The sequence below is a fragment of the Macrobrachium rosenbergii genome, chromosome 41 (assembly GCF_040412425.1).
Source record: "Macrobrachium rosenbergii isolate ZJJX-2024 chromosome 41, ASM4041242v1, whole genome shotgun sequence".
NCBI classification, from domain to species: domain Eukaryota; kingdom Metazoa; phylum Arthropoda; class Malacostraca; order Decapoda; family Palaemonidae; genus Macrobrachium; species Macrobrachium rosenbergii.
Genome location: NC_089781.1, coordinates 88,896,615 through 88,968,703, shown reverse-complemented (window position 1 = coordinate 88,968,703; position 72,089 = coordinate 88,896,615). Strand labels below are relative to the sequence as shown.

General features: G+C 35.4%; 1 protein-coding gene and 2 long non-coding RNA genes across 6 annotated transcripts in view; 2 read left to right on the top strand and 1 right to left on the bottom strand.

Annotated features, from left to right (window-relative positions):
• LOC136826975 (lysosomal proton-coupled steroid conjugate and bile acid symporter SLC46A3-like) overlaps positions 1–5,912 on the top strand; it is a 107,921-nt gene extending 102,009 nt beyond the window's left edge. Inside the window, exon 6 of the mRNA XM_067084586.1 lies at positions 2,682–5,912. Within this exon, the coding sequence (XP_066940687.1) occupies positions 2,682–3,081 (400 nt within the window). The 3' untranslated portion in view covers positions 3,082–5,912. The remainder of the gene's footprint in view (positions 1–2,681) is intronic.
• Positions 5,913–11,736: 5,824 nt separating this feature from the next.
• On the top strand, positions 11,737–26,107 carry LOC136826973 (uncharacterized). Of its 2 annotated transcripts, none has more exons than XR_010849767.1 (6): positions 11,737–11,845; positions 18,492–18,617; positions 19,988–20,288; positions 24,049–24,216; positions 25,182–25,382; positions 25,668–26,107. It is a non-coding gene; the product is annotated as an uncharacterized lncRNA (long non-coding RNA). The 2 variants fall into 2 exon arrangements; XR_010849768.1 differs by having other exon boundaries at positions 11,745–11,887.
• Positions 26,104–39,134, bottom strand: LOC136826974 (uncharacterized). Of its 3 annotated transcripts, none has more exons than XR_010849769.1 (6): positions 38,871–39,134; positions 32,143–32,207; positions 30,767–30,899; positions 27,592–27,767; positions 26,274–27,297; positions 26,104–26,221 (listed from the first exon to the last, which is right to left on the bottom strand). It is a non-coding gene; the product is annotated as an uncharacterized lncRNA (long non-coding RNA). The 3 variants fall into 3 exon arrangements; XR_010849771.1 differs by having other exon boundaries at positions 27,630–27,767; XR_010849770.1 differs by having other exon boundaries at positions 38,890–39,134.
• Between the last annotated feature and the right edge of the window lie 32,955 nt (positions 39,135–72,089).

Genomic DNA, 72,089 nt, shown 5'->3' with positions numbered 1-72,089 from the left:
TTGCTTTCGTTTACTATGTCTTCTTCTTGATTTATTTTTCTTCATACCGTCAACTTTTAAGATTTTGAATTCACTGCTTTCCTCTGTGTCAAAAGTTAGTTAACTTGTTTCTGTTTTTAAAAGGCGCGTTTTCCAGAGATTATTTATCCATTTTCTTTTTTTCGCGAACCGATCTTATCCTGGGCAGCAGTGCATGCCCATCTCGACCTCTTTCAATAAAACAAACATCTTGCTTTCCCCTTTTGATATCAACAGAATTGTTTTATCTGTTTGAAACCCCTTTCTGCCTATAGTAGCAATTCGCTTCTTGCTCCATTGCACGTGCAAGAATTCCTTTTTTCATTGACCTATGAATCACAAGTTTCCCATTCCTGACTAATTTATAGTGAAGTGCTCCTTTTTCTATGGTTTGTAGATAAGTTTAGTTTCCTCACTTATCTCCTGATAAGTTTCCCTAACTCATTTCTCATCCCATCTACTCAGGCAACGGAGTAATATCTCCCGGCTGCAAATTCCCGAGATGTATACTATTATTGCACCAGCCCGGTTTTTTTTTTGCCATGCCCCCAGGTTAGGTTAGGTTAAGGTTAGGTTAGTTAGGTTAGGTTAGATATAGATTGGATTAGATATGGGAACGGACAGTAATTTGGGTGTGAAAACATAGTGAGATTATTTTCAAGAAAATTCTATGGTTAGTTTTAAAGATATGGGGTCCCGCTTTTTTTCAGGGAAAGGTCCCGCCACTCGGTTACATCTCAGGAAAATGCCTCCCGTCTCAGCTTGTCTCATTGAAGCAATTTTTTTTTTTTTTTTTTTTTAAAAATTTAAGAATCCTTCACACACGCTTTCGTAAGAATGTGCCCTACCTTATTTTAATAAACCCTGGAAGTTGTACTTCTTTGCTTTCGAGGTCATATATAATTTTACCATCCATCGTTTTTGAAAAGTACAAACAGATTTGAAGGCAAAACATCAACCCTTTTTTGGGTCAGTGCAAGAATTACATATCAATAAAATAAAATATGCGTATTAATACTTTACTAGACGCGAGAATAAAAGAAAGCTTTTGATGCAGTTTTGCAGTTTATCATTTTATTAAAATTTCAGTTCATATAATTATATTTTTATATATTGTGAGATAAAATCAGTACAATATCGCATATTACCCAGTAAGAAGAGTGGAGTGCATATGCTTTTTCATTTTGAGTAAATTTGACAGGTTATTGTTTATTTCAAACGAGAGACCTTGAATTATGATGACTATAGCTTTCCCCAGGAAATTCTAACCCAATAAAGGCGTAAGGGAATGGAGTGCGCCATCACTCTAGAAAAATAAACCCAGAGTACCTTATTTCTCGATTAAGGAAGAAGTATCAGGCAACCTAGCCTGATGGCCTGAAGTCAGGTTAGGGAAGAAGTATCAGGCAATCTAGCCTGATGGCCTGAAGTCAGGTTAGGGAAGAAGTATCAGGCAATCTAGACTGATGGCCTGAAGTTAGGCACTGCAACGTCGGTTATATAAGAGTAGCGCCTAGTATATGAGATCAGAAGGATAGGTCTAGGAGTACTGCACTCTTTACAAATAATTGTCTACTGTTTTGTCTAGTTAATGGATGACACCATGCAGGATGATTTTTCAGCAATTATTGTACGTTTAAAAGGTTAGGTTTATGAAAAAACAATGTTTTCACTCACCCACAGTTTTCCAATTAATGAGTGACGTCATGTAGAAAGTTTAACAGCATAGAGTGATTACGGACTAGGTCTACAATATCCAAATGAACAATTAAAAATTCGTTAAAAAGCATTGTAAATAGATATTTCAAATGAAACAATTATATTGGGCGTTTTGGATGTATTAGGTGGAAAACTGATTTGAACGGTATTATATTACTGACGCCCATTAAAAATAGATTTACTGGATAGATTTAATGAGAGTTGACGGTTAATGATGGAAGTCATTATATACCAGCTTCGCTCCCGCTTTTCATAGATTTACAGATTCCAGTTATTGTTTCAGTAATTTCACGTATTATGGAATTTGGTCGTACTGCTTGACTATATACCAGTTTGCTGTCATGTAGGTCTAAATATGAGGTACCTGTAATTATTATTATTATTATTATTATTATTATTATTATTATTATTATTATTATAACAGTTTGCCATCATGTAGTTCTTAAGATGAGGTAGCTGTAATTATTATTATTATTATTATTATTATTATTATTATTATTATTATTATTATTATTATTATTATTCATAAAGGGCACGTTTGCTGTTGGTGAGAAAGCTTCTAGAGAATAAAGTGCTCAAAAGTGAATAGTTGAAAAACTATAAAGACAAAACCACGAGAAGAGCAAATAACAATTAAGTAAATATAAACAGATCGATAAACAAATAGATAATTTCCATAAATAAACAGCGTTGCAGAAATAAACAAGCCTAGTAAACAAAATACTAATAAGAAAAAATATTACTTTTATGACTTGTCTTTTGATATGTCAGATGTTTTACAAATAAACTTTTTAAGTATTTAAATTCCTACATTTCATTATGATCAGTTAAGTGTACCGTATGTTTTATATTAGTGTTTGTCAATATAGCTTCAACAAATGCTTTGTCATTTGATTTTTTTTATCTGAAAATGATCCCCAATTACGCCCCCTCTCCCCCCACAGCCTCGTGATGGTCATGGACAAGACAGGAGACTACAACGTGGAGGATGCAGCGCCGGAAGTCCCCAAGGGCCCCGTGAAGGAGAAGAGCCTCGTGATGCGAAAGGACTCCCGCTGGCTGTACGACGAGGAGAACAAGGGCAAGATCCGCCTAGCCACCATCCTGCTGTCGGCACTCAACTTCAGCATCGAAGTGAACAACATCGAGTCCAGCTTCGGAAAGCCTCTAGAGACTATAGCGGAAGAACCCGAGCGGGAGGCAGCGGCCGAAGTCGAGGACAGAGAAGAGATTAGACCGAAGGAACAGCAGCAGCAGCAGATGAGCGGGAAAACTCAGGAGAAACAGGATGCGTCCGAATCCTACGACAATCCCGCGTACGTCGAGGAGAATCACATAGCTTGAAGTCTTCTCTTTATTGTACATTTGCTATAAATGATTATGTATATAGATATGTAAAATCTCTATTTGTACATTTTTTTTTCAAAGGCGTGTGTACTTGGCTGACGAAGCGCTGTATCTAGCAAAGTTAACCGTGCGAAGGTTCTTAGGCCTATGTTTCTTTTTTTTAGTGTTTTCAGAGTAAGTCTGTTCCTTGTGTTGCATGCATCAATGAAATCCTAACAGTCACTGTACATACATACATACATACATAAGTACATACATACATACATACATACATAAATACATACATACATTTTACAAGGACCATCGCACTTCGTAAGGTTCGTTTCGTGTCTGGCAATACTGTCTCTTCACAGCAAATGTAAAATGTCACACACGCACAATTAATGCCATCAGTAATCAGTCATGAACACCACAATAACACATCACAAGACCTTTATTTCCTAGCAAATACCAGATGCAAAACGTAATCAAAATAAGAAACTAAAGTTTTTTATTTCCTGTGATTTATTTTACTTACTGATATTTTCATTGGTGCCAGTGGGTGGCCTCGAAGACTTACAAACGAGCATCAACCATGACATTAAAAGTTATCGAGATCGTTCGCTGAGACATTTTAGTCCAGGGATCTTGATCGTAAAGGTTTCTCATTTGTATATAGAATAATTTAGGCATGCACAGTAAATGTAAATGTATATTAATTTAGTGAAGGCAAGATTTATAGAGATTGCTTCTCAGTTCAAGAGATAATCGTAAATTCATTGAGCTGGTATGAGAGTTTGCAGTTATAATGTCCGAGAATTTTATAAGTATTATTTGCTCAATGGTATCATGTGTTTATTTATTTTTTGTTGCTAGGCAACAGTGCAGTATTTTCTGATTAAGAAAGAAAGGTGATCACTTACTAGGAGTAGAGTGAAAGGTTCATCAGGTTTTAATTGAAGGTTATCTCTCTCTCTCTCTCTCTCTCTCTCTCTCTCTCTCTCTCTCTCTCTCTCTCTCTCTCTCTCTCTCTAGCATAGAATTTCCAGGAGCTTTGCATTCCCCCAAGTCCAAGATGTTGTAGCAAATATCTTTTAGGTTAACCGATTGTTACAATCATCTCTACTTTCTCGGTTTCTTTTCATTTTCATGTAAAGAATTGTGACCTCCCTAACCGGAATGCTTGTGCCTACTCCATTTACTCCTTTAGGTCATAATTATTTTAATCCTTTTTTAGTTTTTTTTTATTTGTTAGATTCTGAATTGTTGCCTTAACAAAGATCAAAAATTCCAAAATTAGCATCTTCATCTTTTCTTTTTACTTTTCCTCAAAACCTAGTTTTTATTTTTTGCTCAGAAATGTCAAATCTAGTCCTATGCGAACGATCCTCAAATTTAGCCTTGTGAATATCAAAATGGACTTAAAATTTCAGTCTTCACTTCCGCGGTCTCAAAGCCAAAATTATGAAGTGTTGCCAAGTTCAGTATTTCTGTTAACCTCAGTCATTACTTTTTCCAGTTAGAGTACAATTCTGACTCGTTCAGAATTCTTTATTTTAGCTCGTTCAGAATTCTTATCTCCTGAGCTGATAGGCCATTTCCTAAACTTCTTGGTGTTAAGTGACTGGAGACGGATGGTCTCTCTACAATCTTAATAAGTGATAGCTTTTGGAAGACTTCCAAGATCATCATCGTGCGAAGAGGCACACTTTAGCGGCCACTGTCAACCATTATATTCTGGAGGGTAGAAAGGTAACGTTTATGTTTACGTGGAGCAACGCATAAGTCCAGCTGTTTTTTGTAAGGGAACGTAAGTTTAATATTTCCGGAAGGAAACAGATTGTTGTTTTCTGTGTAACGTGGCATAAGTTTCAACTGGTCTTTCAGTGTTTGAAAAAAAATATGCAAACCTTTCATTATGAACAAGTGTCATGGTGGTTTGGAATGCGTGAGAAAGTTCCTCTGTTCAACGGTGGAAAATGAAAAAGTTCAAATAGTTCTAGGAAAATACAAAAGTTCCAGTACTTTCTTGAATGACACTGAAGTTCCAGTGTTTTGTGAATGGCTGACACGCGTGTCTGAAAGTGGCTTCTTTACGGTGATGTTGCAGTAATGAGTTTCCTGATTGTAAAAATGTAATGCAGTATTTTATAAGCGATTTTTGATGTTCAGTGGAATGCAGAAATAGTGTCTTTTATAAAGTAATAATATCAGAGTTTTTTATAATTACACAAGTAGTCATTCCAGGCAGATAACTATCAACATGTACAGAATAGCTTATTTTTTAAATAGTTACTTGAAATCAAGATGCACCAAAAAGATTGTTCTAAATATTTTGTCAGTTCACTCCCTGTTGAGAATTTTCCTATTTGCAAAATAATCTAAAAACTACAGAACTAGTATGTTTTACATTTTACGCAAGACACTATGTTCTGTACCTTAACGGTTGGTTGTTCTTATCGTAATATTTAATGATGTGATGACACTATATAAATGAGCATTTCAACAGATAAATGACTGAATATTTTTAGATATTGATGTATATAAAATTTGTGGGAATTCCTGACTTGTTAAATGCCAGAAATCAAGATCAAAATGTAGCATTTTACCTTTTCAATAAATTATTTACTTCCTATTATGAAAATGTATCGAAAAGATTGTATTTAAGTCATAGCTCTTAGCGGCATGTAAGTGTTAAGTGAGCGGATGTGTATGTTTGTACTTAAGTGATATTAGATGTAACGAGATGGCGGCCATGTCGCCACTCCCTTGAAAATAGATATTTTTCCTTATTGACTAATATGTAAATGGACCACAATTGTACATCTTTAAATAAAAAGGTCAAGAATTTTTGCCACATCCTTTTTTCCTGTTTAGAGTAGACCAAATATTTTTTTTTAATCTTCAATGGAGCGAAGGGTAGAATCTTACCATTGAGACTCAGAAAAGGTCATTATGTCCAAATTAGTTTTGGGAGAAGGTCGATGATAGCTTTTAATGAATGGACTACTCCACCCCCTCTCCGCCCCTCCCCTCCCCCCCCTCTCTCTCTCTCTCCTCTTCCTTGCCTACCTCCTCCCATCCATTTATGTTGTAAAGGCCACATGTTATCGATTCACTGAAGAGATTATGTCTCCTTTGTGGCAAATTATCTAGATTTGATGGAACATCTCAGTTTCAGGTAAGTTTACTCAAGATATGCTTAAACCTATTTTTTTTTTTTTTTACAGTTTAATTTATTCACAAGCCTTTTTATTTCGCATACGTATCTATCAAAGCAATAATCCAGCTGACTATTCCAGGAGATTGAAAAATGCTAGTATGTAGTTAATATAAAATAGTTTTTGACTTGATTGATATATATTTGTTTATTAATTTTTTATATACTGACTCCTTCATTCATTGATTTATTTATTACTTGTCCTTAAGAATTCAGCTATTCATTGGCCTAATTATAATTTAATCATTAATTAACTGACTGAAAGGACAGGGTTAAGGACTTTCTAATCCTGTATGGCCCTTGGAGCAGTCCTTTAGATTATCCGTCTAACATCAATAATACATATGCCGAGACCAGCACGATATTTTTCCCTCTACACCATCTTTAGAAACTTCACATAATTTTTGGGTGCAACTCACCACTCCTAAATTATTGCAGTCGGTCTGGTTTAATCTGGAAAGATCGAAAGATATATTGAAAATTGATGCAGAGATCTTGCTCAGTTCCTAGTCGCAACCTGACTCAAGGTTTCCGTTTAGCATTCCCAAGAAGAAGAAGAAAAAGGAGAGGAAGAGGAAGAAGAAGAATCACCAAACAACGTCTGTACCTGACGCCTTAATCATTGACGGCGTCGTTCTCTTTGACATTTTTCTCAAGTTTTTTTTTATCTGTTTCCCAGATCAACTTAGGCCACCGGACAGGCAGGTGAGTTATGTACCTACTTGAGAATTGTTCTTCAGTGCCGTCAGTGTACCTTAAGTGGCGAACTGTAGGCATTACCACAGGTTATCTGCATTGCCACTTCGACCCCTAGCAGCATCCACTTTCTAGCCTCTCACTTTACCTCCTTTCTGTTTGCTTTCTTCAACTTGCTGTCCAACCACTCTAACTCCATCTTTTCACTGTCAGTGTTTCATTCCATTGTGAAACTGATGCGTTCAGTTATTTACACCATCATGCCTAAGTTGAGCTGTAGTGGGTAGCAGCTTCATCCCATGAAGATTTTCAAGAAACCAGAGTGAAAAGAAATTATATATATATATATATATATATATATATATATATATATATATATATATATATATGTGTCATTGTGTGCATTTATTCTAAAATAACGTCATTGTATGCATTTATTCTAAAAAACAATGTCAGATAAATTTGCATTCATTTCCCAAGCACTAAGGAAAACTGCATTATTTCCCTCCGAACAACAAATCGGGTAGATACCCTATCCCTGACCCAGATGCCCAGCCAACATATTCCCCCGAAGACTCAGAGAGAGAGAGAGAGAGAGAGATTCCTAAAGGTTACTTGATTTAAGATCCCAGGGATGCTGTGAGCCAATCTCCCTCCCTATAGCACTGATTCTGGTCCCCAGCAGGTCACCCTTTTTTTCTTTACCCACCGCAAAGGGTGGCCACAACCTAATAGGGGCATCTCTCCTCTCTCTCTCTCTCTCTCTCTCTCTCTCTCTCTCTCTCTCTCTCTCTCTGGGAAAATACACTGTATGTGGTTGGTGTAGCTGTTAGAGTTTTTGTGGCAAATTTAGTTGTGTGAATCTTTAGGTGATGGAGTTCGTACGTACGTCTTTATTGGAACTGCTTTCTTTTTCATCTGATTTTCTCCTCCATTTACATAATTTTCATTTATCATTCTCTCGGAGAATTCTACTCTTATTCTCTCTTCTTTTTTCAAAATTTTAGTTCCCTGTTTTCATTCCATTTGAGAATCCTTTATATTTCATCGTAATTGCACGAACCTCTTAATCCCTTCTGTTAAAAATCCTCTAATTTTTCCTTTTTTATTTTTTTTATTTTTATTTTCGCCTACGGGCTTCTCAAGTAAGCCAAGAACCCGTGCAAGAACAAGGACAGCGCAGTCTAACGACAGAGCAACAACAACAGGGTTTTGGCATTCAGAATTAGTTTCCCTTCAACTTCATCGTCTGATGAATCGATCAAGTGTCTCGTATTTAGCATAATCCTGGTGTTGGGAGCGGAACTGGGTTGAGAGAGGAGACATTTTATTTTGGTAAAATTGACTTTGCAACTTAATGGCCTCTTAAGTGTGTCCCAAATGAACGCTTGATCATTTGGAATATTGATAATAACGACGGTTTACCTTTAAGTTTTATTTATCGCTAATTCGGTTCAAAACTCCAACCCTTCGACTCCGGTTCGGCGCATACCGATGCGCAGGTGACAACATCCTTTTCCAAGGAAAGGTTTCGAAGGTAAATAACGCTAGTATTCATTCCATTGTCATTGTTCTTTGTTGTTGTAGTGAACTTCACGCTGCAATTATACAGTTGATAAGGTACGTCTCGTTTGAAATGATTTAAAACTCAAAACAAACGATTGATATCTCGAAGTTTTAAATGTCCTTATCGTCGTGATATGGCGCCAAGTCCATCACGGAAGGCTGCGCAAAACCTTGATAATACTACTTTATCAAACTTCTCGTTAGAGTGAGAGCCTGAGCCGGCACAAGACCACCTTCGTTTGATAAGGCTATAGGGGGCAACAAACGGTCTTGTTAGCTATGAAGAATCGAATGCAATGTCATGCGTTGAAGAAGTAGGAAAATCATTTGAAGAAAGGGCACCCTGTTTTCAAGATTGACAAGATTTTTAATTTGCGCAGCAAAACAATCTGAGAAATGGAGCCAAACCACTTGAGGTTAAACTAGCCAATTTCTTTTTTTTCTTTCTGTTTTTTCTTGTTTTTCTTTCTTTTGAATGCCAGTTATACCTCCAAAATGCCATCTGCAGACTTCGCTACCACTGACGAAATTGTTTTGTCAAAAGGAGATATTGGTATGTGTTGATAGCAACGAGATTCATTTGGCATCTTAGACTAAGTATTAGGACAGTCATTATGATAGTTTTTTTTTTAAGAGAGACGTTAGTTTTTTTTAAGAGAGACTTGACTTCCATAAATATTTTCTCATTTCTGTTGGTTTATCACACGATTTTGATAAGGTCATTAGGTCGCACGGTCCATGTACCTTCGCTGTATGAAACAAAAAAATGTGAATTTCTGTGAGTAATAATTAGTCAACAAATACATAAACTCTTCCTGATTCATATGAAAAAAAAACATAATAAAGCTTTAATTACTTTTTAAGAGCTGGTCTATTTGCCTGTTCATTCACATCAAACCGAAGGTCAGCATTTGTCCCTATGACAATTTTAGCTATTCTTATTTTATATTTGATAATTTATTCCTTTTATTTCCATATCTTGTATCATTCACTCAATGAAAAAATTACATCTCTTCTCATTTACTATTATCTTGAATAATTATTCAGTAAGCGGATAGACAGCAATCATACGTATATCAGACTAGAGAAATGTAACATATTCCAGCGCAGCAGATTAGGCTAAGAAAATAATTAACAGCTTCCGAGCTCCGCTGACAACAAAAAAGTCTTCCAAATTCACGTGACGAGATTAAAAAGGAGCGTCTTTAAGCATCCGGAGAGAGGAGGGCCACTTTTCCACGTTACGTAAACCGTAGGATACTAGACCATAGGTTATACCAAGGAAGATTCGAACCTGCAGAGGCGATCATGTGGTGGCATCGTGATGTTAAGAGGATCAAGGGGGCGTTCGATTTGCGCAGATCACGTGATGGGTGAATCGAGCTATTCCTGTCATTTGGGAGCGCGCTTTTGATATACAGAATATATATATATATATATATATATATATATATATATATATATATATATATATATATATATATATATACAATGTGTGTGTATGGATGTATAAATGTGTGCATATATCCCTTCTCAAGTTTCACTGGACCTTAGAAGTCAGAGCAAATAAACCATGTCACATTTAACAAGTGGAAGTGTAGAGGATATTCTGTACTGAAAATATATTTCAAAACAAATGCTTTATATATATATATATATATATATATATATATATATATATATATATATATATATATATATATATATATATAATATATATAATCTGCGTCCCAGGGGATTCCGTCCTGTGAAAACTCGGCGTAGTTAATGACCCTTTTATTGTTCGTTAGAATGTGGATTTTTTTTTTTTTGCATGATATTATAAGGCTACCTAAACCAGTTATGCTGTTACGCGACAGGCCAGGTTTAATTTTTACTTTTATTTTTTTGGATTCTTTAAGATGTCCAAAGTCCCTCTTGACACATCGTGCGCATCCCGTCGTATTGAGGACAAAACGACTCAGAAAAGGCAAAAATATATAAATACATGCATACATACATTCATATATATATATATATATATGTGTATACAAATATATATATACACACACATATATATATATATATATATATATATATATATATATATTATATATATATATATATATAATATATATATAAATTATATATATATATATATAATATATAATTCCACTGATAATGAGAGTATCGTAAACTTTTTTTTTTACTATACAGTAGGTGTCATTGATTTACGTATGTATGTATGTACATTTGTACGTATTTATATATATTTATATATATATATATATATATATATATATATATATATATATATATATATATATATATATATATATATATATATATATATATATATATATATATATATATATATTATATATATAAATACGTATATATATACATACATACATAGCCTACATACATACGTAAATCAATGACACCCACTGTATAGTAAAAAAAAAAATTACGATGCTCTCATTATCAGTGGAATTATCATTAATCTTCACTTTAAAAAAACTGGCTGAACCAGTTATCAAACAGCCTACTGGTAACTTGGTTTCAAGGTGATGGCGAATTCAGAGGCGAGAAATATATGATAAATGTATCTGGATATTTAGTTATTCATCTGAGAAATATTTGGACGCTGAATAAACGCAGGTCCTGCAAGCTGTGACATTTTTGACAGTAATATTCCTCCTTTTTTTAGTCACTCTTCGTACACTTACAAATAACGTCTATCAAACTTGACAAGCTATTGTTTATTGCTAACTCGTCTGAGAGCTGGAAATTCTACTGCTGACTAAATATAAAACTGAGGATAAATGTTGATTTAGTTTTCGAAATAATTTGTTTCTTTTATTGAATACACGAAATTCTGTCCATAAATCTTCCTTTCATATTCTTTGGAAGCTTGGATTTCAAGTCAATGGTCCCTGTGGGCTTGTTCCATATGAATACGTTTCACCTTCTGAATAATAATAACTGTGAGCAATGATTCATACATTTCCGAGAACGTAGTTGACATAAGCTTTGCATCATATTTGAATATTTTATTTCAAAAAGGCTGAATTCTCATTAACGAATTTTCGTTGTTGCGAGTTTGTTCAATAGATGGCGTTATTGTGGAAAGAAAATTGTTCGCATGTGGTCAGTCATTGGCTAAAGAGTCCCTGAAATTTTAATCCTCAGGAAAAATTTTCAGTAAGGCCAGATTTTTTTGGGTAGTCGAACCGGTGAGTGGTGTTAGGTAACCTGTTATATTCTTTCTTCAAAATTGCGCAGTTTTGTATTCTGGATTTGCTTGAATTTAGTATAGAAGTAAGTGATAAAATACTGTGTCCTTCAAACCAATCCTATCAGGTGGGTTTTTTTCTTTTGTTCCTTTGTAAGGAGTACCCACGTGTTTACGAATAAATGCAAAAACACTGCAGTGGCAGGGAGGAATGTAACATTAAATTCAATGTGTTGTGTAAAGAGGACGGACTGTTGGTATCCTTGTCTATATAATTTGGTGCGAAAGGATAACGGCCAATACCAAAACATCTTTGGGAGGTCTCAATGGAATGGTAAAAATGGGCTTAGCCTTATCTTTACTGGAGATTTTGGCGTTGATGAATATTACAAATTTCTTAAGGTAAAGCTTGAGTGGTGATGTTAGAACCTGAAAATGTCCTAGTTCACTTAGAAAGGACGATGACATCGAATAATCATTGTAGGGGTTTAAATTTCTTATGCACATGGCCCATGAGCAGAGTATCGGGAGTCCTTGGGAGTATCGGGAGTCCTTGGGAGTATCGGGAGTCCTTGGGAGTATCGGGAGTCCTTGGGAGTATCAGGAGTCCTTGGGAGTATCAGGAGTCCTTGGGAGTATCAGGGAGTCCTTGGGAGTATCGGGAGTCCTTGGGAGTATCGGGAGTCCTTGGGAGTATCGGGAGTCCTTGGGAGTATCGGGAGTCCTTGGGAGTATCGGGAGTCCTTGGGAGTATCGGGAGTCCTTGGGAGTATCGGGAGTCCTTGGGAGTTCTAAGTACTAGCTCTGCGTCTGTTTTTACCTTGGAAACTGGTTTTTTTCTAGACTTTTAGGGCTGCTGATAATGGCGGGGAGTTTCTTGTCGGCCAACTGTTATTTGGCCCTTAACTCTACTCAACAGTAAAGGACTGTGGGAATTCGGGGTTTTTGGGTGGGGAGAATACATGAACGGAGCGAACATGCTTACGTTGAGGAGGCGCCCCTTGGTGGGGGAAAACAGGGAGCCATTCGCCAGTATTTTGCAGTGTTTAGTACTGGCACCTGGGGATTTAAGTGTATTTTGCCGTAAATTGAAACTTTAGAAGGACTGGAAACGAATATTATCCCCCCAGTCCCCCCTTTTCCTCAGTAAGGAGTCGGACTGTGTACCAAAAGCTCCCCTATAAGATTGTGCATGCGTAGCAGCATTCGAAATAGCAGTAGTACTTTCCCATCGGGTCCCCTACCTTGCTGGATGAAGTTCTGTGGTTAATTACAGGTTAATTACAATCGTGCGACAAAAAATGAAGGTAAATCCATAATCAGCAACCAAAATACTGTAGAAAAAGTTAAGTTAGAAAGAAATCGCCGCCTCCGAGCTACTACTTAGATCTAACAATCTTTGAAATAGGAGTCCTTTCATGGACTTTTTAATAAAAATTTTCTCTAGCAACTGATGTAAATGTAAAATTTGCCTTGTCTGAAAAGATGAAATTTTAAATTAAAAACACTCTTGGTAAGGGAAGTCTTAAGTCTTCGTACTAAAAATAGTGCCTTAATGTTGTCGTGATCATTGTAGGTTTTTGAGGTTGCATTTTTTGTGTAAAGGTCCGACACTAGCATTATGGTCTTGTTATGCGAATCTAATAACGTTGAAAAAAATAACGAAGTTTGTCATGGGTAAGTGAAGTAGGTGATCTATTCAGGCGTTTAACAGTCTCACCCTTTTAATGTCAAATTCTGAAGAGGTTGTTGGGGCTTCAGAGGGCTATTGCAGCTGCTGCTACAAAGCTCCCACAACTGGCCGGGGGAACGTCAGTCTATTTTAGTAGTCTCCAACTTTATTTACAGGTAATGTGGGTAGTTTGAACAGTTGGTTAGAACAGCAAATGCATTTCAAAATTTTATTAAACCTCTTACAATTTAGTCCTGGTTATTTTGAACTTGTGCTGATAGTCTGAGGACATAATCAGAAGTCCTCCTAGTGTTATGCCGAAACTGATCTGGCTAAGCTAAATATATAGCTGTGCGTTGACTGTTTAATTAATTTATAAAACTTTGCAAATATTGAAGCTGTAAACTTGCCTCCTGTATACATGCAAGTGGCTCTTTGTAACTATTATTAGAGGCAGGGTTTTCACAGAAAGGTGAGTTTACTGTTAGAGTAAAAGAACTAGATTTCTAGTTTTTTTTTTTAATGTTGTCTACGTGAGACGTAAGTGAAGTGACTAAAAAAATCCCCATACGAAGTAAAACTGGTTCAAGGAGCGAAAGGCCTGGTAACTGAATGTCCATTTTTTTTATTTTTTTTTAGGAAGCTGGAGACATTTGCACTAAATTTTCTTTGAAGATGGCAGTGAACTCTTCATACTTATGTTAGTGGGTTTGAAATGCCACCTTCCCCATATTTATGCATGGCAGATAAAAGCCATTAACGCGCTTAAATGACAAACTAGGCTACATGTTAAGGGATGGAGTAGTCAGTCTGCAGGTGTAGTGACAACGTGAGAAAGTTTAATTTCTAATGGGAATTGACTGCGGCCCCAAAGGCCCCTGCACGATTCTGAAAGATTAGGCTAGTGGGCCCCCCACATCTTGTCTAGCTGAAGATTCTGGGCAACCCTATAATTAACCCACAGATAACAATAGCAATTTGCCCCATGTTCTTAAATGGTTTGCAGCCTTAAGCAGAAGAATCTGCTGATGAAATCATTGAAGTTCAAGACAGCTAACCGTTGGACTTGACTGAATTGTAATATAAAGGTGGTAAGTATTCAGACGAACATTTGTGGTTGAAAAACAATTTTACTTGCAAAATATTAAAGCAAAATATTCGTCGTTTTATTTTTAATACGCTCTCGAAATGAAGCGTTGCATTATACTTAATTTCACCTTAATGACTTGATACGAAAAGCATGCTAAATTTTAAACACTCGTATTTAAATATAGTCTTTAGTGTCAACATTCAAGCACGTGTGGGTGGTCCGAACGAATTCGTTTACGTGCAAAATGGGCGTTGTTTAGTACCAGCCCCTTGGGGAGGTGCATAAAACAAAAATAACGACGGTAAATACCATAAACATAATGTCTTACGTTGTTTTGGTTGTTACGGCCTAAATGATTTACGGTCGAAAAGACAAGGACCGATCCTAACCCGGTGTTCATGAGTTAAAGTAAAGCTTTATATTTATTGTACACCGCCGTCCCTGCACATTGCATTTGTCATGCATTGGGAACGTAGGTCTTAAGGTTTTCTTAGGTTTTTAGATTAACTGCCAAAATTTTAGGTGCATGGATAACAAGGGTAGCACTTTAGTTTCCAGATAGCACTACAAGAATGTGCTGCAAGAATATACAATCTGTAGGGTAACAGCAAAGTTAAAAAAAAATTCATCTTGTATATAGGGAATTCTTATAAATTTTACCTAAGGCAGAAGAGATTCTACAGAAATTAGCTTATCTTTAGCTGGTAAGGAAGGGCTAAATATCATAGATGCTTCTACTGTATTTAGATTAATTAGTTATTTGGAAATGGTAGTGTTAAAATTGAGCCCAGGAGCTCATAAACGAATATTTATTAGTGCTGTTGGGACTCTATACTTGAATTTAAGGGGACCGAGTAATCTGCGATCTTAAGTGCACATAACCGGCATCTTCAGGAATGAGCAAGTTTTATTTAATCATTTATGATAGCTATGTACTTGACCGACAAAACCACTTGACAGCATTAACGCCATTTTAGTTGTAAGTCGTAAGGGTTTTATTTCGAGTTAGAAGTGAAAATTTATTTAAATGAATTGATGAATGCAATTAAAGCTAGTTGTTAGTTGATAAGAAACCTTAGTACCTGTCAGTTTTACTGTATTCAATACTGGACTGTAGCTAACAGAACATACCACGTGAAGTAATTACGCTTCAGTGCAAGGGACAAGGCTAAATGAATGGGTAACCAACGATGTTTGAAAAGATTTTCATAATCGAGTGAATAAATAAATAAGGAAATTTTAGGTAGCTAATGTGATATGGGAAATTACGATAGCTGGGAAAGCAACAGACAATGGGACGTATAGATAGTGCTAAGAAAAGTCCACACATTGTCCGTAGATAAGATGGAAGGGTTGGATTTCAGATTGAAGCTACTGCTGGGTAAATAAAAAAAAAAAACTGTTATTATAGGTCTTAATGACTCATGAGACATAACATGCAACGATGAGAGGTTAATTGACTGGTTTGTTCCAAAATTACAAGGCTCGGGTCCACAACCCTTCATTAGAGGACGGATTGGGTCTAAAACCACAGAAGGTGCAATTGCCATAGGCATCGCCTACACAATTCAGTGGTTGTAGTCTTGGAGGGCTGGGTAGGAAGACAAATGGTGTTAAAGGTAAATGCAAGATAAATGCAAAATTAACCTTCTTGCCAAGTCAAAAGGTACTGAATAAAATAGTGGGCAAATTAAAGGTGCTGTGCAACTTTCATTTTGAACAAAACAAAGGTGCAGACTACCGTAGTGAATGAATTTGACTAAGAAAGAATGGCTGTTGGGAACAGCCTTAAGCTAACTGTCTTGCAACTTTGGGACTTGTTTGCAACACCAAATAGGTATAGGAACCAGGAGATGGGATTATTTGTAATAAACACCAAACAGGAAATTATGAGGAGGAATTTGAAGTTTAGCTAAACCAGAGTTTGTGGAAGATTTGTTTACAGTTTCCCGCCGCCTTTCATCGCCAAACCCCCAGAGTTTTTAACTTAAACAAATTATGCCATATGTGTCGCCGAGGTGGCCGGGCATAAGAGGTGACACCAAAAAACAGCTGTTAAATTTATGACAATAGGTGTTCCTAACTGTGCCAACAGCCACTATATAAAAATTTAAATAAAAAGAAAAAAATCAATGTTTAGTTTTGCCAGGGCTTGTTTTAGTAATTGTTTTATTATGAATTAGTTTTTTTAAACCCCTATTAGCCCTTCATCGCCAGCAGAGGATGAAAAAAACAGGACAACTCTTGTATTCAGCCACCCTAGCCAGCAAATGAAAAAACGATGATTTTGTTAATCGAAAATGGGGATATTCTAAAATGTAAATTGATAATCATAATTCATGTGCAGTTTTTATTACCTGGTTAACTTACAAATACAAGTTTATAATTTTTTTTTTTAAATTATAGAATTTTTAAATTATAACAGAATTTTTTCTTCTTCCCTCGAATGCCCAAATATCCCAATATGTCCTTTATTTGCAGACCTTATAGCTGAAACTTTTACCATTACAGTTTTCTGAACAGGCCTGTACCTGAGGGGGGTGTCAGTTGCTCTCCCTCCCCAAAAAACTGCGCCCATATTTCCTGTGACTCCCACTGAACTGTACTATGTAATAAATCTCTTGTTTTTGTGTCTTCTTTTATAAATTTTATTAAACATTATCATTCTTTATTACAAGGGCTAACTGAACAGACCTTATAGCTGAAACTATTTTGAAAATCTGCCCCCATAAAAAACTGTTCTGAAATTACGGAGTTGGTTGTGAAACTTTTGGTGACCTTTTAGTATGAACCAGTGTTTTCAGTGGTTATTAAAATTAGAATTGTGGATTAATCGATGACAGCGCAAATTTTTTTCAGTTTAATAACTTTAATGCAAAAATATCCTGATTGTGTCTTAGGTAATATTCTATTTGGCAGATGTATATTTTTGGTTCCTGTGAAATTTAAGATGCTATGATGATAATGTTAGGTAATACCGACATCCTTACTGGTTTTTTTGAATGGAATTTATTTTATATTAAATTAGTGCACTGCCAGAGATAGCTAAATTGTAGCTTTCTGTATCAAAACTGTGGGCATCTGAAAGTTGATATTTACAGAAATGCTGTATTCCCTTGCAGTAAAACTTTAGAAATCACAAATGATTGCGCCGCCAAATAGGACATGCAATCAGGTGGAAATCTGAGCTGATTAAAAAGGAATGGTGGACTGGTTGAATAATTATGGAACCACTGGTCCCTAGGTACTGGATGGGTTACTAGTTATTACAATGCGAGGAATATAGAAGGTAGCTCATAAGTCGAACCACCAGGATAGCCATTAGTACAGGACTGATCTCATTGAAAAGTTAATGCAGTTTTATATGCTTGCAATCTGATAAAGCTAATTTAATGAAGGACGTAATGACTGATGCAACTTGCAAATTAATACCTTAAATTTTAATTTTTGTTTCATATATCAGAACCTGGCTTAAGAACTTTGCTTCTGTGGAGTGTGAAAGATATTTTTCGTCAAATCACAACTAACCCATAAAAAAAAAAAAAAAAACTAAAATATACACGCATTGCTTTAGCTTCTCTGGTCATGGTATAAAAGAATATATACAATTTAGGCCGAAGGCCAAGCTCTGGGACCGATATCATTCAGCGCTGAAAAGAAAATTGAGAGTAAAAGGTTACAAAGATGTAACAGGAGGAAAACCCGGCAGTTGCGCTATGAAACAGAAGAGGGTGGAAAGAAGATGAAGAACAAAATAAAGGTATAGTAAAAGGATAGAAAAGGATTGCCGCTTGGGCCCGAAGAGACGCTGCAAAGAATCTTAAAACCTACAGAGCACCGCGCGTGAGGTGCACTGACGGTGCTAACCCCCTCTGGGGCTGGTTATGTATGGGCAATGGGCATGCTGTTTTTGAATATGAAAACTATTCAATATTTGGTGCTGTGTTAACTAGCCTCTTCTATTCTTCAGGCCCGTATGCAATATGTTACGCGATGGACAGATAGTATGGGAACTGCCTAATTGTCACGACTATATCTGTACCAGGACATTTTTATTTTCAAACTTGAGCAGAGTCTTGACGTGAAAGATACAAAGGTAAGTTTTTATGGAAGTGCACTTCGTGACACCTGTACTGGCATGGAGAGGACAAGTGCCAGTTTATCTTTTCGAGATAGGTTAAGAAGTCAGTTTCATTTTTAGATTGAATAAAAATAAAAATAAAAATAAAAAGTAAATATCACCAAAAAACAAATAATTTAAAATAAACAACCTGGCAGGTAAGCTCAGTTTATTTCTGCCGGCCCTGGTACACATATCAGCGCCATTTGCAGCAGCTTTTTTTGAGGATAGTGTAGCACTTTACAGAACACTAAACCAACAATAATTACTAGGCAAAAACGCGGAATTATTAAAGTATTTATTTATGAATGTTTATCTATTTTTGCAAGGGTTATTATGGTCTGGCTGTTGGTGAGAGCTTATTTATGATTAGGTATGATTATGCTCTAAAATGATTTTTATCCAGTTAATTTTGTTATTTAAATGTTGAATTAGAGAATTTAAATATTTTCATGATGTGAAAGTTTTATAGGGAATAGTGTAATTTACAATTTTTTTTATAAAGTTTACACACCTTCCACTTTTTCTGTAGTTTGCATTTTTCAAATCTTGTTTTTGTGTAGGGATCCAACGGTTATGTTAAATGAATGGTATGCTGCAACTGACAATGGAAAGCTGTAACGTGTATTATTGCTCTTTATTTTGCAAAACGAACATGATCAGTTTCAAAAAGTATTGGCTGTATTGAAAGTGTTACTCTTAATGGTAAATCCTTTATCTGCAACCAGGTATCTTTAATTATAGCTGGTTTAGGTTTGTCTTTTTCAGTTATAGAATTACACATCTTTTAAATGATTTTGCGTTGAGTATTAAGTTGTGCCTTAATAACCGCACAAGAGGGGTTTGCATTTCGCAAAATGTCAGTTGCTGCTTGTTGGTTGCATGGCCCCAAGTTCTGACTTCTCTGCCCTCCTGGTTTACTGTACTGGTGCTGCGTATACTCATCATTTCACTTTTACAGGTGATTGGACGTTCTCTTAACATTTTAGCCCACAAACCCATATTTTCAAAACTCCCATTTTTTTGTATTAGCTGGTAACCGTGTAGCTCCAATTAGCTTAAATGTTGGAAATTATTCTAGTTGCTTAGTCTACCAGTTTGGCGTTTAGATAGTGATGTTTCTTAAATTACAGACTGTTTCCTGTTGGAATAATAATGGCTGAAGTTCCAGTGGCTGGTTTTTAAATATAAATTTGAAGACTTCAGTCTAGAAAACAAAACTTTTTTTTTAACATGAAAATTTATCTGAATTTTAGGAATGGCCGTAAATTAGTGCTAAATTTTCAAGTTAACTTAAATCGATACTAATCAAAGTCCTCGGCACTGAAGTAATTTCTTTTTTTCAGGGCTGTTTTCTGAACAATTGGTATTTCAGTCTCGGCTGCAGCGTGTAGCTCAGCCTTAGTGATTATGCAGCGTATCAACAAAGACTAAAGGCAGCAATCAACAGCTTGCTCTTAAGGATACTAGGCTACTCTTGTCAAGACGACAACTTGAAATGTTAAGGAAACACTTGCCAAGAGGACTTCAAGGCCAGCCTATCAACAGCCATTCCTTGTGCCATACATTTAAAAAGGTTTAAGCTAAAGGAATAATTTTTATGGCAGTGTCAGAAGAAAGCAAGACGTGTTGACCTAGGGTTTTTAGGTAAGTCAGGTCAAGTTTTATATCAGGTGTTTAAATTGTCATTATACTAGAGACAACTGTGGACGACACTGTGTATTTTGGTTTAATAAGCGTGTTTATCGAAGCACTGGCCAACCAGAACATGATTTTTCGGTCAAAGGGGCAGATCTGGTAGCCAGAGTACTGGGAAAAGGGTGATTTTTGCTGGTAACTGGGTGACAGACATTTGGTAAAGTGGTTTCTCTACCTAAGGTTCTCTAGGTTAGAGTACAGTAAATAAATAGGCAAGGGTAGGATTCAACAAACGAGGAATTTTAGTACTGCACTTAAAATGTCAAATTTGTGGCTTATAGCAGCAGAGTTGACTTGGTTAGACAAAACTAATCTTTTGTCAACTGATTTTGACTTTTCTACTTTATTAGAATGCTTTAAATCTGACTACATGAGTTTTTCACTGCCATTTAATTTGAAAATTGACTTTTTACAATTACAGAAGTAGCTTCAAAATTTTCTTGTTTATATTTTGATAATTCGTTAAATTTTCTGTGGCGCATGCTGACTAGTAATTAGGCATTAAAAATCGTCCAATATAAGGCTGGCACAATATTACACAGTATTTTGCCATGCTGTTGTGCAATACTACACAACTAGTGGTGGTTCAAGGTGGGTGGGTTTAGTTTTAAAAGATTGATGAACTAATGTTAGTGCTATCACAAATGCTTCATCAGTGTAAATCAAGCAACATAGTTTCATCCTTAATTGCAATTATTGTTGCAGCAGTGAAATTTGATCAGTCATTAAATAACTTAAAAAGTTGACTTTTGTTTTGCATGCTTTCATGTTAGATCACTGTTGGTCTACATAATTTGCAAAATTACCAAGGAGGCATAAGTTATAAATAAAAGCTTATATTACAGTATGTATGAAGACTAATATTTTTGAGGTTGTCTTCAGGGCATCATCAGATTTGAGAAGTTATTTCTAGGTAGCATATAGTCTGTACACATACCAGTCAGCGAACACCATTGTTTACTCTGTTCTTGATATATTTTACTAATCAGTATTTGAACACTAAAGCCAGTATGAAGATCTGGTCAAGAATTCTCTACCACTAAGTCAACCGGAACGCTTGTTCTGTAAAGCCTTTTTCAAATGCTTCCATATATACACCAACCGCCACAATTACTGTCACAATCTTTGTCAACCTCTACCTCTACCAACTCGTAATAATACTAAGACCTCTTTCACAGTTTTCTTTTTCAAATTTTTTTAATTTTAGCCTGTTTTCAACTTGAAACAACCATGCATTAATATAGGACATTAGTTTTCGTACAGTACCCATTTTGGTTAAGTGAAACATGAGTGCAATAAGGTGAAGTTGGTTACTTAATTAGTGTATGAAGTTTCCATAGCACGTACATGTACATGAAAACACTAAATATAGTACAGTAGTCTCTCTTAAATCTTGTTAATCAATTCCCCCTTATTTAATCCAAATTTATTTTAATTTTGTCTACCAGAAGAGTATTGACAGTTACAATCTTTTAAATTTGACATGGTGACCTAAAACTTTTACTCATAAATTTCTGATGGCTTGAGATTGAATTCTCTATACAGGTATTCACTTCCAGAATCTCTTACCTGATTTTGTCAATACAGCGTAAGGTAAACCATCCTTATATTATCTCTGTAAATATGAATGTTGAGTAAGACCTATCTGACATTCATAAATACTGTAATTAGTTCTAAGAGCACATGAATTTTTTTTTTTTTTTTTTTTTTTTTGTAGGCTTAGAAGTACATATTGCGCGTGCTGGATTGAATGTTATGATCAGCAATAATTTTTTGGCCTACAGGATAATTTTCTTTACAGGATTTAATTTTAACTATCGATGAATTCAAAATTAGGAAATTGTGGTGTTTATACAGCACTGGATAAAGTAGCAGCATGTCAGTTAACTGAGAACTTGGTGTTGATTTTTGCAAGGAGGAAGAGCAATAAACCTTTCACGTCACCAAGTGAGTGGACTTTACGATATCAACAGGTTTTTGTAAAATGGGATTTAACTAGTCAAGATTTCATAGCTAAACTGGTAGACCATGATGAGAGCTTTTGATATAATGTTCATGCTGCCTTTTGAGAGTAGCTTATACCATTAGGATGCTTTTTGAAAATGAACATTCTAAATTAAACTGTAAACAAGTATAAAAAATGCTACTGACAAGTTAAATTTAATAATTATGCTTTTCAAGTGACATACCCCTAAGTAATAAAATCAAATAGGGTAGACAAGCAGACAAAATGTAGGCTAATTGTATTAAATCAAGATTATGTAAAGCAGCATGAAGGAACAGGGCACACAGGCTTTTAAATACTCAGTGTACTAGTACTGAGGCAATGGCCTTGTTTGGCTTCAGCCGATTCAATTGCCTTCTAAAATTTTAATTTGTGCATAGCTTACCCATGTCTATAAAACTGATACTTAGAAATCTGTTCCAGTGCAGATTCATGTTTTAAGTACATCACATCTCATGTTCAGTATACTGTACATGGCATGTAACATTCAAGTAACAGGTTTGTACCAAAACCTTTACCATACAACAATCAAAATCTAGTGTTGAATTCCTTGCATATTACATAAAAGTACCTAAGATTAAATTTGTCATAGAATAAATGCAAATTGACTGTTTGATTTTAAATGTCTAATAACTGTAAGCATGAAAATAACTTGGTTATTTTCAATAGTACAGCACTCAAATCTGTGGTTACGTTCAATATAAAATTCTTTGGATGGATATGAGGACAGTAGGTCTTTTATGTTTGCCTTGCCTTTGTTACAACGTTCTTTACACTGACTGAAATTTTCCCAAGTATTCACTTTGGAGTGAGTTTTTTTTTTAATAAATATGAAGTATTAATGAAGACCATAAACACATGAAAGTAACAAAGCTAATGTAAATTATAAACTTTACTAATATTTTGGTTACACAATTTTAAAAGCATCACTGTTGCTGGGTGAAGATGAGCAACTGTGTTCAACAGGTGCCGTAATTCATTGGAGTGTTACGTTTTGTATTCTTGCTTTACCACATAAAAACAGCTGAAATGCTAGTTCCCATTACCTAGATACTTGCATTACTGGAGTACCTAATTGCAGTTCAATTTGGAGTAAAACTGGAAAGAGATACTCAAAACTTTAATACAATTAAGTGAACAAAATCTAGGTTACATTGTATTTTCTGGTCGACAGCCACAACTGCCATGATTCAATGATTTACTTAGGAAAATTTAATTTTTTTCACTGTTAGAAGTTAATCTTCAATATAAAACATGCAAAATAGTTACACAGCAAGCAAGACTGGCAGAGTCTGTCCCATCTAATATATTGTCTTCTATACATACGGTTTAAGTAGCTCAGAACATAAGTTACACATTGACTTATGACTTTTCTATGAAAGAAAATTATCCTGCTTAGAAAAGCAGTAAGCATGGGCAATTGGTATTTCTTGTAAAATGCCAGGTGGAAAAGAAGTGCACAGGTTTCAAAACACGCAGAGTTTATTGGTCATTGAGGTGTACACAATACATGATTTTGAGAGCTAGATGTAGCCTTCAAGAATCATTTATGAATACCATTATTACCCCAAGGAACTTTTAAGCATTAACTTCTTTCCGTTAGTGATTGCTTTATGGAAATACAAAAGTCCTGTAAGAAGAGTGGGAAAGTTTATTTCATTGAGGACAAACTTAGCATATTAATGAACTCAAATTCATTTTAAGGCTGTGGTCAACAAGGTGCATGTGCTGGACGAGATAGACATTTAGCTAGATGTTTCAACTTGGATGAGGATTCACCAGTTATACTTCCAACATTTGCCACACAGGCTTCTGGCTCCTCAACGACTACACATTCCATGAAGAGAGACACTTGTAACCCACTTCCCACTGGTAAGGTTTACCGTGACCTTTCTTAGAACCAGCATCCCAATATCAAGGATTTTCGAAAGCTGGCTTTTTCAGGTGTAACTAGTTGTATGTCCACCATGCAACTGTCAGTAATCTGATCAAAACTAAATTATATAACTACAGTAGTTACTGCACATCTGTAACCTTCCTTTGAGAAGGAAGTTGACCAGTTTCTAGAGCAGATTATCTAGCACTTCCAGTCTCCACATTGTAACTGTCATCAGGTTAAGTAAAATCTAGTGATTATTGTTGTATGGCTGTTGATTGCAGGTAGTCACAGTGATGACCTCTGACTTGTCAGTTTTAATCCTGAATGCAAATGTGCTATGAAGGAATTTAATGTTAAACTTGAACTGTAGTACTGAGAAAAATGTCCACAAGTTTGCTGGGGTTGAATGCTTCTCTTTTTAAATCATTCTTACCAGACTCAACTGAATGAAAGGGTCTGATCTTGGAATTTTTCTCATTCCTAAAGGGGTTAATGGTATCTGTTATTCCCTTTGGCCTCAAGACTGCTTGTCACTTCAAATTTCTAATGTAACTTATTCTATCTGGCCTAAACATTTCCTTCTACTTGCAAATTTTTTTTTACTTAATCTGCTCATTGGGCACACATGTTCAGGCATTTCATTGTATCCTGGACAGACTGCAAGATGTGACTCTACATAAGATGGTGAAAATGATACGCCTACCAAATGACAATTTTGAGGTTGTCTCAATTGCCTTGGCTTTATTATGGGTAGAGAGGCATTCAAACTTCAGTAGTACATAATTAAGACCTTGAAGAATGTTGAACACAAAATGTTTTTTGCATTTTCTCTTCCTGAAGGATGTTACCATAAAAAATCTTTGCATCTTCTCTTCCTGGTGATGGTCTTTTTTGGCATGGTTTGTCTTTTTTGGCATGGTTTGTGTAAGGATTATTTCTAAAGTTCTTTATTCCACAGGTACTGGAGTATACTAGCCCTGTCTTACCTAGTGAGGAGAGGAGTTCTTGGGTTCGTCTCTTGGAATGACGACTTGCAGGGCCACTTCAAGCAACTAGCTTTGGAACCAATCACTGTCAGCACAATCATCCTGCAGTGTTACTTCAATTGCCCTCGTACCATTTGCTTTACCAGCAAGAAAACTGTTCTCAGCATAGGAAGGTACTCTACCATCCAACGTATTTTGTCATGGTTTTTCATATTTATTTGTTGGGTTTAATCCATTACTTTGGAGACAATCATGATTATGAATACTTATTTTAGCTAGACTTTCAAGGGGAAGAATGAGCATATCTGTTAACTTCCTGCAGGAGGATGAATTTAAGTTTGTTGGGCGATAACCTTTGAGTAAAATTTCTCAATGATTTTATCAATTTCTCTATTTTATCAGATGTAATTTCAAGTTTGGGTTGAATATCTGTTTATATACTTTCTTTCCTCCAACAGCTTGCCCTCTAATGTGAATACTAAGAGAAACTGAACTAGTACTATATGTGGAGGGATTGTGGAAGCACGTCCACACTCGAATTACTACCAAGCGAATCCAGTGGGAAACTGTTCACTCACCAACACGGCTGGACTGCAGTACTGGGCACTTGAAAGATGAGCTTGCTACTACATACTTTCAAAGACTTGCTTGGGTTAGGTTGCAGTCCAGCTGAGATTGCAGTCCAGCTGAGATTGCTGCCAAGTACTTTTGAAGACCTGCCCTGGGTTAGGTTTAACTTTTATTTATGCAAGCCACACTCAACATACTAGCTTATGCTGTATTCCCCAGCTGTTTAGTGTCCATCAGTTACCTATGTTAGCATGTGAAGATGATGAAGCGAGTAAAAAAATATGATGAACATCCGGATTATTTATTACAATAAACTATACAATCAGCATATTTTTTTTTGTACAAACCACATAGTTCTCTTCAATAAAAGAAATTTCAACCAAAATCATGGAACAGTGTTTCTTCAAGTATGACATAATTATATGTAACAGCTAAATAACACCTTTACAAAATCATGGAACAGTGAAACATCTGAATATGCACCTTTAAATTACCTTTGCAGTCATATGAAACATCTGAAAGGCACCTTTGAGGTTACCTTTGAGGTCATGATGTACTTAACGTTAACTTCGTTACTTGCTAGACTACCATGGTTCTAAACTAGTAACCAAACATCCTTTAACATAGACTATGATGCTTAACTCTGGCTTGCTTTCTCTCAAAAGCTCAAAATTAGTCCTCCATTCAGTAGTTGAAGCATGGTTCTCACACCGACCCTTGGCAACTAACGGACAAAGACGATCATTCCTCCCGATATGAAAAGCCACCAACTGACTGTTGTGCTTAACCTGTGGCTAGCTCGCTCGCTCTCTCAAGCATGGAAAAAGTGTCTCAAGGAGACATAACAGAGTAATATACCACAAGATGCATAAAGTATTTTTATTGTGGGGATCTGACCTGCTTTAGACTAGACTGGTGGTGTTACAAGTGGGGGAGCAGGTCCCCAACTTGCAACAACACACCAGTCTATATCTTGATAATTAGCAGGTCAGATCCCAACAATAAAAATACTTCGTGCATCTGGTGGTATATTCCTCCATTATGTCTCCTTAGCAGCAGGCTCAGCTTTATTTGGTCCATTAATCCCCAGGACCTGATGCAAGAACTGAGCTTTTGTCTATCATGCTACTGAAACGCCTTTTTTATGCCTGAGAGAGAGAACTAGCCAGAGCTTAAGTGCTGTATTCAGTCTGTTAGTGGCTTTTCATATCAGTAGGCATGATCACCTTTAGTCCGTTAGTTGCCAGGGGTTAGCATGAGAACCATGCTTCATCTACCAACTGGAGGACAACCTTGAGCTTTTAAGAGAAAGCAAGCCAGAGCTAAGCAGCATATTTGGTCTACTAAAGGATGTTTGGTTCCTTTGAGAATCATGCTGGTCTAGCGAGTCACTCCAAATGTCACCAGTGGAAGGAATATTACAAGCTTCTCGGAGTACAATCTATTGTCAGGATTCAACCCACTTTTGATGAGATGAAGATAGACAAGTGATTATAGGTGGTACGCTGGGTAAGCAACCTAGAAAAAATGACAGCGATAATATTAACAAGTAACTGCAAGGGTGCTCTATGACTGGCTTCCAAAATTGGTAGTTAAACCTGGGTTTGGCAGCAAAGCTTGACATTAAAGAACAAATCTTCACCATTACCCCAGCAGTTTTTAAAACTTTGAAACTCACCTACTGTGAATTTCAGTTACAATTATTTTTCAATAATGATACTATGCCCCTTATCTTTGCTGATTTTCCTATGTCACAGAAAAACAAAAGCCATGAGAGTGGCAAGAAAAGCAAATTTGCATAAACTTGATTACCATGACCGTGCCTCCTTGTACTTCTCAATTACAAACACCTTGAACTGATCTCTTGACTCTGACGAAAGACAGATCCCACTTGGTTGCTTGCTACTGATCATACTCACTTGCCCTTTTATAGCCATGCCACTGATGATTCTGGGGAGTTCCCCATTTCCAAGTCGTATCAATTTCATCTGCAAAAATATAAGTACAACTATATGACTTTACTTCATGAATACATATTCCATAAACATTACATGATTAAACGTAATCACTCTGCTCTTAATACAATAAAATAAATTTCTAATTAAAGGACACTTTGGATCATGTCTAGATTAGTGAACCCAACATCTCCCTGTCAAGAATAGAGAACCCAATGATCCCCATGTAAAGAATGACCAACCCTTTTCGGTCCGAACTCCAATTCCACATGAGAGCTAGTACTAAACATGGCGAAACAGTGATTTCATCTACACTGTTTTGCCGTGTTTAGTACTAGCCCCTGGGAGGATCAAATGTCTGGTACTGAAGTGTTCGTGTCTAGAACAGCGAACACGATAATTCCCATGTAAAGAGCAATGAACCCAATAATCTTCTTGTAAAGAATAGCGAACCCTGCTGCGAGTGGGTTCGCTAATCTTGACATGATCCAACACTCCTAAATAAAGCACAATCACACCTGTAAATTAAGATCTTCAAAACCTGGGCACACAATCATTGTTTCTTTATGCCAACAAAACAAGCGATTTTCAGATAATTTAGTTTCTGATATGAGTTGTCACTGACAGTACACTAGCACATATACCAAACCTGGGTCAGCTAACAGAGTGCAGCTGAGAGATGTTTTCTATTAGGTACATAATTAAACTTCTAATACCCACAAAAACATGAGTTGTCACTGACAGGACGCTAGCACAAATTCCGAACTTGGGTCAGCTAACAGAGTGCAGTTGAGAGATGTTTTCTATTATGTACATAATTAAATTTCTAATACCCACAAAAAAATCATATTTCATAAATACAAAACCATGACTTCCTGAAGATATTCTACCAAGTAACAGTGGAGACCTCTTTCAAATGAAGACAATATATAACATCAAAAGAGTCTTACAAAGGAAATGTTGTCAAGGGTAAATTGTGGAAAATTATATATTACCTATGTGAGAACCACAAGTATGTCAGAGGTAAAAAGGCATTGACCATTTGAATAAAAAATCTCTTATCTCATGATCAATGATCTCTGATCTTTATAAATGAAAGACAATCTAATTACAATATGAAAAATGACTTTTCTACCAAGACAATCTTTCAGGTAAATAAATAATCATGAATTTTTTGGGAATCCTTGTCTTTAAGATCACAGCAAGGGTTACTTACAAGCCAACTCCTTTTGAGCAGCTATTCCTCAAACAAGTGCAGGACACCTTTTCTCCTTACCTTTGGAAATAAAGAATTTGCTCTTTGCAATCAATCAATCAATCAATCAAGAGAAGAGAGAGAGAGAGAGAGAGAGAGAGAGAGAGCTAATCTGCACTAGTGTAAACACACATTACTTAATGATAAACTGATCCTTTAATCCTGTTTAATCTAGTGTTCCTGTTAAGAAGTGCTTGAATCAGGGACAGCAGTTAACACTTGTACTACAAGACAGTAATTGTACAAGTTACATGTAGTGTCGATTTTAGATGAAGCCCAATTTCATGGGTGAATATGTGACACTAATGCACCAACTAGAGCTAACACCGATGTAATTGATAATTTCATTTCCTTCACACCATTCACTAAATAGATAGATAAATTTGTACCCAGAAAAAGGGTAAAATGAATTGCCATTGAAAATAAAATATAATGATTGTCACAACTCGATAAAAATTTCTCATGACTGCCACAGATCTTACTCTTGAAATTAAGCACTATATTGGTAAAACTTGAGTAAATGTCCTGGTTTCCATTCTAGAAAGTTCTGAAATTTGGTGGATTAGTTCTAGTCTTTAATCACATAACAGGTCCTTTTTTTTTCTGAAATGTGTCCTAATCTCTTTCAACTAATTTGGGTCCTTGCATAAGCCTATGGTATCTGATCCTTCTGCTAATTCTAGGTCTAACTGAACAGCCACTGTAAGTACCCTTCTGTAAAATTTACTGGTACTGGACCCTAGAAAAATGAAATGAGTAATAATGTAATGACTATTGTGAGGACTGCTTAGTCCCCTTGACTGTAAAGCTTTTGCTGGTCAAATGCCCGTCTTGGGGATTTAAGAGGTCGATACCTCTCTGAAGCTAGGGGTGGGGTGGCGGGTACATTCTTGCCAAGATCCTTGGAGAGGGTGTGATGTATGATGCTAGTGGCATTTTTAAATATATTTTAGAAGCTGGAGTTTTACATAAGATATAATTTTATTTCCTACAAGTTTTAATTATATTATAAATATACTACACTATGTAGTCCTTCAGTTAACATCGGCATCAATGACCATAGAAGTCACGACACCTGATAACTTAAAATTCATTCATTCCTAAAACAGTTAATAATAACAACCATTCTCAACATCAAAGGAAGGAAAACATGGTTGCCCTTGACTTCAAATGATTACCTTATGAATTCAGCACCAGCCCTTTATATAAACTGTACATGCATATATAGTTTGTTTACATCCGCAATACCACCTGAGCCTTGTGAAAGTTGTTCCAATAATCAGGTTAGCCCTCTTCATACCTCTGAAATTGCATTTGATCCTTCCCTGTCACCACTTCCTTCTGTCCTCATCCAGCAATGAAGATTTATATTCAGCATAACTTATAAAAAAGTTACTTTTCAGAAATTGTGTTGCACCATGAATTTACCCATATATGCAGCTTACTGTTCATTTTAAGCTCAAATGAAACTATAGTACAGTACTTATGTTTTTATGTGCCAATCTGACAAGGATAAATTTCCATTCAATATGTATGGTACGTTCTCAAAAAGTTAAAGGTAATATATTCTAGTATTTGGCTTTATGCAAATAAACAAATCCAAATAATTACAAGTACTTTCACCTAATGAAGGAGTATGCATCCATTGTTAGTTCAATATTTACTGCTTTTAATTGTTTTAAATAAGACTTATGACAACTCCTGAGCTACTTTACCATTGAACCAGTTTCCTTTCCCTATCACAACCAGCATTCAAACATTTTAGAAAAAATTTTACCTGTGTGATATCAGTAGTATGTAGCCAAGACTGTTGCAGTTCAGAATGTGAAGATATCAACCTTCAAGACACTTTTACAGCTAATCATGGCTGAGCAAGTTCCATGGATATCACTTCCCATTCACATAGGTACCTGGACAAAAACATCATTAGGATGTATATTCATGACATATAAAAGTAAAGCTTCAGTAAGGACTAAAAAGTTTCTCCTACAGAAAAGTCCCTTCTGACAATCATAACCATCTTGAACAGTTAGCTTGCTTATGAAAATAACGAACAGGAAAAACTACTGTATTTTGAACTGATATTCTGCATTAGGGTAACCCAATCGTTTCTTATAAAAAAATTGGTTAAGGAATATTCTCCTTACCTACAGTCCAACACAAGTCAGTAGAGTCCTTTAGAGGGTAGAACAATGTGCAAATAAAGTAATCAAATGTCTAATTACTGTGTTATCCAAAATTCAAAGTAAGATGCAATCTGCTAATTGACTGTCAAGTATAATATATACAGTATTTAATTTACTAGAAGGTGGGAGCACTTTGTACAATAATTCTTGTCAGCTGCTAAATTTATGAGTTGGAGAATGGTGAAGGCGGGGGAACAAAGGAAAATAAAGAAATTACACAACAGCACTATAATTGGAGTGCCACCTGTTTGACACAACACTTGTCTGATTATAATTAAGCCATATAACACTCGCAGTGCTTGTTTATATCCTTACTAATTACAACTTAAAACACCTCATACTCAGGAGTGTTAGTATTTATATAGGGTTACCAGAGCTTGAGTGTCATTTAAAAACAAAAATTTATTCCACACTTTTCAAGTACCTGCAATAAAAGCTATAATTTTCATAAGTTTGTAATACTGAATAATGTTAGTTTAATTTGATTTCCAGTAGTCCCATAATGGTATTAAATGGAATCCCATGGATATCAATCAATAATTACAAAATCAAGCTTAAATCAATAAAAATCTCAAACTGAACCACACTTCACAATCTCCATACTCACACTGCAATAAAGCCTTCTTTTACCATGCAAATTCTTCGTTTTTAATGTGCTTTTTTTCCCAATTTTATATGGGGTAAGCACGATGCCTTCTTTTTGAAGGACTTTGATAAGGCAGTGGGGTATGTAAAACTTGTTAGAAGAAAATTACAGCTCTGGAGTTGTCATAAGTTTTTTTACAGTTAGTGTTAAAAGGTATTTTAATGCAGAGCCAATGAAACAGGCAATCCAATACTCTTACCAACACTGTACAAGGAGTACTGCTTTCCATACTGGCTGACAGGGCTTAGAAGGTCACCTGACAAGAGAAACGACCTAACATACTTTCATTATTAATTTATATGATTGAATAAAGCTACTTACCAATGGTAAATACCTTGAATGGTTTTCTCACATGTCTCATTTTCTGTCCTGAGTGAACCAAGAGTCTGAAAATAAAAAGACAATTTTAGAAAAGCATTTGAAAATTTTAACATTAAGCTTGTGAACTAGTATGGTGTTTTTCCCACAAGTTTTGCATGCAAATCTCCACTAGGAGCCACAGTCCAGTGAAATCCCAAGGATACCCAATTATTTCTCTAAAATGGAAAGCACATACATCACACATATACATTTTTAATCCAACACTGAAAACAGGATGAGTTCTAATGATATAACTTTCAAGAGCACCATAATGAGTTTTCTCATTCCTAAACTTAGGATTTAAGATCCAAAAGTACATCACTTTTATTCATAAGACATTTCAAATGTGCTTTTTTTCAATTCAACCTTGCCTGTTTGCCTCATTATGAAAAAATGGGGATCATAAGAATGCACCAACTACACTGTACTAAGCAATCTGTAGCAATATACAGCAGTGGCATCCCAGGCAAGCTGAGGTTAGGACACTGGTTTGAATTTAAAATGAAAAAGAAAATATGTGCATGGATAGTAATAACCCCATAATGCATCACACAGTGGGACATCTGCTGGAAACCTACAGCCATGTCATGACAAGAACAAAACTAAAATGGATATACAGTAGGTGGTTACATTCAAGTGCCAAGAAAACAAAGAGGGTAAAATTCTACAGTAGCAATAATATGTGATGTTTACACCTGGGGCAAAAATGCTAAGAATAAAGAAATACCATCCTCAACTACAGCGTAAAATGCTGTATCAGCAAATAAATGCAGCAGGACTAAGTTGACTTAAACTGCTACTTAAATAAACGTAAAATTCTGGAGCTTCATCAATGCGAGACTGATGATGGCACCCTTATGTGGCAACAAGACACAAGGCAACGCCCTACAACAGCAGCAAGATAGCAGGTGAACCACTACAGCAGTAGGAAGTTGGAGGACAACACCCTGCAATAGCAGCAAAATGTACAGCAATAGCCTGCAGTGATGTTAAGACAAATGCAGCCCTTGTAGCCAAGGCAAAACTAAGATAATGAACTGCAACTACTGAAATACAAAGGTAATAATACACTGCAATACTAACATCTGCTGCATGGGTAAGATATCCTGAAACTACAGGATGGGTAGGCCTAATTGATGTCTTACTTCAATACAACATAACTAACTACCAGTCCCAAGAGCTTCAAGCTCAAGTTCACCAGCTTCCATAGATGAAAGAGCATACAATGTGCATCTAAGCAAGACAAAATTACTAGACAAAATTGGCAGTACTGCAATATAGCATGACCAGCAAAACTGCAATTGTCATTCAGCAACTAAATAATATTCACATTAGGGCAAAAAATCTACAAGTATAGCAAGATGGCTGACTACCTTAATTCCATATATGGACATCAACCACTCATTAATGCAAAATTTCATCCAAATTCTCAGACTAATCAACATGATGTTAACACTACAACTGAGCATAACAATCTACTGTACTCTATGTTGCGGATCTTTACAATGCTCTTGTTATAAGAAGCAAGATGGCTGACTATCTTAATTTCATAAACTACACCATTCATTAATGCAAAATACACCAAATTTTTCACCATTTAACTTTTGTAAATTATACACTGCTATACCTGCCTGACAGCTCTAAATTCATATATCAAACTTAATTACTGAAAAAAGTACACTCAATTTTTTCACCATTTAACTCTGTCTTCTACAGCGCATACTGCTTGGACCTCAATTAAATTCACATAGGTTGAAGAAAAAGTAACAGCAATTTCTTTGTCTTGTCCACCTAAGACCTATTGTTTTCATAGTTGAAGACCATGATCATTTATTGATCTACAGTAAAAAAAAAAAGAAGACTGCTCTTTATAGACAATAAAGGCATTCAAAACTAAATATTGGTTCTTTTACCCAAAGCTCCCAAAACACCACCATTCCAGCAAATGTCTGGCCTCCTCCAGTTCATTTGAGCACTTCTGTATACCATCTGTCTCTGAGCAATTATCTCCCCACTGGGAAAGACAGGAGTTTCTGGTCAAATGGAAAATTGTAACATTTTCACATAAAAAAATAAGTACAAATCAAACAGCTCTGAGGACACATACCCAAAACCTCACTCCCTCTCCATATGATGCTTAAGTTACAATCAAGTTTTATGTGGTTATGGAAACAGTTACTTATCCTACATGGAAGGTACATAGCATGTTCTTAATGAAAAGTGAAGGTAATGGAGGTCAATCACTTGTATACAACCCAACCTTAAAATGGGTTGACTTTAGAGTTGATGAATTGTTTCAGGTCTACATTGGCATGACAAGAGAAAACTCTCCTGCTTCTAGGAGAAAAGTTTTTCCAAAGTGATTTGCCCCATGAAAAATAATCCTAATAATGCTACCCTAGACTGCAGTGTTGTAGCCTTGCAGGAGAGCATTGTAACTCCCTAGGCAACTCTCTTCAGAGGAGTGACAATTCTCCTATACCTGGCTAGAACACATCATAATATGTGAGGTCTAGTTAGCATGTATTAAGACTGTTCAGCAAATGGTAAATCCTCCTTCACAGCCAGATTAGTGCATCATGATCATTGTTAGTTTGGCAGTGTGAATTAGTCAATAGGTAATGGGGTGGGCAAACTCTCCTAATTGGGTACAGTACAGCTACATCATCTCAGGTTAGGATAAGGACCTCAGGAGGCATATTACCCATATTCATTTTTCAGACAGTTAAGTCCTCTCCATACATACCATTAAAATTCCAAATTTTCCAATCACTTTATACCTGACGACCACTACTTTCACAAAACCAGCAATTCCTTTTTGCTCCATACCCAAAAATCAAGGCTCCTCACTGTGAGTCACACACTTAATGCAATGGATGTGGGGATCAGTAGAACAATGGTAAGAACAAACATGTACCAAAAGCAATCACAAATACAACTTTAAGCCTAAAATTAATAAAAAAACTTGAACAGATCTAAATTCACAAGTCACCAATTCTAGACCAGAATGCAAGAATCCTTTCTGTAACCTATTGCACACTGGTTCAAGACAATATGTATGGCAAGAAAATTTTTTCCAATATTAAAACTAACCTGGCAGAAACTGTAGTAAGGGCACTAACCAGTGTATAACCTACATTTAGTGAGGACTACAGGAACTACCAAGTTATCACTATTTTATCTGCTCTGATCCCTTGGCCCTTTGTATTTGCTCTTGAGCCATCTCCCTGTCAAAAGTTTTACTTAGATGAAAGCAGAAAATTTCTAAATTGACCTAAATGATACTTGTCAACCATTAAGCTCATGAAAACTAATGACCAAATCTATGAAAATACATTCCAATCAATATGCGTACAAAATGGACATTAAATGTATTACAAGCTATTAACTTAAGTGCTGTTTAAGAAACACCAATCACAAAAAGAAACATCCCATGTGGATTAGCATTTTCTGATGCCTTTCTTGGTGACTTTAAGGCACCCACTGTGACAATATATACATAACCTCCACATATTATGCCTACTTGCTTTAAATTTCCATCAGTAAAGGATTTCCTACTAGCCAACGGATTTGTCAATTAGGTGACGTGTGCTACCTAGTTTGCACTGTGCACGTCTAAAATCCTACAATGTTTTCAGCTATTACAGAAATTCTATCAAAATATATAATTAAACTTAAAAAACAGTACAAAAATACAGAAGTAGCATATATACATCCTAAAAACATAATGTTGCATTAGGTGAAAGACAGGGAAATGACAAGGGTACCACTTAACCTAAACTAGGGTACCACATCCAACTTGGCCAGGCTTCTCCCAATTCCAATACAATTATGGCCAGAAAGCAGCAGTAGATCTAAGTAGTAGCTCTGCGGCGGCGTTTCGGTAATTCTAAGCCGCTGTCGCGGTTCCTTCTAATAGAACTTGACTTTTTGTACAAGAATTTCACTTTTTGGTTGCTAACTAAAGCGTATGGATTTGCCTTCAATTTTAAATTACAGTTACCGACGGGCAAAATATTACCCTAAACTCATAACCAAAGCAACACTGAAAAACGTCCATCCAAGGCTTTCAACTACACACTAACCGATCTTCATCAAGACAGAGCAAATGGGTTATGTCTGTTAGGAGCCATATGTTCATATCCCGCCTGGTACAAGTTGCAATAACTGTTATGTTAGAAACATGGGTAAATGACAGTTACCCAAAAATAATAACGCCCTCATGAAAAGCACTAAAACTAAAACACAGTGAAGGTGACATTCCATTTGGCTGATAAAAAGAAATTTAGCCTTACCTTAAAGTGTGGAGAAAAAATACAGTTTCAAACGCGTGGACCTCGTCTTGGTCATCAAAGTATTTTAAAATGGGCTACTGCCATAATGGTAGAACTAAGTTATAGGTTCCCTCCACCTCCTCAATAGTATTTGTAGCGACCAGTTACTGGGTCCACAAAGTTCATATAGTATTTTGGATGCCTATTAAGGCAATTTAAGCAATAATTTTTAGTTGTCCCGGTGTAATGTAACCTTATAACAATTTAGCAATTGACACAGGTAAGAGGCAAATTGCACTTGGTTACAGGCTCAGAGGAGCGGGAGGTTAAGGGGACGTCCGTCATCATGCTGGGTTTCAGAGTGAGTGAACTGTGCCGGTGAACTGCACCAGAACAGGGTAGGAAAGATGCAAGTTGGGGGTGCTAAAGTGTATTTCTGCTTTCATTTGGGGTAACTCCCCATCCGCATTTTTTAAAATAATCTGGCAGGCCATGTACTAAACGGTAATATTAAGCTGAAGGGCTTACCAAATATTAAAAAAGGTTTCTGTTAACGTCACTGAGAGAACAAACGTCCTGCAAGACCCTTCTCCTCCTACCCCATAAACATGCTTAGGTGTCTGCCACAAATGTAAAGTAATTTTGTAAGTTATTTATGGTAAAATCAGTTTCAAAGAGACGTCAATATATTTGTAACGGAAAAGTACTGGAAGAACGTTGCCGGACAAGATAATAAGAAACGGTTATAAAACAGTTGAGCAAAAGGAATACATGTACAGTAACTGAGTTTATGTATCCCCAAATTCTCCACCTGTCTTGTAATGTTGGGGTAAGATTGCAACGTGATTGGTTGGGTACAGCCAAAAAAAACCCCAACAACTTGTTGGATGGACTTCCCTGTAAGACCGGACAAATCAGCAGTAGTTGATAGGCTACAAAAGTACCGACCGCTGATCATTTATTCCCCTTATTTTTAAAAAATGACGTATATAACTGGAAATACAACAGTAAGTTGCCCAAACCTTTTCCCAAATTTACCCCACCCAGAACCCCGGATTCCCAAATCCCCTCACCGTGAGCTTTCTCGAAAATGTTTTTACCCACCCAGGACCCAGATTCCCAACCGGTCCCCCTTACCGTCTACAGTTCTAAGGTAATTTACAGAAACAGCCGAGCGACAAAATTACTGTAAATTCTTGTTCAGCAGGTAAAATTCTATAAACAACTCCATACCTGTTCCATGGTAGACTTAGATCTACCAACAAATGCACCGCTAGTGGAAAAATACAGTTTCAAAGGTAAAAACAGGGCAGCTAAACTTATAATGGTAGAACTTTATAGTCTAACACGGCTTTAGCGAGAAATGGCAGTTTCTTATAGTATTTTGGATGCTTAAACAATTTAACGTTAATTTTTGTCCTGCACAATTTACCTTTGAACTCACCCTACTGTAATGGGGACCTTCCTAATCTGGGGTTTCTTAAGAATCTTCACGAGACAGAGCACCGGTATCTGTTTCATAGATTCATATCCCATCAATACTTTTCTACTAAATAACATCCCCACCGCCCGGGCCAGTACTAAACACGGCGAAGACATTCCATATGATCAACAAACAAATGCTTACCAGTGAAAAAAAGTTTGAAAAAACCAGTTTCAAGGTACTGCACTTGCCGGACGGGACCATCCACAAAACAGATTTTTGTCTTGTGAAGATCGCGTTAGGAAACCCCTTGTTGGATGGACTTCAGGGGACAATTACTTAATTACAACCAACCGCCAAAAAATAACATTGAATTGTAAATAAGCAACAAAATACTATAAGAAACTGCCATTTCTCGCCAAATACCCGGTGTCCTAAAACTTAGAAATATCCTTATAATTACTTTTACTGTGACATCACTGTTCAGCTGATTAACAATGGCACTCTAAAGGGATGGCCCTAACATAGGCTACCAGGCCCTGTATAACTTAACCTAAAGTCCTGCATTCCAACTTATGGACCTTCCTAACCTTTCTTAAGAAGTGAGACTGTGATATGTACATGGATATATCCCATCAATATTTTCTACTAAATACATATGCAGTAAATGTTGACAATGGCATATGATCTGCATCAGCCAAACCATGAAAAAAATTATGTAGCCTAAGGTTTAAAACCGTCCACTAAGTAAAAATTTTTTTGGTAATTTGCAGAACGGCAGGAATAATGGCCTGCAACCGGTCCCGCTCATGGGCGAAACCCAGCCCACCCGGGCCAGCTCATGGCATAGCGCCCCAAGCGAGGTTAGGAAGGAAACGTCTAGTTAGTTAGGAACTAGCATTTTAGGGAAGGTCAGGTTTGTCAAAGTCTGCGGAACTTCATAATCGGTTCTCAGGGAACCATTTTAAGAGTTAACACAGCGAATACATTACCTCAGTAAAATTCACAAACCTCGTTCATATATGGTTACTTCTGTATTCTGTCAGCCAATCACACGTTGCGTTGGAATAGATTTCTCAGAACTTCGCCTTGAATACTTGTAACAGACTCTCTTATTGGCTGTAAGAAATATAAAGGCATAATATGACTCACTTTTCTGGTATAATACTATTTAATGACGCATATACATTCAAGCATGTCCGTAGAGTTTTACTGAATGAATTAATTGTTTTGAAAATGAACTTTTATACTTTCAATTTAGGCTTTTTATTTACTACCGCCACCTATTGGCAATAAGAAAAAGTGATTTTTTCAGATTATAAACGGAGAAACAACAGTAAATTTTAAAAATATTAAAATACTATAAATACTATAACAAGAGCAATAAGTATAAATATTTATATATATTTATTATTTCATGTTATAATAACAAAGCAATAGATATGTTATAAGAGTAACAAGATCTTCGAGGGGATTTTCTACAACAGCTCTGGCAATAATGAAAAGGGAGGGGTCTGGTCTGAAGAAAAAGACCCAAATTACCACCCTAAAAATAATGAAAAATGATATATACGTCATTATGCACTATCTTGAAATAAAACTGCGTAAGAATAATAATTGTTATTTTGTTTCATCTAACCTTTAAGATTTTAAGGCTGGCTGTCCTTATTAAGGGGTAGACGTCAAGTTTGTCAATAACAATTCGCTAAAATCATTCAAGAATTATTTAGAATGAAACATGTCCAGTATTGTTGACTACTTTGGAATTGTTAAGCACTGCTAGTTAAATTTCATTCCTAAAAAGAAATTAAAGTAAATCTGCAGTGTATTTAATGAAAGACCGCAAGGGGAATATTTATGTTAGCACTCCGCACTAACAAATACCAGAGGCCCGGCCCCCCAGAAGACATTTCAGTCAGTTAGCAGTGTTGTCAATGTTGCGTGCAATTATTTCTGTCCAAATGTCCACACGCGAGTTTTAAAAAGTAGCTATATTCAGTCCCTAGGCCCACCCCTACATAAACTTAATTTTCAATAACAAATACACATAATGTACTTTTGTCTTATATAGAGTAATCAGTACATTAGGGAGCTCCATGGGGAAAAGGAGAACTAATTATATAATGGATGCAGTGAACGATGAAATGCGACGAAAGAAAATAAAATTAAGCAGTTTCAGAGCAGTAAAATCTAGCTGATAAATCTCCGAATAAATAGATTCTACCTAATACAGTAAGCATTTTATATTTAATAGTTCACATTCAGAATCCTTTCACCATAAATATTTTGATGCAGTTTATAAAATCACAATGAAATAAAGCACTCAGCATTTCAGTAGATATTATTGTCTAATATCATTAAACAATTTACAACGCCCCGCCCCATAAAAAAATCTAACGTTTTTATTCTAGTTTATATTGAGGTGTAATGTTTGTAACCTTTATCAACTTGCTTAGCAAAATCGAGTCAGACATTATATTTTTAATTTCATATTACCACTGCTCTCTGAAAAATTACTCTTTTGAAAGATACACCAAAGCCAAAACTAGTCATGTTTAGAAGAACTGTTCCTGATTATCACTTTGGAAGTGTTAGTTTTCTGCAATTTTTTTTATCGAACTATCTAGCTTCAGTAGACAATTTTCTATATCAAAATCCAGCGTCACTATATAGGCTACGACATGAACTCAATTTCCTTTAACGAATTATCAAAAAGTATTAATAAGTTTATGGAATTTCTGCATTTTTTAAATTTTATCCCACAAGTATATACTACTTACGAAAGAAAGACTAATTGCCAACAATTGTATAAGGATTTTGACAGAGTATCGCTTTTATCTACTCCCTTATTAGCCAACATTCCCTACATTTAAGATACCTGCCTACGGTTAGCAACACTGCCGCCTCACATGACGTCATGGTAAGGTCTCCATGACATTCAAAGCCCTATTGTGTTATTGATAAAATCTTCCGATAAAAATTTAATTTTTACAAAATTACCATAAATATATAAAATTATTTTCAAAAAATATATTAAAAATGACAGTTTATGCGATATTGTCACCAAAATTTGGTAACTTACCATGGAAGAGACGATAACAATTCTGGCAATATGTAAAGATGGAGGCGTCTGTTAGTGAAGAAGGAACAGTATTACCACAGATCTTTTCTTGCATGACACTTTATGATAAATAAAAACACGTAATTCCCATGAGTATTGAATCAAGGATACTATCTCAAAATATTTCAGGCGTTTAAAAACTCACTGAAGAGCGCGGGGCGTTTTAGTTTTGACAAAGTTATCTTCCACTGGGGACTGTAACGTTGGTTATTCTGATTACGAAACGCCCGCAAAATTTAAAAAGAAAGTTTGTTCTTTATAGAGAAAAAAAAAAAACATTAGGTTTACTATAACCAAACTAATATCAAGTGTTTCCGTTAGCCTCTCACTGTGATGAAACGTTATACAATGGACAAACAATTATGCTGTACTTGGTCGCAACTCAGTGCGTTATTCTTGTACAAACTTTCAATTTTTAGTTGTCTAAACTAACAAGAATGGTAAAATATGGCCACTCTAGAGGCGCAAAAATAAAATAAAGGCGAAACCTCTATTAGGAGGTAAACCATTACCTGAAAAAAGATTGGAAGTTATTAATTTCTCATACTGAAATATGAAAAATGCATGCTATTCTTTTAAAATAGGGTATATACACATCCATTAAAGTATTGTTATTTTCATGATAAACTGCATATGAGTAATCATCTGGTTTCTATTTGATCCTAAAAGGTTTCAAGATAGGCTCTGATATGCCCAAAGTTTACTGTAACCTGGCGCATACCAAATAGAGACAGGGTTCTTGAAAATTGTCACCATATGCATGTACCTATATTTCAGTTCTTATTAGTACACTGAGGAAAACATAAATCAGGAAATTCACAGTCATAAACAAAATTGTATTATGATGTCGACATCCAGCCAAGCTGATCTTCCCAGAAGGATGTAAATTACATAGAAAATTAACTAAAGATAATTAATCATTATCAGGAGTAATTTTAATCATGGTATTGCACATCAGTTACTATAGAAAAAAAAAAACAGACAGTATTACAATGCATTAGAGTTTCCATGACCTTAAAGTTTACTGCCTGTTTTTATTCAGAACACCAGATAACCCAAAAATTAATATCTCTTATTCCTGATGTGTTGCCATATTGATTTAGGCAAGCACTCGGTCACCGAGCTGATGACTGTCACGTCTCCATGAATTACAGAAAGTGCATTTTAAGGCCATCTGTTGGTTGCTCACAGAAACAGCAAAGGAATGTTTCGTTATATTGAGACGCTATTGTGTCCTTTTCGTTAAACATCATACAAAATCCAGTATTTGTAAAAATCGGAATAAATTTGCAAAACAAATTAAAATTTATAAACAAATGAGCTAAATTCACAACACTTACTGACCAAAATTAGCTCACATACTTGAGAATTCACCATCTCTAGTTTGGCAATGCACAACAAAGGTGGAGTCCTTGGCTGACGAGAAACAGTACTGTCAAAATAAGGGACTTTTACATTATATTGTCTTTAACGAAGTGGATAATAAAGTTAAGTTGATTTAAAACATAATCAAATCTAGAATCGTAAGTGTTCGTTTAAAAGTATTAATCAGGCCTTTAAAACGTTAATTTTGCCTTATTTTCCATCTCTAGAAGATTTTAATGTTGGCCCTTCTGATAAGCAAACAGCCGCCAAATTTGAATAGCAAGGGGTTTTCATTATAGAAAACTGAAAGTTCATTACAACTAATTCACCAAATTTTTCCTTTCAACTAGAGACAAACTGAAGCCATCTAAAAAGCAAAGCCACTTAAATGATTACACTATACAAAAGCTTCTTCAAGCACAATAATCTAAACTTACAAGAGTGATAAACATTGCTACTAAAATACCTAACTTAGGACAGCTCTTTCTAGAAGAATGTAAATTACGATAAAACTTAACGAAAGATAATTAAAGAATATTAGGAGCAATTATTATATTTCATATCGATCACCTTAGAAAAAAAACTAGACAATATTAAAGTGCATTACAGGTGCCATTAACTTAGTGCTACAAACAGAATGAATAGAGAAAAGAAAACATGTACCTGGAATTATCAACAACCCTTACGAAAAATGAGGGTGGCTTTAAAACTTATCTACTATTTGTGTTCACGAATCCAGATAACCACCAATCAATTACTCACTCCTATTTCTAAGTCACCGAAATGATGATTGTCACGTCTCCGTGAATTACGGAAAGAACCATCTGAGGCCATCTGTTGGTGACTTAGAAACATCAAATTAATGTTTCATTAATGTTGAGAAACTATTGTTTCCATACTACTAAACACCATATAAAATCTAATATTTATAAATACCTAAATAAATTGAAAATAATTTTTAAATGTGAAAATACTAATAAAATTTGTGAATATTAGTTGACAAAATTAAGTAATTTACTTAAGATTACTCGCTCTCTTCTCTGGCTATACCAAAAAAACATGGAGCCCATGCTGAAGAGGAACAGTACTACCACAATAAAAGACTCTTATATTATTTTATTTTTACCGAAAAGGATTTTAAAGTAACGTTTATTTAAAACTTTATTAGGTTTAAGTTAATCACAACCCTTAAAAGTATAAAGCTGGGCAAAAAAAAATTTGATTTTTGCTTTATTCCCGTCTCTCAAAGATTTTAACGTTGGCTCTTCTGTCCAGCAAGCAGCCGCCAAATTTGAAAAGCAACGGATTTTCATTAAGGAAAACGTAAGATTAACTGTAACTAAAATAACGCCAAAGGTTTATCTTCAAATTGAGTTAAACTGAAATCACCTAAAAGTAAAAAAAATGCATGAATGATTATACCACTATACAAAAACTACTTCAGGTACAATGCTGTAAGAGAAACATTGCTATCAAAATTCCTCGGTTAGGTCACTTTATATTTGATGAACTGTTACGCCAGCATCTTGTCTGTCATCTTGTTGTATCTCGCCTCTGAACTTTGCACAGAGTAGGCAATCATTTTTCTTACACTGGTGGCAAATTTGAGGTCGTCGTTGTATATACGTGGCTCCAATTTTGCCTAATGAGCTTGTGGAGGCAAAGTACAGAAGTAAAGTGCTGTAAGATGTCAAAACCATTTTGCCGTCGGTTCAGCACTAATAGGCTATATAAAACCCTTGCTTGGAATAAAGGTTTCAGATAACGATATACCTTTCACGAGTCATTATTTTAAAAAAAGTTACATTTTTGTTCAAATCTCCCAGGTATCAAGGTTTACAGAATACAGCGAAAAAAAAATCTTTTCGTTTTTAATTCTAAGTAAAGGTTACACAACCTAGAGACAGAGTGCGCCATCTTTTACTACATCACAGGCATACTAAACCTTAAGGCTAATGTGTAAAAGTATCCTGGTAACAAGGTCAGGTATGGAAACTGTAACCTATCAATTTTATATTCAAAAGACCAACAATTGCTGTCTATTATTAAAAGCTATAAAATTTCGGGGACCCAGGAAAAACCAGTGAATCTAATTTTTTCTCATAAAATGGATATAGTTCATATATATACTTGGATTTTTGCCTAAGTAATTGCTCCCAAGTAAATTTCTGCTTTTAATGAGTAAAACTTAGTTGTAATTTACGATGTAAATGCTGGCAGGACTTGGAAAAAGTTAGTGCTACCCGCGAAAAGCTCGACAACATTATCGCGGAAAATTTATGATAACGAGTTGCATTATTAGAGAGAGAGAGAGAGAGAGAATTATTTCTGAGTGTATATATGTATATGTAATATATATATATATATATATATATATATATATATATATATATATATATATATATATATAATGGAATAAATAGAAGACCTAGGGAGACGCAAGAGAGAGCTTTCCGGAGGACCACTTGAAACCCTTCGTTGGCAACGTGGTCCTGAGGTTCCCTGAAAAAGGTATAATAATAATAATAATAATAATAATAATAATAATAATAATAATAATAATAATAATAATAATAATAATAATAATACTTTCCTCATCTGAATGCAATTAGATTCTATATACCTGTACAAATTTTATTGTACCTAAACAACCAAATAGTTATTGATTTTATTCTTGATTTCCGTGCTCAGTAATAATAATAATAATAATAATAATAATAATAATATCCTTTATTTCAGCTCGAGGCGATAAACAATGTAGACACAATAAAGCACAAAATTAAGATGCACGGGATAAGAAATTATATCATAATAAACAGCTATAACCAAACAGTTGCTTAGAGCAACGATAATAATAATAATAATAATAATAATAATAATAATAATAATAACATACTGTTAACTTCCGTTAAGGCCATAGGCTGATATCAGGATATCAGTATACCATTAATCATGTACATTTTACAAAGGCACAAGTAGTACTTGAATGCCCGGATCAGGTAGAAAGGAGCCTAATAAGGTACTCAAAGCAACTCTATTAACGAATTTCAATTCGCCATGCTTGACAGATACGTGAACAATCGCAGAATAATAATGATGGAATCATTTCTGATTCCACTGTTTCTGCTGTTTGGTCATTTGAGATGAGAAAGTTTAAAAATAAAAGAATGCAGTATGGAATAACTACTTCTTACAATTATCTTTATAGAAACGCAGTCTGTAAATGCATAAGTATATGTGTATATGTATTCTTTTTAACATTGTTTTGCCTAAACAGGAAGGTGGAGCCACAGGAAAAACAATACAATGGTTACTGCCATATTCATGCTTTAACTGCTGAATCGTGGATGAACCCCTGCGCAGTGAAACTTCCAGAACGTTATCTGCTCCTTGCACCTTCACAGGAAGCTCATCAGCAATGTGTCGAACCCCTCCACACTCACGCTGCCACTCGCCTGTTTCCTGTGAGCATTAATGCTTTTCCTGGATAAGAATGTCCTTCCTTCCTAATACCTTTTCCACATCATCTACTTTACCCATTCTAGGTCTTCCTGTCCTTTTCCCCTAACACTTCCTAATTATACACTTTCTAATACTATAATTGACAACCATTCTTTCCACATGGCTTAACCATTTAATACTTCTTGTACATTTTTCACTCCATCAGATATTCTTACAGCGCATACGTACGTATACAGTTCCTCTCATCAGTTTCAACATTTTTTAAATGCATTTCTCCCAAAAACACGGTTGGCTCAACAGTACTTTCATACTTTCCTACCCTGGCTTTCATAGTGGTTTCAAGTGTCTCCCAAACCTTTTGCACTCACCCTGCTACCTTTCCAGCTTCAGGTATTCTGTGACTCGCTTCTTATGTCACCCTGCCTTCATCTGTTATATTTACTCCAAAATACTTATTATATGAATCAACTGCTCCAATCTTCCACTACCCACAATAATATTCATTGCCCCGCCTACTGTAGATATACTTTTTGGTTACACCCGTATGCGTACGTGAAAAAATTATTCACTCAGAATGTCGAGTAATTACAGCAGCCATAATATTTTTTGGAGTCAAGAAAGGTGAAAGGAGGCAAGAGTGCAAGCCCTTTTGTGGATTTTGTTTCACCTTCACATAGGCATGAAAAGATGAAATAAGAATGATGAAAGTTTTGTCTATAAGTAATACCCTTAGTCTTCGTTTGCACCTCAAAAAGAGTTCATATTCATGCACAATCACATACACAAACACACATACACACACACACACACACACATATATATATATATATATATATATATATATATATATTATTATATAAGTGTATGTGTATATATTGTACGATATTCATTTGCAAAAAGGCTAATTTCAAATGCACTGTTTTGCTTGCTGAAGCAAGAAACTCTGCAAACAAAAGCCAAGTCAAAAGCGAGACTGAGATTGTAAATAAAGAAGGTAGAGAGAGAGAGAGAGAGAGAGAGAGAGAGAGAGAGAGAGAGAGAGAGAGAGAGAGAGAGCCACTCTGTTACATGAAAGGACTAAGAGTCTCTTAAGCTGAGAACGTGGCTTAGAGGACTTTGAACTCCGGCCGAGGAAGCACCAACCCTGAATGCAGGTAAGCATACACAAGCGGCGCGCCCTTGGAAGTGTTTCGGCCTTGTACTGCGCATTCCGTCTCTCTTTTAGCCTGTCTGTCTTTCTGTCTGTCAGTCTGTCTTTCTTTCTGTATGTCTGATTGTCAGTCTGTTCGCCTGGCTGTCTGCCTGTCTCGTTTTGCCGCTGGGTAATGTTTCTTAAGAGCCAAAATCTTATTTTTGGTAAGCCTATCATTCTTCGTCTTCGCTTCTTCTTTCTTTATCACTTAAGAATACGTCAGATTACGATTGCCTTATATGGTCAGTAAAAGTTTCTTCCATGAATATAAAGCACACGAGGGCACTGCGATAATAATAACTGAGCGAAGGAACGGATATGTTTCGTCATTCAGACAGTGCATCTTCTCAAATCATGGCGGAAATGTTTTATTTTCTATTCCCTCGCGTTTATTTGTCACATTTTCCTATAAACTGTCTTTCTCTGAAGGGTGATTTCCCTTTGGAATCCTCTTGGGTTGAGTGAGTGTTGTTAGCTGAAGATTTAAAGAAAGAAAGGAACTTTAGAAAGTCATAGTTTTTTTTCTAAAAAGAATATGGCTCCAAAAGTCAGGTTGAAATTGCCATGTAAAAGGGTCTTTGTGTACAAATTATTAAATGGCAATCTCACCGGATTAATTACTTCATTCCTTTTTTATCGGTCCATAAAATTTTAAGTAATGTTAGCTGACTTTATTATCATTATCATAATGACACTTTCACTTGGAACAACCCCAAATGGTATTTACCTGCTAGGAAAGGTTCTTCACGCAAAAAATAAAATGTATAATCCAACTGCTTGTAAGCAAGGTCTGAAGGCAATATCTCTCGATAAATAGAATTCCTATGACTGCACCAAGGGCACCTTGGCTCGGCATAAACCCATGACTTCCAACTACTTTCAAGTTGTCAGACGCTCTTATCTTGCCGTCTGGTGTTAGCTAGGACCCAGTAATTTTGGACTTGAAGAGAAAACGAAAATGTGATAAAAAGATATTTATGTGTTGTAATATGGCAGAGGGCATCGCTTACTATGGTATTAACAAACAAGGAAATCAGTGAAAAAATGTTCCAAAAAGTTTAATTCTTTCGAACATCCATTTTTCTTAATCAAGAAAAATAGTTTAGCAATATCCTCCATGATTTGGAAATCTCTCCTTCTCTCCTTTCCACCGAGTCTTACAAACATGCCCCTTGTCTTACCTTGCATTTAATGCTTTCCTTAGGCCTAGGCTAGATAAAGGCGTTACGCTGCCTCTTCGTTTAAAACAAAAAAGATAGAAAATGCAATTCGCTAAGTAGATTATCTTCATCGGAGTAATGCAAAGTATAATGTAAACTAAAATAAGAGTGCTTATGTACCCCGGTACTTGAGTAATTGTGTACACGAGATTTCTAGGCGTGAAAACAAACGCTTAACTGTAGTACTTATATAAAAAGTGGAATACTTCATTGCTGAAATGTAAATTAAAGACAAACATTGCCTGTGTACGTTTGTGCGCGCAGCATGTTGGAACATAAGGATCTTATAGTTTAGTTTAAATGAGAGAATGGTAGTTTGCTGAAAGAGAGAGAGAGAGAGAGAGAGAGAGAGAGAGAGAGAGAGAGAGAGAGAGAGAGAGAGAGAGAGAGAGAGAGAGAGAGAGAGAGCTAATTGAATTCATATATGTTAATGCAAGAAGGCTAAAGCACCATCTGAGAGAGAGAGAGAGAGAGAGAGCTAATAGAATTCATTTCTGTTAATGCAGAGAGAGAGAGAGAGAGAGAGAGAGAGAGAGAGAGAGAGAGAGCTAATAGAATTCATTTCTGTTAATGAAGAGAGAGAGAGAGAGAGAGAGAGAGAGAGAGAGAGCTAATAGAATTCATTTCTGTTAATGCAAGAGAGAGAGAGAGAGAGAGAGAGAGAGAGAGAGAGAGAGAGAGAGAGAGAGAGAGAGCTAATAGAATTCATTTCTTAATAGAATTATCTAATCCAAGAGGGCTAATGAGAGAGAGAGAGAGAGAGAGAGAGAGAGAGAGAGAGAGAGAGAGAGAGAGAGAGAGAGCTAATAGAATTCATTTCTGTTAATGCAAGAGGGCTAGAGAGAGAGAGAGAGAGAGAGAGAGAGAGAGAGAGAGAGAGAGAGAGAGAGAGCTAATAGAATTCATTTGTATTAATGCAAGAGGGCTAGGGAGAGAGAGAGAGAGAGAGAGAGAGAGAGAGAGAGAGAGAGAGAGAGAGAGAGAGAGAGAGAGAGAGAGAGAGAGAGCTAATAGAATTCATTTGTGTTAGTGCAAGAAGGATATAGAAAGAGAGAGAGAACTAATAGAATTCATTTGTGTTAATGCAAGAGGGCTAGAGAGAGAGAGAGAGAGAGAGAGAGAGAGAGAGAGAGAGAGAGAGAGAGAGAGAACTCTTTACAATAAAATTGCGTAATTTTGGAAGTCTTGTCGATTGAAAAAAAAACGAGTGGACGGACAAAGAGAGAGAGAGAGAGAGAGAGAGAGAGAGAGAGAGAGAACTCTTTTCAATAAAACTGCGTAATTTTGGAAGTCTTGTCGATTGAAAAAAACGAAACAAAGAGTGGAGAGAGACAGAGAGAGAGAGAGAGAGAGAGAGAGAGAGAGAGAGAGAGAGAGATGCATTATTTACCCGGTCGATGTAATCTTCCTTAACGAGCAGTTTATAACCTACAAACGGTTACGTAATTTATCTCGGCCTCGTTAAGCGTCATTACGGCGATTTTAGGCCGATATTCATATATTTATTCAATTATTTATGCGTGGTAGCATGTTTTTTTTTTACGCATTACAAATTAATTCTGGAGGTTCACATTTAATTGAAGTAATTAATAGTTTCTATTGCTGTAAATGACAGCAGGTTCTAATTACATCTTTACTAAAATAAACCAAAAAGGCAGACTCTGTAGCCACGACCAGTGAGCTCTATTGCCGTCATTAGTAGGCCTAGGATTTGGGCTATGCTACTGAATGCACTGAACATACCCCAATACACAGCAGTTATTTTCTCTATCCATTTAATATTAACATTATCGCTGATAATATTCATACTGATGAATCATAACAATTATTAATTATACTAATTACGGTGATGAGAACGCCCACATGTGGATAGGGGATAAATACAACTCGGCAACCGCCAATGTTTGGAGAGATGGAGAGGGTATGGGAGGGGTTGGGGGGATAAAGGGGTAGGCGGGATGGGGGAGAGGAGAGGGGGCATTATTAATGGATTCCTCTCAAATTAAAATGCGTAACAAGATTTCGGAAATGCGGGGGCAGAATTTATTGATATGTTTTTTAAAAAATATACAGCTGTTCATTACGAGGACATATGCTTACACACCCACGCACGTACACGCGAACAGACGCACACATAAATATGTAGGCCTATATGTACGTGCGTGTGCGTATTTGTATAATGTTTATGCGCATGCGCGTAAAAGAGCAAAAGAGAAACGGTGATAGAGAAACCAGTAAAGATAAACTCCATTTTTCCGGTTTAATTTTCTCTTAACTTTATGTTAATGAATTTGCCACACAAAATACTTTACCAGTTTTTGGCACCAGCTGCACCCAGAACAAGCGTGCCATTGTCGTTTCAAATTCACCAAAAAAGAATGTCTTTGAAATGCATGTGATCGGTGTATATCTGGACCATCTCTGCTCTTTGTGAGTGAGCCTGTTTGATCTTCGTGTTAAGTAGGCTATGTAGGTATTATGATGATTTACGTAAAATCGTCTGTGTGTATGCATGTGTGTATATATATCTATGCACATGGCATATGTACGAGCATAAGCGTGTGTGGAAGGTGGGCATAGAAATGTTATGTATCAGACTGAGTGGGGTAGACCATAAAAGAGAGTTAAAAAAAAAAAAGGGGTTCAGTAGGCTTTTGTGTTTTGCATATTTATTTGGCATTAAGTATCCGCATTAAGTAAGAAGTGTTGCACATTGCTGATGTCCATTCGTTTTCATAATTTCGCCTCAAATGCTTTTTATTTCGTTGTCAATCACTTTTGAATGACAAAAAAATAGTTTATTATTATTATTTTTTATTATTATTATTCGTGCATTTAGATAAAACAAGGCAGAAATGTCGCTAAATTGCTTCTAAGAAATAAGGGAAAATATGAAATAACATTTTAGCATAATGATGAAAATGATAAGTACCTGACTATACACAAAACACTGTGCTACCGGTTTTACTCTTTAAGAAAACATCAATTAAAAAAATGAGAAAATACTCGTGCAACAAAAAATGTTTAAATTCCTAAATCCAAAACATTATCCACAGCATAAAAAAAAATATAGAAATTTACATGACTCAGTAAAGGGAGTTTTTCTCCAGTTTATATTCGGATGCTCAGCGTTTTAGAATTACTTTTGAAAAGCCGCGATAAGAACATTTCATTTCGGGAGGATAATTTTGCCGAAGTCGAAATCGAGAGTCATTGTGAGGTACAAATGCATCCCAGCAACTAGGTTGAATTCCCTGGACTGGAAAGTCTCGTGAAGTTGATGAAACAGCAGTCTGAATTAAGCCTGGCTTAGCCATCCGACTGATATTTGTAAGATTCGGTTCAATGGAATCTGTTAGGTAGCCTAATTGATTTTCTGAAATTGCTTTTATTTATAATATTACATTCTCTAAATAAAAAGATTTTTGCTGTTGTGTAGTTTGATCCCTTTTATTTGGAAAGGTTTGATACTTTAGTTCCTTCGGAGTTAATGATAAGATTATTCGATTATTTTCCGTATGAACGACATATCTGACATCGTTCTTTTACGATTTACCGTGGCTAAAAAAAATTATATTGGTGTGTTTGTCAGAAGGATACTGCGCAATTTATCCTTTGTCGTATAGTCAAATTTACTAGTGCTTACGTCTTTCTTTTATATTACTCTAAAGTTATAAATAGGCTAATGATGATTTTATTTCTTCGATGGATGCTGCATCAAAGTTAGCCGCCAATCTTGAACCCTGCTCGGTTAATTAAAAGAATGACGGCATTCCGCCGATCGAAAGCACTATAAAAGTTTTAAAGGACTTATCCTCTATTTATGTCTTATTTAAGATATGTAAAAGTCTGAAAGAAGAAGGTTGTGAAATATGTCTCTACAGCAGTAAAGACCAGACACAAATGTGTTCGTTATGTGAATGTGAGTATATGTGTATATACACATACACACACTCACTCATATATATATATATATATATATATATATATATATATATATATATATATATATATATATATATATATATATATATATATATATATATATATATATATATATATATATATATATATATATACTGTATATATATATATATATATATATATATATATATATATATATATATATATATATATATATATATATATATATATATATATATATATATATATATATATGATATATATCATATCACCGGATTCATATACAATCAGAAAGCTAACTAAAAGGCCTCCCGTCAGCTTTCTTCCCAACCAATATTTTTCATATGACTCACGAAGCAAACGCACAGAAAGTCATAACAATTGTTCCACCGTCCCGTGATCGAACCAGTTCCGGGATATTCCCTTTTGCTCGGATCATCTCGAGAGGTCCTTCCCATCCTTAGGCGCAGCCTTTTGAATATATCGTGCCTTTAGAGAGAGATATATAGATATATATATATATATAGTATTATATATATACGATTTTAAATATATGACCTCTTAATCGGGGAGGATCTGATATATATGGTCCTGATGTCAATATTACTTTTAGAAGGAGTTGGATGCATCGGGCGTGATGCTGGGTTTTGGATTTGCTCAACCAAGTTCTGACTTGAGGCAAATGCACAGAAAGTGATAACAATTGTTCAAGAGCTGAGCCATATTCCTTTTGCTCGGTTATCTCGAGTGATCCTTAGGCGCAGCCTTTTTTTTTGCCTTTAGAGGAGAGAGGAGAGAGAGAGAGCGTTTATATTTTTTTTGACCTCAATCGGGGAGGATCTGCTAACTGGTCCTGATGTCAATATTACTATAAAGGAGTTTATCGGGCGTGATGGGGTTTTGGATTTGCTCATCCCATAGGAATGATTGTAAAGCCATATTAAATGATCTTGGCTATCTATTTTTTTTTTTTTGTAGGGTATTTATAGTTTTTGTCAAGGGCGAGGGGACGCTAACATGAAATATAACTATTTATATATCTATATAGGAATGATTGTAAAGATATAAATATATATATATATATATATATATATATATATATATATATATATATATATATATATATATATATATATATATATATATATATATATGTGTGTGTCTGTGTGTGTGTGTGTGCGCGCGTGTGTGTGTGCGGGGTGGTTGCTTTATGGTGTGCTTGCCTTTACGTATAACATCTTCGTGCCTTCCAAATGCACCAACGGATTCAGGGGCGGTTGTGAAACCTGGGCACGTGCCCTTCCCCCCCCCTTAAAAAATAATGACAAAATAATAATATTGAAGATTTAGAAAATAACAACATAAATGAGAAATATAAAAATAGGAAAAAATAAAAAACCTATTATAGAAATAATATAAAATTTATATACTTATATAGGCCAATGTATGTATGTATGTATGTATGTATACTATGAAAATTGGTGCACGCCCCATGAAATTTTTCTGGATCCGCTAGTGTCCAAATGGCATTTCAAAATTTCCAATATTATTATATATAAGAATATAGATTTTTACATGATCAGTTAAAATCCCGTTACTCTGAATACTCTGTCATTTCGTTAACAAAAGTGAGACACTGATAAAGGTCCATTCCCCAGAAACGCTCAGAATGCCAAAAAGTTATAATTTCAAAGCTATTCCCACATCTACAGAGAACAACATATATAGCCAACAAGAATTTACTAGGACGAACCAGCTGTGTCCAGATCAGATTATCATATCGGATAGGAAATACTACCACGCATTCCTTCGGGCAAGACTGGTATGGTTCGATCATTCCCTTAGCTGCTATCAAAGCTATCGACTACACTAACACTGACAGTGGTCAAACTAGTTTTTCCAGATACGATAGCAAGCAAGGAGGAGCCTCAACGCACTATTCTGAAAGAAAAAAGGACGGTCTTTAGGCAAGCATTGTTAGCAATAAGTATTGTCTCATTTCATCTTCTGCCTTTTAAGTAATTATTAATGCTTTCTAAATAGTTATTGTTTTTTCCGGCAGGAATACTGTACAGGGCCACCCAGTTCAAAAATTGCTTAATTTCCCGATAAAAGGGTACCATCACATTGGAAAGAATTTCATGTGCTTCAAAAATGATTCTTTGTACAGATGTACGACGCAGCACCTCTTTTCAAACATACAATAAATATATGACATCTAATTAGATTAAAACTGGAATATCAGCCTAGAGTACAGCTGATATCCCTAATTTTACGGAACAGTAAATCTACAACAGACACGACACATCTGCCTGTTAAAACATGGAAGATCAAATCTGGCATTGGGACTACTCCATTCTAACTCATTTCTAATATATTTCACTTTGAAAATATTTCAAATCAACCTCCCCAGCGGCCCGGCCCCCCAACCCCCGACCAAAAAGAAAAAAACTCTCTGTTGGTCTATCCCAACCCATTCAAGTCAAGGCTATCAAAAGTTGTGCGCCAAAATATCAACATGTCCCGGAGGCATATTTCCCAAGTCTGGAAGAGTATAGGGATAGGGGAAAATTAGGACCAATCAAAATGATGACGTCATGCCACGCCTTTTAGCTCCTCGGTCCCAAATCCATGAGTCACGATGCCGAAGAAAACTTCCCAGTTTATCTGACCTTTTAGTCAATTCTAAACATAATGCAAACTAATTTAACAATATATTCTTCATATGAGATACACCGTGAAATATATTATGCGTTACTGGCTTCTCCCTCTTGGCAATAGGGTCAGTGGCCAATTCCTGCTCGCAAAGTCGATATTTACTGCATAAGTAATATTTTCATCACGAGTTTCTAAATCATCAAGATGAATTTTAATCTTCATGGGATGAATTACACAAGTTAGTAAAAATGATGGTATTAAATATGATGTTACGTTCTGACCTGCAATTAAATACAGAACAAGACTGTTCCGCTCCCATCAAGATGAATTTAATCTTGTAAAACTTAGAGCCAATGTCAAGTGCAGAGAAGAATTCAAGCATTGGAAAGACATTTTTTGTGTAAAAAATAAGCAGTTTCAATTCTTATAAATTGTACCCAGTTGGCTGCGAAAGAAAAATGTTTCACTTTACAAAGTCTGCTGCGCCATCACGTGTAAAGCACAAAGGATTAAAGAAAATTGCAACAGGGTAAATATATTATATTTAGTATTAGTATATAGCATTTATGACTACAGCGTATAGGGCAGGGAATCCAAAGTCTTAAGTATACTTGGACCCTAATGGAAAGCCGTGGGGCTTACATATACAGTCATGGTGCGTGAGGGAAAAATTGATGTGGCTGATTTTATTCAAGAAGGAACTGTGTCATTTGATAATATTTATATGAGCCTCGCTTTATTTTCACAACAGTCCTGTACTAGGTATGTGCATCATGTTGGGGTTTGGGCATTGGTGACACCTCCACATTGTAAGTTGAAACAACTGCTCAGTATGGTAATTCAGAAACTGAAGTGGCCCTGCAAAAATTCCTTCGGCGAATACCTTCAGTTAAAACTACAAATCAGCTGAACAACTTGCTGAATTGTGCAGGCTCGTCGATGACATACAGTATAGTGGAGCTGGTCGTGGCAAGATTCCTTGCCAACCAACTACAATAGCATGACGATCCCCAGGAATGCCAAGAGGAGCAACCCCCTTCAGTAAAGGACGTCAACCAGCATCAGCTCTGTCATCAAACCCAAAGCGTCCCCGCACCCTTGCTCAGAATGTACAGTGCAATGTTGCAAATACTAAGTCGCATGGCAGTGGTCACTGAGGTAGAGGACAACTGAAGTAAGTTGCTGCTAAAATGTTGACAGGATGTGGTGTTATGTGCTGGACTGTGCTGTATACTTTTTTTCATCCCTAAAGTACTTCTTGTGAGTTGAATATATATGTATACATAAACAAGCTCTGAACATTTACCTGTATATTATTTCAACGCAGTTTGTTTTATTTGGCTTTCATTGTATAAATTTAAGTCTCAGCTCAGCATTAAGTCCATTTTAGCCCCAAGGATCTGTACTGTAAAGTATTGTATGTGTGTTTATATATATATATATATATATATATATATATATATATATATATATATAAATATATATATATATATAGGACTATATTCTCATTATATATATACATATATATATATATATATATATATATATATATATATATATATATATATATATATATGTTCCAGGACTAAATGAGAACTCATTTATCTCACATATATATATATATATATATATATATATATATATATATATATATATATATATATATATATATATATATATATATATATAAACACATATATATATTTACATATATATATATATATGGAGATAAATTTATACAACAATGAGAAATAAAACAAAACTGCATTGAAATAATATACAGTCTCAGAGCTGGATACATGAGTTTATTCCAATGTTTCGATATATATGATATCTCCAGGGAATGAGAACCAGTCTGATAAAGTTTACAGGTTATAGGCTGAGGTCTCAGTACTGATAAAGTACAAAAATCAAAATATTCCCTAGGGCTGCAAGTGTGGGTAGGGTAAGGAGATTAAAGCATTACTGCAGCCCTAGGGAATATGATTTTGTATATATACAGTACTTGCTACTACCTGTACTTTGTCAGTTCCCTGAAGAAGACCTCTCGAAACGATGGAATAAACTCATGTTTCAGGACTGAGTTCTCATTTACCTCATTATAACCACACCTGTCAAAAATGAATTCTCATCATATATATATATATATATATATATATATATATATATATATATATATATATATATATATATATATATATATATATATATATATATATATATATATAGCTTAATGATAAATAATATTGCCAAGACCAGGAAGAACATTCTTTATTGTACAAGCTGTCGAGGTATAAAACCTCATCATCAGGCTGAAAAAACCGACAAGGATGAGAATCAATAAAATTACAATAAAATGAATTGTCATAATAAATCTTCAGCAAAAATACTAACGAAATATATAAAATGAACAAGTAAATACAAACTAAAAGGGTGAGACGTAAAATAACGAAAAATTAAAAACACAAACATAAAAATATGAAAATAAAACTAAAGTGAAATGTAAACAAACTACCACTCACAAAGTAAAATATTTAACGACCTAATTGAGTACCTACTATGAAATTACACGATATCTAGTTGAATACCAGACGAGTTGTTCAATTCCGGCTTCATCTTTTTAATAGTCAGCGACTCTGAAATTAAAAGGTCCAGTCTATTTGAACAAAAAGACAGTACCCGAAAATCCAGGTCAGTGAAAGGATGGTCCTGTGCTAAACTGTGTTCTCTAATGGAGAAAAGGGTGGTTTGGAAAGGGAAACCTAGTTCTAATAGAAAGACCTCTGTGTTCCAAAATTCTGTGTCTGAGCCAGCGGAACTAGATCCCACGTATCGCAGACCACACTGTGAACAAGTGAACAAGTAAACGACACAGGAATTAAGGTCCACAGGCAGAGTAGGCTTCTCTCTCAAAAGTGATCTTATTGTAAAAGGATTATAGAAAACAAACCGGAAACTGATTTGAGGGAAACAATGCTTAAGTATTTCTTGTAACTTTTTTCGGACCATATAGCTACTATGACCAAGGTAAGGCAATTTAATGTACTTTACATCTTTACTAGCAGTACTGTACACCGGTCTGGGACAAAGCTTTTCATTTAAAAAATTTTTCAGAACTTTGTAAAATAAAAAAAATGGGATATGAGTTTTCAGAAAAATAATTCTGGAGGAAAACCATATCTTGATGAAATAAATTAAAATCACAACAAACATTGTAGGCTCTATTAATCAAAGTGCGTATTGAGTTCATCTTATACAACTTTGGCGAAAAACTGAGGTAATTCAATCCCAAGCCAGTAAAAGTACTTTTCCTATAAACAGAGGTCTCAAATTTGCCACTATTTCTGTATACCTGTACATCTAAAAATGACAACTTATTATCCAGTTCCGTCTCACAAGTAAAAGAAATGTTAGGGTGACGAGAATTAAAATATTCAAAAAACAAATCAACATGTGATAATTCCTTAAACACAAGGAAAGTATCATCTACATACCTACAGTAATACAAAGGTTTGAAAGCATTAGGGCATTCAGACATCCAAATCCTTTCACAATAACCCATGAAGCAATCCGCATATACAGGTCCTAGGAATTTCCCATAGCTACTCCATCTATTTGATTATATAATTTACCATCAAAAGTAAAAATGCCATCAGCAGTTGCTAAATGTAATAATTTTTGCAAGTCTATTTTATTAAGTCCAAACACTGATAAATGGTTTTCACATATATTATTAAGAATAATGATGAGGTTTTGTACCTCAAAAGCTTGTACAATAAAGAATGTTCTTCCTGGTTTTGACAATACCAGAGACTTATATAAATATTAATATAGCTATAGATTTCCAAGTATATATATATTATATATATATATATATATATATATATGTGTGTATATGTGTGTGTGTGTGTGTGTGTATATGTGTATGTGTATATATATATTTATATATATACATATATGTACTTATATATATACACATGTGTGTGTGTGTGTGTGTATATAAGGATTTTGCCAATCTTAACGTTTACCACTGGCCTACTCGAGCATGGAATGTTTTTCAGGCGTTACTGCCTGTTGTTTCAGGCTATAAAAAGGTATTATGTAAAGTTCTAAAATAATAACTGCCTTATGCTTAAATGAAATGTGGAGGATACAGTTTTGATGACAAATTTATGCAATTAATTCAAGGCATACATTTGGCTATTGAGTGTGAGCTTGTATGAAAGTAGTGGTATACTCATATACTACCGTTATCCCTGGCTTTAATTAATTCATGTTGAATATTTGTATAAAATTTTCCGTTAAAAGAGATTTTGGAAAAAATTGTCACCCATATTTATTTTAAAGCATATCGCAGTTCTAATAAATTTATGCCTCAATTCTGCTCTAGTTCAGCTCAGTAAAAGTCTACTGTAACTCCATAAATAGGTATTCTGTACTCCTATCATTGCTAAAAATATTAAATACTAATGAAACACTCGTTTTAATTCTTTGTACACAATGAATGACAAGTACGAAGGGTTTGCTAAAATATATTAAAATATAAATTAAATAATCAGCGTTTAAGACAGCGATTCAGTGGCGGTCACCTTTCCAGAGTACTGACCACACCCAAACCTTTTAACTTCACTGATCGAAAAACCCAAGTCGCGTCTTCTTAAAACGCCGTTAGCGACGCAAAATGAAGGTTATTCTATCAAATAATACATTTATATCATGGAACTTTCCTGTGCGGCTGCAAAGAAATTCCGATCGTATTAAGGCCTTATACGATCAGTATTTCATTGATTTATGGTCGTTGGGGGTAGAGATAACCACTCGGTTATGTCGCTCTACGAAGGAGTATGTCTTGGAACTCCTACAGTATCTAGAGGTTGACGCACCAACGCCAAATCAAATCGCCTTAAATTACAATTATATTACATCCTGCCAACATTTACTGTTCCCAAAACAATTCTGCCACCAACAAATGTCTTCTCTTTATAAAATCACGCATGAAATCCACCTTGAATTATATTAATTGCATAGAAAACATTTCAACAACGATCACCATCTCAAGCACCTTGCCATCGTCGTGGCGATGCGATTTTGTTTTTCTTCTCTTCGTCTTGAATACATCCAATTTAAACAAAGATGGTTCGTGATCGCTGCTGCATTTCGTCTTTGCTTTTCATTTCAATATAAGTTTACTATCTCTCTTCTAAATATTATATATATATATATATATATATATATATATATATATATATATATATATATATATATATATATAATATATATAGTCTATATCTTTCATCCTCTTATTCCGTTTGAGAATTTGCCGAATTTATATAATGTGATAAATACAATCGTACATGTGAAATTGCTTATTCAGCGACTCCAGTTGACGTAAACCATTGAGCCATCAACGTCAACTGGAGTCGCTGAATAGGCTTTCGTCGCGGGTTCGTGTCCCCACGATTCCACTATTTATCACTTATATAAATTCCCCTTCATGACAATTCTCCAACGGAGACATACAGATACCAGTTTTTATCTTGTAGCTTCATTTGTATAAATCACGGTGTGATAAAAATTTCATATATATATATATATATATATATATATATATATATATATATATAATATATATATATATATAATATATATACATATATGTCTGTGTTTATCAGTAAATGTCTACTCCCTCTCATTCTGATCAGTATTATTTTAACACATATGAGTCTAACTAGACGTTATGATGAGTATGGCTGCAATTTCGTCTTTTTCGAATTGCCAACTTAATTTCCTTCTCAATGTTTCGCTTTTTCCCGATAATCGTTCAAACATTTTTCGTATTAACCATAATAGTTAAATGTTACAGTACTTCGTCTGTGCTTTTAACATTGTTTTCTAATGACGTTTCAATATTCTCTCGTGTACTGAAGGTTTGCAAGACAGCCCTATTGCCAGTAGTACTTGTACAAAGTAAGATTGTTTCTTTGTGACTACGAAAATGAATGAATGTTTTCTGTCAGATCTGAAATTACCATGTTGTACTAAATGTCGCCCTTTTGTTTTCGACAAGAGTTCACCATTTTAAAGCCCCTTACTTCTATTTAATTACATAAAGTTACTGTCATTTGCATGCAAGGAAACAAGATACAAGAAATGAAATCTTATTAACGCGCAAGATTTTATGTAACTGCTGAAAGATTATTGTAGTATAAAGGAATCTGGTGTCATCATCTATTCAATAAAACAAAAACAAACCTAACAAAAATATATTAAAGCAAATAGTCCTACAAACTAAGTTTATGCATAACTGTTCATCGAGCTCACACACACTAGGAGCTGGTCTCAACTTCTCTAGAGACTTGTATGTCTAGGCCATAATATTCTGTAATTAGGAAATGAACTGTCATTCTAGAAATGGTACAGTATTGCTGAACTAAACTAGTCTATATGTTCCTATGGCAGGCGAGATGTTCTTTTAAACTATGTTGTTTTTCTTCAAACTTAATGTATATCAAACTACTGATATCATCTTCTTTATCTTTTGTACCTGCAGCCTAATAAGGGCTCAAACCTTGTCATTGTAAGAGTAGCAGTTTGTTTAGAGGTTTTATAATACGAGATTAAAATAGAAAAAATGGGCTATTTACTGAGAAAAGTCTGTTTTATTTCGACTTTTCGGTGTAACATCATACTGAGGGCGACCACCTGACTGCCTCTTCACTCTCCCAATTTAGAAATCTACGGCACCTAAAGGGACATTTTTATGAGACTAAATAAATCGTGCTATTTTTATTGAGGTCACTGTGAGACTGAAATTGGAAATAATATAGTATGTCGTCCAAATTGACTGAAATAAAAAAGCCTTCCAGGATCCAAGCAGCCATCTTTGTTTCCATTGGACGTCGTCATTCAAGACGAAGAGAAGAAAAAACAAAATCGCATCGCCACGACGATGGCAAGGTGCTTGAGATGGTGATCGTTGTTGAAATGTTTTCTATGCAATTAATATAATTCAAATGGATTTCATGCGTGATTTTATAAAGAGAAGACATTTGTTGGTGGCAGAAATGTTTTGGGAATAGTAAATTTTGGCAGGAAGTAATATAATTGTAATTTAAGGCGATTTGATTTGGCGTTGGTGCGTCAACCTCTAGATACTGTAGGAGTTCCAAGACAGATTCCTTCGTAGAGTGGCATAACCGAGTGGTCATATCACTCTACCACCCAGCACCACAAATAAATAAATACTGGTCGTATAAGGCATATCCTATACGATCGGAATTTTTTTCACAGCCGCACAAGAAAGCTACATAATATGTATATATTATTTGATAGAATAACCTTCATTTTGCGTCACTATCGGCGTTTTAAGCAGGCGCCACTGCTGTTTTGAGATCAGCGAAGTTAAGCTGCTTTGGGTGTGGTCAGTACTCTGGAAAGGTGACCGCGACTGATTCCTCTTGTATGCTCTCTCGGCTTTTAAAAGGTTTCTTTTCTTTCATTATCAAACTATATTGTATATATGGATAAAAATCTACACGAAAAATGTTATAAAACGGAGAATTAAAAAAAAAAAAAAAAAAAACTGACGTCGATGGTGACGTCGAACCCTTCCCCTGTTCTCGTATTATAAGCAAGTGGTTAAGGCGAGTTCTTGTTGATGTGTAGGATTCCAGTCCACCACAGAATTCAGTTCCTCTCATTTTACTAATTATTTACGTGTATATTTACATACATAACACATTCTCATAATGAAACTAAGCAACACTTTTCATACGAGAGAGCATAACAAGGCTTCGGTGACGGTCACCCATCCAGTTACTGACCACACCCAATGCAGCTTAACTTCGCTGATCGCAAAACAGATGTCGTACCTTCTTACAACACATTAGTGCCGCATTGGGAAAGGTTTTCCATCAAATAATACATTCATATCATGTAACTTTTGTATAAACTATCGAAATAAAACGTTTCTTCGATTTGATTCTCGTGTATCATATTACCCCTAAAACCTCTATTCCTCTAATTATAAGGTTTGACGAGCAACTTAGGCTGCATTTAGAAAGTACAAAGATAGACAACCATCGGGTATAGGCCGAACAGATACAGTTTGAGAGGCAACAAACATTAAGCCCGTTTAAAGACACTGTCTCGGTTCACATTTTTTCCCACATAGACTCCACTGATCTAGAAATACTGTACCATTTCTAGAATTATACTTCATTTCCTTAGTTCTAGAATATTATGGACTGCACAAGCAAGTCTATAGAAGTTGATACTAGTAAAGTCCATAGTGTGGCTCGATGAATAGTTATACAAAGCCTTGGTTTGTAAAACTATTTGGTTTAATATTTTGTTTTTGTTTTGTTTTCATTTTAATGAATGGTTCCAGCTTCGATCTGGTTCTCGAGAATTTTTCGTAGGAACAACTTCATCATGAATTTATGACACGTATTTCGCAAAGAATGTAATTCAAGTGATACGCGATTTCTTACAATATATTTTTCTATACTGATCCTGACACTAATCGCATATGAGGGTAAAGAAATTCAGTACTTGTTAGTCCAAATATATTATGTTTTTCTCCATCAAATAAAGCTAATAAAAATTTGCATACTCTTCCACAGTGCCTAATCTCTCCTCTGGCTTATCCAAATTTCACTATGAAATAACTCTTTTACGACAATACTTCAAATGGAAAACTGCTATCCAGCTAAGTTTTTTTAAACACCTTTTACAATGTAAGTTCCTAAATAATAAATTAATAGGAAAAATAACAGATCGACTGCACCAAGAATGCCACTTGTGATAGTGTCCCGTTTATCAGAGATACAACGTTTTATGCACAAGTTAAACGTTCAAGATGTGAACATTGTCCGGCCATAAAATGCGAAATAATCTTAAGAAACCCATTAACTATTCGGTCCTTATTCAGGTATAATGAAAATATAAGCCTCTTGTGACATCCAATGCGGCCTATTTACTTTCGTGTCCCAAATGTAGTTTGGGAAATTATGTCGGGGCCTTCCGTTAGGCTTCTTAAGGTTTATCGAACAGCAAATTTAATACAGAATATAAACGTTTTAAAATCATTACAGGGCTTCTTTCCCCAACAGATTGTGGTCTTCGAATTGCTTTTCATAAAAGCAATAGTTCCAAAATTAACAACCAAACTACCGCAACCCCTCTCTACCTGGCATAACCATACGAGTTCTTGGGACCTTTTGCTGCTGCTTCTTCGATTCCCTCGTCTCTTCCCTTCACTTGAAATGGTCATTCTCTTACCAATTTGTGTTTCTTTTTTTATTTTATTATAACTATTTTGGCTTTTAGGATGAATCTTTTTTATTATATGCTTTATGTATGTTCGTCTTTTGCAGCTGTGATGATGGGACTGGACCCCGAAATGTCGCTTAATAAAGCTTTGAAAATCACCACAAGACGTTTTTTTATATATATATATATATATATATATATATATATATATATATATATATATACATACATATATATATATATATATATATATATATATGCAAAAGCTTTTCATAATTAAACAAAAGAAGGCTTTTGAAAACCGAGAGAGAGCGTAAGACAGGGATTCAGTGGCGGTCACCTTTCCAGAGTACTGACCACACCCAAAGCTGCTTAACTTCACTGATCGCAAAAACGCAAGTCGCGTCCTCTTAAAACGCCGTTAGCGACGCAAAATGAAGGTTATTCTATCAAATAATATATTTATATCATGGAACTATCGTGTGCGGCTGCAAAGAAATTCCGATCGTATAGGGATACGCCTTATACGATCAGTATTTATTTATTTAGGGGCCTTGCTGGTAGAGAGATATGACCACTCGGTTATGCCGCTCTACGAAGAAATATGTCTTGGAACTCCTACAGTATCTAGAGGTTGACGCACCAACGCCAAATCAAATCGCCTTAAATTACAATTATATTGCGTCCTGCCAACATTTACTATTCCCAAAACACTTCTGCCACCAACACTTCTCTTTTCTTTATAAAATCACGCATGAAATCCACCTTGAATTATATTAATTGTATAGAAAACATTCCAACAACGATCACCATCTCAAGCACCTTGCCATCGTCGTGGCGATGCGATTTTGTTTTTCTTCTCTTCGTCTTGAATACATCCAATTTAAACAAAGATGGTTCGTGATCGCTGCTGCATTTCGTCTTTTGCTTTTCATTTCAATATAGTTTACTATCTCTCTTGGATATATATATATATATATATATATATATATATATATATATATATATATATATATATATATATATATTTATTTAGTCTAATTATCAAATGTCTTCTCCCTCTTATTCTGATCAGTATTATTTCAACACATATGAGTCTATCTAGACGTTATGAGGAGTATGGCTGCAAGTTTTCGTCTTTTTCAAATTGCCAAGTTAATTTCCTTCTCAATGTTTCAAAGACTTTTCCCATAATCGTTCGAACATTTTTCTACTATTAACCATAATAGTTAAATGTTACAGTACTTCCTCTGTGCTTTTAACATTTGTTTTCTAATGACGTTTCAATATTCTCTCGTGTCCTAAAGGTTTGCCGACACAGCCCTATTGCCAGTAGTACTTGTACAAAGTAAGATTGTTTCTTTGTGACTACGAAAATGAATGAATGTTTTCTGCCGGATCTGAAATTACCATGTTGTACTAAATGTTGCCCTTTTGTTTCCGACAAGAGTTCACCATTTTAAAGCCCCTTACTTCTATTTAATTACATAAAGTTACTGTCATTTGCATGCAAGGAAACAGGAGATAAGAAATCAAAACTTATTAACGCGCAAGATTTTATGTAACTGCCGAAAGATTATTGTAGTACAAAGGAATCTGGTGTCATCATCTATTCAATAAAACAAAAACAAACCTAACAAAAACTTATATTAAAGCAAATAGTCCTACAAACTACGTTTATGCATAACTGTTCATCGAGCCCACACTAGAGCTGGTCTCAACTTCTAGAGACTTGTATGTCTAGGCCATAATATTCTGCAATTAGAAATGAACTGTCATTCTAGAAATGGTACAGTATTGCTGAACTAAACTAGTCTATATGTAGGAAAAAATGGCAGGCGAGATGTGTCTTTTAAACTGGCCTATTGCTTCTTTCTTAGAAACTAATGTATATCATCTTCGCTTATACCCGATGGTTATCGATCTTTTGTGCCTCCTAAATGCAGCCTAATAAGGCTCGTTTGAAACCTTGTCATTGTAAGAGTAGCAGTTTGTTTATAGGTATTCATATATACGAGATTAAATTAGAAAAAAAATGGGCTATTTACTGAGAAAAGTCTGTTTTATTTCCACATTTCGGCGTAACATCAAACAAGAGGGTGACCACCCGACTGCCTCTTCACTCTCCCAATTTAGAAATCTACGGCACCTAAAGGGACATTTTTATGAGACTAAATAAATCGTGCTATTTTTATTGAGGTCACTGTGAGACTGAAATTGGAAATAATATAGTATGTCGTCCAAATTGACTGAAATAAAAGCCAAGAGGATCACCAGCAGCCATCGTTTCCAACCATTCAAGACGAAGAGAAGAAAAACAAAATCGCATCGCCAAGACAATGGCAAAGTGCTTGAGATGGTGATCGTTGATGAAATGTTTTCTATGCAATTAATATAGTACAAGGTGGATTTCGTGCGTGATTTTATAAAGAGAAGACATTTGTTGGTGGCAGAAATGTTTTGGGAATAGTAAATTTTGGCAGGAAGTAATATAATTGTAATTTAAGGCGATTTGATTTGGCGTTGGTGCGTCAACCTCTAGATACTGTAGGAGTTCCAAGACAGATTCCTTCGTAGAGTGGCATAACCGAGTGGTCATATCACTCTACCACCAAGCACCACAAATAAATAAATACTGGTCGTATAAGGCATATCCCTATACGATCGGAATTTTTTCACAGCCGCACAAGAAAGCTACATAATATGTATATATTATTTGATAGAATAACCTTCATTTTGCGTCACTATCGGCGTTTTAAGCAGACGCCACTGCTGTTTTGAGATCAGCGAAGTTAAGCTGCTTTGGGTGTGGTCAGTACTCTGGAAAGGTGACCGCGACTGATTCCCTCTTGTATGCTCTCTCTCGGCTTTTAAACGGTTTCTTTTCTTTCATTATGAGACTATATTGTATATATGGATGTAAATCTACACGAAAAATTTTATAAAACAAAGAATTAAAAAAAAAAAAACTGACGTCGATGGTGACGTCGAACCCTTCCCCTGTTCTCGTATTATAAGCAAGTGGTTAAGGCGATTTCTTGTTGATGTGTAGGATTCCAGTCCACCACAGAATTCAGTTCCTCTCATTTTACTAATTATTTACGTGTATATTTACATACATAACACATTCTCATAATGAAACTAAGCAACACCTTTCATACGACAGAGTATAACAAGGCTTCGGTGACGGTCACCCATCCAGTTACTGACCACACCCAATGCAGCTTAACTTCGCTGATCGCAAAACATATGTTGTACCTTCTTACAACACATTAGTGCCGCATTGGGAAGGGTTTTCCATCAAATAATACATTCATATCATGTAACTTTTGTATAAACTATCGAAATAAAACGTTTCTTCGATTTGATTCTCGTGTATCATATTACCCCTAAAACCTCTATTCCTCTAATTATAAGGTTTGACGAGCCTTCTTAGGCTGCATTTAGAAAGTACAAAGATAGACAACCATCGGGTATAGGCCGAACAGATACAGTTTGAGAGGCAACAAACATTAAGCCCGTTTAAAGACACTGTCTCGGTTCACATTTTTCCCACATAGACTCCACTGATCTAGAAATACTGTACCATTTCTAGAATTATACTTCATTTCCTTAGTTCTAGAATATTATGGACTGCACAAGCAAGCCTATAGAAGTTGATACTAGTAAAGTCCATAGTGTGGGCTCGATGAATAGTTATACAAAGCCTTGGTTTGTAAAACTATTTGGTTTAATATTTTGGTTTTGTTTTGTTTTCATTTTAATGAATGGTTCCAGCTTCGATCTTGTTCTCGAGAATTTTTCGTAGGAACAACTTCACCATGAATTTATGACACGTATTTCGCAAAGAATGTAATTCAAGTGATACGCGATTTCTTACAATATATTTTTCTATACTGGTCCTGACAGTAATCGCATATGAGGGTAAAGAAATTCAGTACTTGTTAGTCCAGATATATTATGTTTTTCTCCATCAAAAAAAGCTAATAAAAAATGTGCATACTCTTCCACAGAGCCTATTCTCTCCCCTCTGGCTTATCCAAATTTCACTATGAAATAACTCTTTTACGACAATACTTCATGGAAAACTGCTATCCAGCTAAGTTTTCTTTAAACAACTTTACAATGTAAGTTCCTAAATAATAAATTAATAGGGGAAAAATAACAGATCGACTGCACCAAGAACGCCACTCTGTGATAGTGTCCCGTTTATCAGAGATACAACGTTTTAGACACAAGTTAAACGTTCAAGATGTGAACATTGTCCGGCCATAAAATGCGAAATAATCTTAAGAAACCCATTAACTATTCGGTCCTTATTCAGGTATAATGAAAATATAAGCCTCTTTTGACATCCAATGCGGCCTATTTACTTTCGTGTCCCAAATGTAGTTTGGGAAATTATGTCGGGGCCTCCCGTAGGCTTCTTAAGGTGAGTTATCGAACAGCAAATTTAACAAAGAATATAAAATTATGTCGGGGCCTCCTCGTAGGCTTTTAAGGTAAGTTATCGAACAGCAAATTTAACACAAATATAAACGTTTTAAAATCATTACAGGGCTTCTTCCCCAACAGATTGCGGTCTTCGAATTGCTTTTCATAAAAGCAATAGTTCCAAAATTAACAACCAAACTACCGCAACCCCTCTCTACCTGGCATAACCATACGAGTTCTTGGGACCTTTCGCTGCTGCTTCTTCATTCCCCTCGTCTTCTTCCCTTCACTTGAAATGGTCATTCTCTTACCACTTTGTGTTTCTTTTTTATTTTATTATAACTACTTTGGCTTTTAGGATGAATCTTTTTATTATATTTTATGTGTGTTCGTCTTTTTGCAGCTATGATGATGGGGCTGGACCCCAAAATGTCGCTTAATAAAGGTTCGCAAAATCACCATAATGCATTTTCCTTCCTTCCATATATATATATATATATATATATATATATATATATATATATATATATATATATATATATATATGTAATAGCTTTTCATAATCAAACAAAAGAAGCCTTTTGAAAGCCGAGAGAGAGCGTAAGACAGCGATTCAGTGGCGGTCACCTTTCCAGAGTACTGACCACACCCAAACCTGCTTAACTTCACTGATCGAAAAACCCAAGTCGCGTCTTCTTAAAACGCCGTTAGCGACGCAAAATGAAGGTTATTCTATCAAATAATATATTTATATCATGGAACTATCGTGTGCGGCTGCAAAGAAATTCCGATCGTATAGGGGAAGGCCTTATACGATCAGTATTTCATTGATTTATGGTCGCCGGGGTAGAGAGATATGACCACTCGGTTATGTCGCTCTACGAAGGAATATGTCTTGGAACTCCTACAGTATCTAGAGGTTGACGCACCAACGCCAAATCAAATCGCCTTAAATTACAATTATATTACATCCTGCCAACATTTATTGTTCCCAAAACACTTCTGCCACCAACACATCTCTTCTCTTTATAAAATCACGCATGAAATCCACCTTGAATTATATTAATTGCATAGGAAACATTTCAACAACGATCACCATCTCAAGCACCTTGCCATCGTCGTGGCGATGCGATTTTGTTTTTCTTCTCTTCGTCTTGAATACATCCAATTTAAACAAAGATGGTTCGTGATCGCTGCTGCATTTCGTCTTTTGCTTTTCATTTCAATATAAGTTTACTATCCAAATATAATATAAATATATATATATATATATATATATATATATATATATATATATATATATATATATATATATATATGTGTATATGTTTATGTGTGTGTGTGTGTGTGTGTTTATCGGTATATATATGTCTATCTCCCTCTCATTCTGATCATTCTGATATTATTTTAACACATATGAGTCTATCTAGACGTTATGATGAGTATGGATGCAAGTTTTCGTCTTTTTCGAATTGCCAAGATTAATTTCCTTCTCAATGTTTCGCTTTTCCCGATAATCGTTCAAACATTTTTCGTATTAACCATAATAGTTAAATGTCACAGTACTTCGTCTGTGCTTTTAACATTGTTTTCTAATGACGTTTCAATATTCTCTCGCGTACTGAAGGTTTGGCGACACAGCCCTATTGCCAGTAGTACTTGTACAAAGTAAGATTATTTCTTTGTGACTACGAAAATGAATGAATGTTTTCTGTCAGATCTGAAATTACCATGTTGTACTAAATGTCGCCCTTTTGTTTTCGACAAGAGTTCACCATTTTAAAGCCCCTTACTTCTATTTACTTACATAAAGTTACAGTCATTTGCATGCAAGGAAACAGGAGATAAGAAATCAAAACTTATTAACGCGCAAGATTTTATGTAACTGCCGAAAGATTATTGTAGTACAAAGGAATCTGGTGTCATCATCTATTCAATAAAACAAAAACAAACCTAACCAAAATATATTAAAGCAAATAGTCCTACAAACTAAGTTTTTGCATAACTGTTCATCGAGCGCACACTAGGAGCTAATCTCAACTTCTCTAGAGCCTTGCATGTCTAGGCCATGATATTCTAGAATTTAGGAAATGAACTGTCATTCTAGAAGTGGTACAGTTTAGAGGTATTCAGATATACGTGATTAAAGTAGAAAAAATGGGCAATATACTGAGAACAGTCTTCGTTTTGTTTCGACATTTTTGTGTAATATCATATTGTGGGTGACTACCAGACTGCCTCTTCACTCTCCCAATTTAGAAATCTACGGCACCTAAAGGGACATTTTTATGAGACTAAATAAATCGTGCTATTTTTATTGAGGTCACTGTGAGACTGAAATTGGAAATAATATAGCATGTCGCCCAAATTGACCAAAATGAAAAGCAAGGAGGACTTGCAGAAGCGATCGCAAGCTGCCATCTTTGTTTCCATTGGACGTCGTCATTCAAGACGAAGAGAAGAAAAACAAAATCGCATCGCCACGACGATGGCAAGGTGTTCGAGATAGCGCTCGTTGTTGAAATGTTTTCTATGCAATTAATATAATTCAAGGTGGATTTCATGCGTGATTTTATAAAGAGAAGAGATGTGTTGGTGGCAGAAGTGTTTTGGGAACAGTAAATGTTGGCAGGATATAATATAATTGTAATTTAAGGCGATTTGATTTGGCGTTGGTTCGTCAACCTCTAGATACTGTAGGAGTTCCAAGACATATTCCTTCGTAGAGCGACATAACCGAGTGGTCATATCTCTCTACCCCGGCGACCATAAATCAATGAAATACTGATCGTATAAGGCCTTCCCCTATACGATCGGAATTTCTTTGCAGCCGCACACGATAGTTCCATGATATAAATATATTATTTGATAGAATAACCTTCATTTTGCGTCACAATCGGCGTTTTAACAACACGCAACGGCCGTTTTGAGATCAGCGAAGTTAAGCAGGTTTGGGTGTGGTCAGTACTCTGGAAAGGTGACCGCCACTCAATCCCTCTTGTATGCTCTCTCTCGGCTTTTAAAAGGTTTCTTTTCTTTCATTATCAGACTATATTCTATATATGGATGTAAATCTACACTCAAAATTTATAAAACGAAGAATTAAAAAAAAAAACTGACGTCGGTGGTGACGTCGAACCCTTCCCCTGTTCTCGTATTATAAGCAAGTGGTTAAGGCGTACTTGTTGATGTGCAGGATTCCAGTCCACCACAGAATTCAGTTCCTCTCATTTTACTAATTATTTACGTGTATATTTACATACATAACACATTCTCATAATGAAACTAAGCAACACTTTTCATACGAGAGCGTAAAACAAGGCTTCGGTGACGGTCACCCATCCAGTTACTGACCACACCCAAAGCAGCTTAACTTCGCTGATCGCAAAACATATGCGTCTACCTAGACATTACGATGAGAGTCGCAGCTTGGCTGCATGTCTATGTCTTTTTTCCGTTTGCTAAGTTAATTTTGTCGCAGACTTGTCTAAAAGTGGTCATCTGGAAGTACTGTACAAATTTACAATAGCGATTTATTTTTTTTAATGAGAATCATCAACAG